The following is a 72,089-nucleotide window of genomic DNA, read 5'->3' on the forward strand; positions in this document are numbered from 1 at the left end:
CGCTCCAGCCACACGACCGCTGGATCCAATGCCGTTCTGTGCTGCAGGCGTCTATATTAAGGGTGTTATCGTTGATTTTTATTTCAACGGATTGTTTAGTTACACAGTTGCAGAAGCCATTAGTGCGAGCCATGGTAGATTTTTGGTAGATTTTTATCTGGTGACCGTTTTCTTAAGCTTGCTCAGCTAAAGCATATTTCTCACAGTAACGTAGACGATAAAATCTCTCAAGCTCCTTCCTGTGGTGTTCCACAGCGCGCTCTGTTTTCCGACGTCGACTGGCCACACTGCCAAGGCATCTTGTAGTCCCTAGGGCCTAGGTGTTCTGAGACCAGAAAGTCTCTACCTGGTCTCAGTATAAGATTGATTTTTGTCGGAGATATGAAGATTAATTTGATCTTGTTGTAACGAACCCTTTGTATTCAAACCACATTTTATGTCCCTATTTTTCAGTTTTACGACCCTGTATCGCATCTGCACATAGCATGTAGCATTCGGTGAGTAAAGAAGCAGTGCAGAACGCGCACAGTCGGGAGTAGATTTCAGCTCCCACGCTAGGCGAAGGAGCCGGCGGACCATAGGTGTTGCCAGTGGAAAGTGGTGTGAGACGCTGTGTCTAAAAATGAGAACGCCCCTTACGTCAGCAGCATGGTACGTTATGAAAGCACAGTTATTTTTGGGCCATGCAAGTAACTTTTCTTAATAAATATTTGCAAACCAACGTAATTTTTTCCAATACATATATTAGGAGAAGCCTACAGATCGTAAGCACTTTCTTATAACAATATTACAACGGCATAAATCGATAGTCTTAATAAATCAATGAATAACCTAGAAGCTAACGAAAATCTACGAACGGCTACGAGATATTATGAGCGTAAGTACTGCGCCACAGTCGTCAGTAGCCTATAGAACACCAAAAGTCTAGTTCTGTCATACAAGCATGCTCTCAGGAAACTGTTAGTTTTTAGTTAAATCATTATTAACTGTGTCGATGGTATCGGTGTATTATCTTGAAAGGCATCCGATTTGAACGTTATTCCGAATAATATAGCTTCCCGATTCATTACTTAGAATCATAGGAAGCAGAATTGCACTTTACACAGAACACAACGGCGCTGCTACTTCTTCTGCGAGGGACATAAGCGTCGGCGGCTTCTTGACAAAACGGGTAGAAAGGGTCCTACACGCCAACTCAGTAAGACGGTCAAAGGACTAATTGTATTAATCACCGCAAAATTCGGATGGAAAAGCACAGCCACTTATACTCCACACCTCTTATATCTTCCTGTAAGAATTCACTTCCTAATCTGCGACGTTTCTTGATGTTTTCTACAAGCGGGGGGCTCTTGCATTGTAATATTTTGAAGAATCAGCCTCAGTTCCGCAAATTTTCTGGTCTTTACCAGGTTTCGGCTAAATTAATGTAGCCTTCTTCAGAAGCATAAAATTACTATAACATGACAGAATAAGGCACAGTCAACATTAAAATTAAAACCTATAGTACCGTGGTACCGTGCCGGATTAAAACTACTTAACTGAACTACAGCCCCGCCATCTCATCACCAGGCGGTCGGTTGGCTGCGGCAACTACGTTCAGCTGAAATTATTTTAGGAGGCCTGTCATTGGCGTCAAACAATTGTTTTAATGCAATCTAAAGCTTAAGAATTCTCTCAACTGATGGCATTAGCGACAGCGATCTTTTTTTTTTTGAGTGAGATAGAAGAACCTGATGACTGTCATCAATGTATAAGCACAACTTCTCTGCGCTTTGCTTGTACAATCAAAAATAATTAAGTATTTTCATGACGATTATTTCAATTTCGACATTTAAGACTCCGGCAGCGCTTGATATGGCATTGTGGAGAACATAACTGGACTTCAAATTCCTTTTACTTTTTCCTTACGTTTTATTTAATTTGGTGAAACGCACTCCGCTGGCCGCGTCGATGAAGCCTTGTGAATATGGTATTGGTACAGTCTTCACAAAAAGCGAATAATTTATCTAATGGAATTTGCAGTTGTCTTAAGCTGTGTAGAAAAAAAACTTTTCATTGTCTCCCATGTTTCGTTACTCAGTGAGACAAACTTCAACAGCTTCGCTCGACTCTGTCAGTTTCAGTAAAATATTCAACAACTAAGGGAAACATCTTTTCGACATTGTGATTCGATGTGTCGGTCCCTATGCCGTAAAATGAAACTTCTTGCAACTTTTTTATGCATTCGGACACGGAGTGTGGTGCCAGAATATTTTTGACAATCGCTGCAGCTTTGGGCTTGGCTGTAGACTCCTTTGCGGCGAATATGGAGTTAGTATACACTGCTGCATTCAGTTTTACGGTACAGACAAGAGAACTGAAGGATACTTGATGCTTGACAACTTTATAAGTTTTAACCAATTCTACAGCAGCAACGAGCAACTCCTACTGGGTATCTTCTTTAATCATGAATGCAGAAAAAGGCTTTGATGTCGATGCTACCGCTAACATCTTTGTATGATTGTTCGTAGAAACATAATGCCTCACATCTGGCTTACCTCAGTGAGTTACTGAAACAGCTACAAATCTCATAAACGCTTCCTAAGCCGTACATACATTCTTGATAAAAGACCACTGTTTTGTGTAACCAACTGAAAAGTAATACTTTTTCTTTCCATCCTTAGGTATTTTCGTAGGCTCAACGATAAGTTTCTTATACGGTAGATAACGAACACTTTAGTCATTGAAGTACACGTCATTATACACTTCATACTCTTTATGAATGCAGTAAACACTTCATGAATCACTAACTTGAGTTCGTTGTTCGCATTACGTGTAGAAAGAATCGTCTTATCAGATCGCTATGCAAATGGTAACTGCCCCATTCTTCCGGGTATCACTGCTTAAATAGTTCCAGCCCCGGACTACTGGGGAATTTTGGTATTTTCTAGAATGGTGGTACTAGATCTAGAAGCTGCTTGTATCGTCGATACAGGAAACGCAACATGCAACACCTGACCATCATAAATAAAACTAACTGAGGCTGCGTCTACATGTTGCGTTAGTACAGGGCGTTAGTTCAGTACTTGAGCGAAGTTCCTAACAGTATTTTGCAAAATCGGAAAAAATTGGGTCTTGTCGGTCCATAACGGTGACGGTTCCGATTTATCGGGACGAGTGATAACAATATACACGATGAATGAGGAGGATACCGAGAGAAATTGATCGGAACCATGTACACCCGGAATCTAGATGGAAAGAAAAACAAACTACAGAACACTTTTGCCTCTCTTGATCTCTATTCCGTGACTGTAGAATATATTAAAATCCAAGGCAGGTCCAAACAAAAGAAGGAGGTGTTCCATTTCAGTTGTAGGGAATGTTTTCTTAACAAGGCTCTGTACTTAGGCATCGGATCAACTGCAACTGCCGGCCATGGTGGCCGTGCGGTTCTATGCACTGCAGTCCGGAACCGCGGGACTGCTACGGTCGTGTGATGTATTTAGGTTAGTTAGGTTTAAGTGGTTCTAAGTTCTAGGGGACTGATGACCTAAGATGTTAAGTCCCATAGTGCTCAGAGCCATTTGAAGCCATTTGAACTGCAACTGAAGCATATAACGTGTAAAACACTTGGGCAGAAAGGAAAATATTGCAGGAAGGACTAAATTATTTATCATCGCGCACCAGACAATACATGAGAAAGTGTCTCTGAAAGGAGACAGCGTCCTAACCAGAAGCAGGAAATAGGATTACCGCTCGTAGTAAATGTGTGGATCACATTATTTTGACAGGATTATCAGGGATCAGAAACGGAATGAGTTTAAGTTGTGAGCTGCATACGTCATAAATCAAGGTGCAGCTGTTACATCAATGATAACGGGCTTCCTCCATTCCCGTTGTAATTCCGCGAGTATAACGAAGCTCAGCACTGTGGCACTGCGGCCACTTCATACTCAACAACTCAATCTGTCCTCGTGACTTACTGTGAGTACACTACCTTGCCGCTGAAAAGTGGCACTGATAAGGCGAGAGGACCGATTATCCCGGGATCAGATGGCCATCAACGAGACTCTTTTTGTGAGACTGTGGAGAGTGTAAGACGAAATTTAATTGTTGAAAAGTACACAATTGCAAATATGTTCCATTATAGGAGGATTGACGTCTGGAATTAGGAGTTAGTTTTATATCACAGTCCACGCCTCAGACGAAAAACACAATTTCGTGCAATGCATATAAAGTGGCTGTGTTCCTGTTTATTCCACCTCCACTATCAGAAAACAGATGTGTTGCGTCAAACAAAAACTGAGCACGTGTTGACTTCTACCATAGGTGTGGGTGAGGGGGGAGGGGGGAAGTTGGGATGGGGTAACAATCGTAGAGCGAGACCAAGAGATGATTAAGGTAAATACATTCAGAAAGAATGAAGTTGCAGTAGTTATTCGGAGATGAAGTGGCTTGTACAAGATAGAGTAGCATGGAGAGCTGCATCAAATCAGTCTTCGCACTGAAGACCACAACAACAACAACAACAACACTGCATACGAGCTGCAACATCGTGTTTCGTTGGCAGAAAGGATCAACTGCAAATCTCCTCTTTGTGTGAGAATTACAAAGTTTTCATGCTTTTGTAAATCCCTATGAATTACTTTCTAATCAACAGTAAGAAGCAATGTTCCAAACAAAGAAAGAGAAGCAGCCCTTGGTCGAAAGAACACCATCACCAAGTGTCACTGCCAGCACAAACCGTTCAGAAATAGCTTGGGGTTTTATGTTAACACATAATCCCATTAGATTCCACATTATACACCATGACCTAATCATCCCATAAAAACATACTTGAGGATGGCAAGTCTAAGGAAGGTGTTGTCTATTGCACATTTGTAAACGGCCACTTACGTCCTATCCTATAATCAGTTAATTCCATGGGAATAACACAGGAAATTTATTTACATCATTTCTTTGCAATATTTAACATGCAAATACAACATTTCACAAAGCTGTAGTATATAATCAAAGAGCAGCAGCCGCGCGATGTCATAAAGCTCGCCCACATTAAGATCTTTGACAGTTCTAGCAGGTGGAAAATCCGTAGCGTTAGAAATTAAGTCTGTTCAAAGGGCTCTCAGATCTATGCGACTTAACTTCTGAGGTCATCAGTCGCCTAGAACTTAAAACTAATTAAACCTAACTAATCTAAGGACATCACACAAATTCAAGCCCGAGGCAGGATTCGAACCTGCGACCGTAGCGGTCGCTCGGTTCCAGACTGTAGCGCCTAGAACCTCACGGCCACACCGGCCGGCAATTAAGTCTGTCACCGTAATTTATTAATCTTAATATTAATTCTGCTCCTTGGGAAAAGCACAAAAGCATAAGTCCGACACCATGTCTTACATTTTGAGTAGTTTTCTAACTTGCAAAGCATTTTCAAACGACATGAGAAAGTCTGTCAGTGTCGGAATTTTGTTCAATAACATGTAGTGTACATAATGTCCATCTAACTGGGTGAAGCCATTATTTTTCGGGTATAGATATAGATTACAGTGTGTCGATAACATGGCTGTAATGTTTATTGATTTCTCTGAGGTTCTATTTATCATTCAAAGTTTTTACCTAATCCAATTCGAAAAACGTGTTCGATATTTATGAATTACGATGTGTGGTAATCTTTCCACTAAATTACACTCCTCACTACATGTGTCGTTCCGAGCTCTATTTTCTAAAGCCTGTCGCCGTATGTGATCACTTCCCTACATCGCACCAGGCTCCTCTAATATCTGAATCGAGGACTGGATTGTTAATATTCTTCCACACATTTTCCCGGCTCTCAGCTTCATACGTCATCTCGATGGGGTTTTCCAAGTGATTTTTCTTTAGTGTGTAGTATATCTTACTACTGATGCTTTGGCGCAGGTTATTCTCTGTGTAACTCAGATCGATGTAATGTCTGTAAACATAATATAACTCCGGATTAATGTTAATTGGGATTCGTCCGTTCCTAAAGACATGAAAAGTTCTTCCGTGATTCCACTATAATTGCCGCTCATAGTGGCCGCGCGGTTAGAGGCGCCATGTCACGGACTGCGCGGCCCCTCCTGCCGGAGGTTCGAGTCCTCCCTCGGGGATGGGTGTGTGTGTTTTTCTTAGCGTAAGGGAGTTTAAGTAAGTTTAAGTAGTGTGTAAGTCTAGGGACCGATGACCTCAGCTGTTTGGTCCCTTAGAAATTCACACACATTTGAACATTTTGAACACTATAATTATTCCGTAGAATCTACAGGTGCATGCCTTAGAGATTTCTAAGTAGGACAGACGTGTGTGATTCTAAAACCTACCCGTTTTTGCGTGGAAGCACTAAAAGAAACTGTAAAAATAAGCACGCATTACATTAATAAATTTATATGCGATACATCTTCAAGCATGCGTAAAACTGTTGCAACATGGTACAGTCCAATGAGCACATAATTGTTAGCAAATTTACTTCAATGGATCTTGCAAAAGATCTTTTCATTATGACCTTAAACTGTAGTTCATATGACGTTCAGTTTCACCTGCCAGTTTACCGCTATTAGTTCTGTTGGATGTGGCATCGGGACTACACCAAGAATGTTTATCTCGTTTGTCACACATAAACCGTGGGGGCCCATACAGTCATTGCAGGTACCTAGATACATAATTCTACTGTTCTTGATGTTAATACTTCCTCCATTGCGCGTGGCGTAACATCACATTATTTCGTCAGAAAGTGCGTCACCTCTCTTGAGTTTACGATGGACCTCGCTCGCATCGTCGGCTTATGCCCGGTGAACCGTTTACGTATTCATAACTTTCAGTTCCTGTAAGCTTCTATGAAATTTCAGGAGCAGGCATTCAGTTGGAAATGTGAACAAGATAGTAGTAGTGAAAGAGAAAACGGGGTGGGTGAACTATGATAAACTGGCCGAGCGGTTCTAGGCGCTACAGTCTGGAACCGCGCGACCGCTACGGTCACAGGTTCGTATCCTACCTCGGGCATGGACGTGTGTGATGTCCTTAGGTTAGTTCGGTTTAAGTAGTTCTATGTTCTAGGGGACTGATGACCTCAGAAGTTAAGTCCCATATTGCTCAGAGCCATTTGAACCATTTGAACTATGTTAAAGATAATCGTTAACTCTTTTTCATTTACTTTTTCATATACTTATATTAATTTCCTGTCTGAATTGTTAATAAATTTCCGCTTTCCTGAAATAGATTCCATCCTAATGCAGATCGTCATTTTATATTCTCTCTACTTCGGTCAGTTTATTGCATTCAGGAAGAATTATACAGGGCACTCCATTTAACTGATGTTTTACTGCTTTGCCGCCTCAGGCAGAATGAAAATGTTATTTGGAAACTGAAACTCTTATTATCTTTTCTGTGATCCTTAAACTACAAAGATCTTACAGGAGTAGGTAAACGGTTCTGGAAGCCAATGCCCACCACAGTATCACGTGTGTATGTGCGTACTAGCTCCGAAGATGTTTAATAGATGAAAAAAAATGTTGTTGTTGCGGTCTTCAGATGCATCTCTCGAAGCTAGATTACATTATGTAAGCCTCTTCATCCCTGCATAACAACTGAAATCTAAATTCATTTTAATCCGCTTGCAGTAGGAAACCATTGGTTTCTCTCGACTGCTTTTAAGCCCCTAACTTCATTCCAGGTTAACAATTCCTTGATGCAGCAGGATGCGTTCTATCAACCAATCCTACCCTTTAGTCATGTTGTCCCAGAAAATTGCAATTCCTGTCAGAATGTCGACGCTAATTGTTAGATTAGCCCATATGATCTACAGTAATCCCCTCTTGCAATACATTTCACATGCTTGTATACAATTCTTGTTTGAACTGTTAACAATCTTCCCCTTTCGAAACACAAATTCTGTCCTATTGTCGGTCAGCATTTTACATTCTCACCACTTCGGCCATCATCGGGAATTTTACTTCCCGAATAGTTAAACCTTTGTACAGCATTCTGTTCAACTGATGTTCTGTCTCTTTGCCGTTTCTGACATAATTAAAATGTCAGTGACAAACCTAAACCATTTTTCCTTCTCTCTGAACCTTAAAATGCAAAGTTCTTCTAGATGAGTTATATGGAACCGATTCCTTCACACGAGTGTGTGAGGTGAAGATAGACAAAGATAACACAAAGGTAGCCGAAGCAATCAAGGGATACTGAGGAAATTGTGTTATGAAATCAGATGCTTAGTCTGGCCGCAAATTATTGACGATGACCTAAGTCGACAAGGATACAAAACACACACAGGAAAGAGCAAGAAAGTAATTTCTGAAAAACAAGAATTTGGTACCGACGCACAAAATTTTAATTGTTAGGATGGTTTGGGGAACTTATTTGTCTGGAGTTCAGCCTTGTACGAAAGAGCAATATGATCGATAAATAGTTGATACTAGAAAGGTTGATATACTGCGGAAGATTATTGTGTGACTTGATCAAATAACTAATGAGGCTCTATTGAACGGAATGGAAGAAAAAAGTTTTGGAAGAATTTGACCATAAGAGGCGGTCAGTTGATAGGATACATCCTGAAGCACACTTGAACCATACCATTACGTCTAAAATATTTATTAATTTATTTACACGTCAATTTACGTAGGACCAAATTGAGGAGCAAATCTCCAAGGTCATGGAACGTGTCAGTACATGAAATTACAACATAAAATTAATAACAGAGAAACATAAAAAATTTATGAACCCGATAAAAGTCGAGCCATACGTTTAAGTAAGCACAATCAACAACACAACAAGAATCAGCTTAATTTTTCAAGGAGCTCCTCGACAGAATAGAAGGAGTGACCCATGAGGGAACTCTTCAGTTTCGATTTGAAAGAGCGTGGATTACTGCTAAGATTTTTGAATTCTAGTGGTAGCTCACTGAAAAGGGATGCAGCAGTGTACTGAACACCTTTCTGCACAAGAGTTAAAGAAGTCCAATCCAAATGCAGGTTTGATTTTTCTGCCCAATATTAACTGAATCAAAGCTGCTTATATTTGGGAAAAAGCTAATATTGTTAACAAGAAATGACAGTAAGAAATATACGAGAGTTGGACCTTAAATAGTGGCAACTACTTATTCGCAACATGTTTGCACCTGTTACTGTCTTTCAAAGTAGTCACCAGCGTTGAGTGGAACCCGTTGCCAACGATGTGGAAGGCGTAGTACACCGTTAGCAGAGCCTGTTCTGTTAATGGGGCGAATGGAGCGGTCTACTGCCTGTCGAATCTCTGGAACAGTTGTGAAGCGAATGCCACGAAGTGGTTCCTTCATCCTCGGAAGGAGTATGGTGGATGGTACAGTACTTCGACCGAACAGAGCAGCCACGGCTTGCAATGTATGCACCCACGCATTGTCGTGCAAAATGATGGGTTGGTTGGGCAGAAAGTGTCGCCGCTTATTTCGCAAAGCTGATCGCAGGTGATGCTCCAAAAACGGACAGTAATACTGTGCATTGACGGTCTGCCGTGGAGGAACTTAATGCGTTAGTTAAACACCATCATAGTCGTGCACGAGAATCACCGTAATTTTAGACCACTCCATTCATACCATCAACAGAAAAAGCTTTGCTAACGGTATACTACCCCTTCCACATCGCTGACAACGGGTTCTACACAATGCTGGTGACTACTTTGAAGGACAGGAACAGGTGCAAACTTGTAACTCTTTCTTGTCGGTTGTGAATAAATAGTTGCCACTATTTAAGTTCCAACCCTCGTATATATTTAGAGGCCAATGTCAAAATACACAGACTCGTGAACAGAGGTCGACAAGAGGTTCGTCACCTTGCACCACTTATTGCCCACACCGCCCGTTTCTGAGCCGAAAATATCCTTTTAGAATGGGAAGAGTTACCCCAAGATATAATGCCATACGACATATGCGAATGAAAATAAGCAAAGTACTGTAATTTTCGTGTGGAAGGATAACTTACTTTAGATACCGTTAGAATAGTGAAAATGGCAGCATGAATCTTTGAACAATATTCTGAACGGGGGCTTTCCACGAGAGCTTACTGTCTATATTAACACCCATAAATTGTAACTGTTCAGTTTCACTAATCATATGCCCATCCTGTGAAGTTAAAACGTCAGGTTTTGTTGAATTGTGAGCTAGAAAGTGTACAAACTGAGACTTACTGGGAATTAGCTTAACTTTATTTTCTACAAACCATGAACTTATGCCATGAACTGCACTATTTGAAACCGATCCGATGTTGCACACAACGTCCTTTACTACCAAGCTAGTGTCATCAGCATACAGAAATATTTTAGTCGCCCATAATACTAGAGGGCATATCATTAATATAAAGAAGGAACAGGAGTGGACCCAACACTTGTCCCTAGGGCACCCCCCACTTGACCGTACCCCACTCACACCCCACATCACTGCCATCCTTGAAAATGTGAATAATGAGCTTTTCCTGTCTATTGCTAAAGTAAGAGGTGAAAGTATTGTGTGCTACTCCCCGTATTGCATAATTGAGCAACTTCTGGAGCAATATTTTGTGATCAACACAATCAAACGTCTTGGTTAAATAAAAAAATAGGCCTGGAGTTCAAAAGCTTTTGTTTAACTCATCCAGTACCACACAAAGAGAATATAGCATTTTCAATTGTTAAACGATTTCTAAAGCCGAACTGTACATTTCACAGCAAATCGTGTGATATAAAATAACCAGTAATTTTTACATACACAGCCTTTTCAATAACTTTTGCAAACACTGATGGCATAGAAATTTGTCTAAAACTGTCTACATTAACCCTATCTCCCTTTTTATAAATCAGCTTTACTACCTATTACTTTAATCGTTCAGGAAACTGACCATTCCTAAAGGAAAAATCACAAGTATGGCTAAATACAGGGCTAACATGTGCAGCACGGTACTGTAATATTTTGCTAGGCACTCCATCATATTCATGAGAGTCGTTATTGTTTAGTGATTTAATTATTGACTCAATCTCCCCCTTGTCCGTATCACAGAGGAGTATTTCAGACTTCAATCTCGAAAACGCATTTGCCAAGAGAGTTATATGATCCCCTGTAGAAACAAAATTTTTATTTAATTCACCAGCAATGTTCAGAAAATGACTGTTAAATGCTGTACATATATCTGATTTATCAGTAACAGAAGTATTTTTACTACGGAATGATATTATATGGTCGACCTTGTGCTGCTGACCAGACAATTCCATCACAACTGACCGTATGAATTTAATTTTATCCTGTGAATCAGCTATTCTGTTTGCGTACCACGTACTCATTACCTTCCTAATAACATTTTAAGCATCTTATAGTACTGTTTGTAACGGGCTACAGTAGCTTGTTTGTGACTACTTCTAACATTTTTATATAATTCCCGGATTGTTCTACACGATGTCCTTATCACACTAGTCAGCCACCCAGGCTGCCTTTTCCTACTAGTAACCCATTTAGAACGTAATAATGGAAAGCAACTCTCAAACAGGATGAGAAATGTGTTAAGGAAAGCATTATATTTGTCAACTTTGTTACCGGCACTATAAAAATCCTGCAGCTCTTGATCCTTGACGAGGTTTAAAAAATTCTCTATTGGTTGGATTAACTTTGCTACCTACTTTGTAATTATATGTGACATTTGTTTGAGTACAAAAGCCTTGCAATAAAAATATGGCATTTCAGCCTATGATCGCTATTTTTTATTTCCCATGACCGGTTTCAGGCTAGCTGCCCATCTTCAGATCTGTTAGACAAATTTAAAAATATAACTAACAAGAGAGATACAGTTAGTGATAGAAATATCTTAGTTTACAATAACAAATTTTGCAACGTATTAGATGCCAACATACGATATATTGCTGTTACAGAGTAACTTGTCAGTACAGAACTATGGGTTCGCTGTCATAAATAAAGTAAATTTTCATCTGCTAAAACCTTATATCGCAGTTTAAGAGAAACCTGATTGGAAACGGTAAAAAGTGACTCTACCTATAGGAGTAATGCATATGTTATTATTTCGCTGTACATATTAATGGTGAATATACTTTTTAATAAACCAAATTTTAAAGTAATAACGTATGAATAATTAGTTTTGAGTGGACCAAGAACCGAAATAATTTACACTAATTTAAAATTTCTTAATAAGAAAACTTAAAAATATAATTAAAATGTAGATATTATTTCGAAAATGTGCGTTTTATCTTCATTGTTTTGATTGGTGGTGGAGAGTATTTCCCTACGGCAGAACGTATACAAAGCCATGCCGTGTCCTCTTCCGCCGCTCCCAATTCACCTCGCCGCCAGTACCCTGAGGGCCGTTCCGCTGCAGCTGGTTCTTACTGTGGCGTGCTGTTGCATTCAAGAGTAGGCCTAAAACAGGTCTTTAAAACTCTCATACTAACTCCTGTGCATAAAATCACTTTGCTCATTAAGTAGTAGGCCTGGGGTTTTTCATTGATGAGCGTGTATTTCAATCTCTTCACGCACGTTGAGATAGATGCTTTTTGGAGCTTTATGTAGCACCTCCATTTGTTCATTTATATTACTAACATCATGTTTACTGTCTTTTATATGTGCTCCAAATGCTATCCGATTGCTATGACTGCAATGTTCCCTGTATCGAATTTCAAAATTCCGCCCGGTTTGTCCTATATAATAACTGTCACATTCAGCACATTTAATCTTATATACTCCGGAATTATTGTATTTCATTTGTTTTGTCGTTGCTGGTTTATATCTTAGTCTATGTGCTATTTGCCCTTCATTCTGAAATGCCACCGCGATGTTTTTCGGAAAGCATTTAGTAATTCTTTCCGACACACGCCCTTTGTATGTCAGGGTGACAAACTTCTTCTTAACTTTAATTTTCCTATAATCGTTACTGATACCCGCGGATTTATTTTTGATCTTGTTCAACATACGTGTAACATCTTGTGTCCTGTATCCATTAGCTGCTGCTACTTGCTTAATAATACCTAGTTCTTTCTGCAACTCATCTTCCTTTAGTGGCAATCTGAGGGCTCTGTTGCACATTGCATAAAAGTACGCTCTTTTATGCTGTGCCGGGTGGTGCGACGTCGCTACTATGATGTTGTCGGAGCAAGTGTCTTTTCTATAGACGCCGAAAACGTGCCTGCCTCCCTCCTTTCTTACGGTCAAATCTAAATAGTTAATCGTCCCATTGTTTTCCAATTCTAGTGTGAATTGAATTTTTGGATTCATCTTTACTAATCCAGCTCTTTCATTTGGAGTGAATAAAAAGTTTTAAACGAACAGCATCCAATGAGGCTAGGACGGCCTACTCTGGAATTGCAATGTCCTTCACTTCGTTCGCGAAACACAAACTATTTTTTACGTTGTAAACTTGCTGGTATTTATACTCAGATTTTAACTTACGGTACAAGGCCTTATTCAAGAGCAGATTAACGGCTTCCTTCCCATTACAAATAACACGCTTGGTTTGTTCTCCTTGTGCAATTTTATTTGCGCTCTTGCTTCTGGTGTTCTTGGATTCATGTTTACTAATCTAGCTTTTGCACTTGGAGTGAATAAAAATTGATTTTCTTCTACCCCAGCCTTTAAATCTGTCTGAAACTTCTTTGTTAGATCTTTTCTGATTTCCTTAATTCCATTTTCTTGAAAAAACTACGTTGTCTTATCTACATAATCTTTTTCGTAAATCACAACTGAGGTACTGCACTAATCTGATTTAATCACGATTGCGTTGTTAGAATCAAGTTTTAAGTTAATTTCTTTCACTAACCTCAATTCACTATATTTACCGTTATGTAATGTTTTCTGGCATTCAATTGCCTCTTTGACTTTGATGGCGGTACATGTCTACAGCAATGTAGTTAACTTATCGTCCCTAAATGCAACCTTCACTTCTGCGATCATTCTCTTGATGTCTCGATCTTGCAAGTTCGTTCGCGGATTATGCTTAAGCCCCTTTTCCAAAAGCTTCTGCTCTTCATTAGAAAAGACAATATCTAATCTGATATTCAACTTGCGTAAACTGCAGTGGCGACAATAGGTTACCGAACTTCATATGTATATCACACGCGAGCTTATTGAGATTGTCTTTCTCGATGTACCCTGATTTGTACTCCCTTCTTATCAATGACTGTTCTACTCTCTTCATAAGTTTTGTGGCTGAGATACTACTGTTATTTATCTTTTCCCTTGCGTATTTTGGTACAACAGCTAATTGCAAACACTTGTCACTGAAATGTATTTTGAAATTAGATTTCATAATATTAAGCCTAGCTTTAAAAAATGTTTTCACATCTCCACAGCCTGACTAGCCACAAGTTTGTCGAAACTAGACATGATAATGCGATTTCCGCGATCGTTCATTAAATAAAAATATGGAATATCAGTCCGTAATCGCTATTTTTTATTTTCATCAACCAGAAACGACAAAACAAATGAAATACAACAATGCCGGAGTATATAAGGTCAAATGTGCTGAATGTGACAGTTATTATATAGGACAGACAGGGCGGAATTTTGAAATTCGATACAGGGAATATTGCAGTCATAGCAATCGGACAGCATTTGGAGCACATGTAAAAGATATAAACATGATGTGAGTAACATAAATGAACAAACGGAGGTGCTACATAAAGCTCCAAAAAGTCTCTATCTCAACGTGCTCGAAGAGATTGAAATATACGCTCATCAAAGAAAAACTCCAGGCCTACTAGTTAATGAGCAAAGTGATTTTATGCACAGGAGTTAGTATGAGAGTTTTAAAGACCTGTTTTAGGCTTACTCTTGAATGCAACAGCGCGCCACAGTAAGAACCAGCTGCAGCGGAACGGCCCTCAGGGTACTGGCGGCGAGGTGAATTGGGCGCGGCGGAAGAGGACTTGGCGTGGCGCTGTATACGCTCTGCCGTAGGGAAATCCCCTCCACCACCAATCTAAACAATGAAGAGGAGACGCACATTTTCGAAAGAATACCTACATTTTAACTATATTTTTAAGTTTCTTTATAAAGAAATTTTAAATTAGTGAACATTATTTCGGTTCATGGTCTACTCAAAAAATAAATATTCATATGTTATTACTTAAAAATTGGTTTATTAAAAAGTATATTCACCATTAATATGTACGGTGAAATAATAACATATTCACTATTCTTATAGTTATGGGGCACTTTTTAATGTTAACAATGAGGTTTCTTTAAAACTGCGATATAAGGTTTTAACAGATTAAAATTTGCTTTATTTATGATAGCAAACCAATAACTCTGTACTGACAAGTTACTCTGTATCGGCAATATATCGTATGTTGATATCTAATACGTTACAAAACTTGTTTTTGTAAACTAAGATATTTCTATCACTAACTGTATCTCTCTTGTTAATTACATTTTTAACTTTGTCTGACAGATCTGAAGATGGGCAGCTAGCCTGAAACCGGTCATGGAAAATCAAAAATAGCGATCATAGACTGAAATACCATATTTTTATTTAATGAACGATCGCGGACATCCCATTAAGACTATCATGTCTAGTTTTGATAAAACGCCTTCTAGTGTTAAAATTTGTGCATCATTGTCTGAAAAGCTATTCACCCTTTTACTAACAGAATGCCCATCTAGTAATGAAGAATGAATAAAAATATTGTCTATGGCTGTGCTGCTGTTCCCCTGCAGCCTAGTTGGAAAAAAACACAATCTGCATCAGGTCATATGAATTTCGGAGATCTACCAACATGCTTTTTCTAGCACCACCGTAAACAAAATTTATATTGAAGTCACCACATATAACTAATTACTGGTACTTTCTATAAAGTGAATCAAGAAACCTCACTAGCTTCAGCAAGTTCGTAAACCTATAGACAAAAGCAATTAGAAGTTTAGTTTCAATAAATTCAACTGCCCCTGCACAGCATTCAAATATCTGTTCAGTGCAGTGCCATGATGCATCTATAGACTCTATTGGAATACTGTTTTTTACGTACATGGCCACTTGACAGCACGCTGTTTAGTTGCCCTTCATGGAAAGTAATCCTGGGCTTATATTTAATAAAGACAATATCCGACCGGACTCGGAGAGAGTTTCCACTGCTTCCATCTTGTTCGAATAATACCTTCGTGGCACGCCGTTTCTTTTGTCTTAGATAGTATTCATGGATGGACAGGGAATTACGAGGGGCACTGCATGTAATGTTTATTAGAAAATATACTCTAAGTGTGTTCCAACTTTTTCCTACTTTGATGTACAGCTTCTGGATAGTGGTGTGGGATACTAACGAACTGTGATAATGGTTTGAAAAATAATTTCCACTGCAAGATTTTTAATTACTGAGGGAAATTATTTACCAGCAGAGAAAATTAATTATTCCTTAGAGTTTTTGTAGATTATCTGAAACTGAAACTTTCACAACTCGTTCAGAGAAGTGTTTACTTTTAGTTTTATCAAATTGCGGGGAGAATGATTACTAGCAGTACAAAATATTTGCTATTTGAAAAAGTTAAAATGTGGAGGGAACTGTACCTTTAGATTTCGTGTACAGGTAAGAACGTTAAGTTCAACGCTCTCTGATCATTTTAGTTAGAGCCATTAGCCCACACAGCTGCTGTGTGACTGGGATTTCAAAAGAAGATCCCATTTGTGGATGATCTCACCCGGACTGGGATGCTATTTCCTTTGAGCGTTCAGGATAGGGAGCGTGTGATTAATGAATTTTAATTGCCTTACGATAGGTAGAATGCCACACTGGTTGCTTTACTTACCTCCGAACAGGAAGAGCGCCAGAAACTTATACACCGAAATCGATCCAGCAGCAGTTAGTCTTAAACTAATTTTTATGGAGCTGCTAATGGTGGTTTTAGCACAGCCCACGGTAATGTGGCATGAGGGACAGCAGCGTATTGCGATGTGAATGAGTCATCTGGGTAGAATGGCTTGCACGTCATATTAGGTTCAGGTGCTCTGAATTGGGTGGAGCAAGTGTGACAGTGCAAAAAGTTAGTGATGCACAATATACACTTTATTGTGCTGTGATAAGATGTACAACAAATCATTGGATGCCCTTATAGACAAATACAACTAAGGAGTGGTCTGTCAAGGAGTGCATTAGTGAATACAGTGCCGAAAAGACTATGTACGACCTTGGCACCAGATTGTCCATCACTGTAGAAAACACTTGCCCCTATTCGAAGGCTATAGGCGGATCAACTTATAGACTAAGTCTTGCCAGCTGATCTCTATTACTAACTGCAGCAACCGTATATTCCTGTATGTGGCTGCTGCCTATCACAACACGGAACTCCATATCACTGGCGGTGGTGCAGAGGTTGATGACTGGGCCACGCTTCCTGTAGGCGGCGAACTTCAAAGCGCCGCCACTGGCACCAGTCGGAAACTGTCTCAGCGCTCCAGGTCCATTTGTAAATAGAAAACCTGACTGTTAACCTGACCGTGTTGTCTGATGCCTGGAGAGGGGAACAGATTTTGTACAGTGCTGTGTTACTAAGGAATGGAGAAGAGGAGGTCGTTTGGAATGCAGTGACAAGGGAGTTGTCACACCGTAGCAATGTACAGTTAAACCATAACACCACCTTTGGGCAGGTGCACTGTGGAGGGAATTCGTTTGACGATTAACTGCTGGTCATTCGCCGGCAGCCGACTGTTACCAAACCAGTACTATCATCTGCGAGAGGTTCTGTGGTCACATTGATGCAAATTTATGACCTTTCCTTCTTCAGCACCTACTGTGAAATGGCTCGGATACTACCAAGGAAACGTTTCTCTATGGCTTTCACTAAACAGTTACATCTTTTATGTCGTCTCGTTTGTCACTATAGGCTTGTACCATGGGAAGCAAGGAGAGGACATTGTTTGGTGGTCAGTATCCTCTTTCTGTAAGACAACTGCACACATAACAGATTTCTTTATTAACATAAACAAAGAGCTACTTAAGCTTCCATGTGCTGTCGTACAAGCTCTCTCTAATAGTCCACGTTAGCCTCACTGTGGTGAAATACAAAGTCCGCTATGTACTCTACTCTGGTCGCTATGTGCTGTTTGCGACTGCAAGTGACTGGGCTGCTACTGATGTCTCGGTGACTCACACTGCATGATGGACTGGAACTGACTGCGCCCTCCGGTCCGTGGTGGCGATATAAATAATAGCAGTCGAGAGGGCGTTGTCGGCGCGTTTCTTATGAGTCGGTCTTTCGCCACTGTCGATCTTCTCGCAACCTCTTTGCCACCTCGTGTGTTGGCGCTAGCTGACGACAGCACAAAACCCAACGATGTCAACAGATTTCTGAGATCTGGCATTCTTCCAGATTAGAGGTCCTTATTTAAGTCCAAATAAAGTAAGTGGATTCCAGATGTTATACATACGCATCTCTTCTTCAAAAAATTGCCCTTTCTGCTCTCCTTCAAAGTAGTTCTTGGGACCCCTCTTCCTTTCGAAAAGGGATGTATCGTTTCTCCTGGATGTTTGTTACACTCTCAGAGCGTTGCTAAAGGAAGTGATTTTCTGAATTTGGTAAAGTATTTGAAGTATTTTGCGCTGGCAGAAGTTTCGCCTGCCGCTTTCCTCAGATATCCCCTGCGCACTTCCAGAAGTAACAACTGTGCGTAACTGTTATGACGACAGCCAGAAATCACAAGCAGCAGCTGTGTATAACTGTTCTGAGGACAATGCGGAAACAAACATTGGCCAAAACCAAGTAGAAACGTCACATTTTCGCAGTTTTACCATTCAGCCTATTAACAACCATTTAAGTTTTGCAAAAGCAGACATAATGTCTGATGGGATAACCGCAATCAGTGGTTTTACAATGATACTTATAATCCGTATTGATTGCAAAATGTTTATACCCATGACCGGTTTCGGTTCCCTAGAACCATCTTCAGATCTTCAATTTCGGTTACAGAAGTAACATGTGACACAGCATGTGAAGGTTGCTGTGTGAGAAGGGGTTACTTCTGTAACCGAAATTGAAGATCTGAAGATGGTTCTAGGGAACCGAAACCGGTCATGGGTATAAACATTTTGCAATCAAGACGGATTATAGGTAACATTTTAAAACCATTTAAGTGAAACAGGTAAATACAGACGATTGGTACATAACTATAATTACCATGTGTAATTGTTTCTCTCCTGATTCATTGATAGGAATATTTACAGTCCCGTATCTCATGGTAGAATTCAAAATGCTTTAAAAATTGAGCAAGTTTATTCTTGCTGTTCTGGAAGAGTACATTCTGGCATGTATTTCATTGCTACGCTGCAAAAGGCTTTGTCGCCTATAGGGTTAGGACACGTGCTGATATAAGGTCCTACGAGTTTTACGTTATTGGAATTAACTATTCTAAATTTAACAAATTAACAGTCAGCAAGAACCAAAATAAACACTGTGTAATGCTTAAAATGAACAGTTAAATCTACCTTACGCCAGTTGTTCGGTATACGAAGAGATCAATACTTACCTCAAGAGACTCATCTTCGACGAAGATTTAGGATTTTCACGATTCTCATACTCTATTTAACATCAAACTGCGCTCTTAAGACAGCTCAACTGAGGTACTTGAAACATGACTCCTTCTACATACAAAGGAATGGTGTAGCTTCTCACACGACTTGCCGTTTACCTTTTCTAGATCGCTGAAAGTGGGAGATGTTGCTTCCTAGCTATCCTTTCGCTACATTTACAAACTCAGTACAGATTAACTAAGATATCATTTACGTTTTCTGCCTCATTGTATTCATAATTTCAAAAGTTAGTGTATTAACTGAGAAACCGAAATACAGACACAGTTCGAATGCAGGTTGTTTCTGTCCAAAAAATTTAACTGCATGGTGCCAAACACCTCCTATAGAAACATTATTTTCATTTTCGAAAGAAGTGGAACATTTCACGGCAAACCGGAATCAAAACGATGACACTAACGTGATCGTTCTTCATATAAAATAGGGCCCCAATTTCGTCAAAAGAGTTCCTCGGAACAGTGAACACATTGATAAATTAACTGCAAAATAAAAAAAAATTAATGGATTTATAATAGGGCAATGCTCTGCTATTAAAATGAATTTATGAATAAAATATTAACATTAGCAACACAATGGGACTTGAGGACATTATATTTTGTAAGTACGATTTTTCTTTGCGTGAAGGAAGTAAATGATGTTTCAACTTATAAATTTACTGTATGTTCAAGAGTTAAAGGTGAATATGATACCTTGAGTGCTCGATTTTTTCTGATGTTTCAAGTACAGGCATCTGCGAATTCTCTTTTGTGCAGACTGTTTATCTGTTACCACTGACTCTGGGGCACGAAAAATTCTGAGCTTTTCCTACGTATTGTCCTACTGTTATACGAACGGACTCTCGAACAATTACATGTAGTAGTATCGTTTTCTGTACAACAGTGGCATTCAGTGTTACATAAAAAAAGTTTAGAAAAAAGAATCCTTCTACTTCATCAAGGACCAAACAGAAAAGAGGAATAATGTATTGGTTTAAGTGTATTTTTGCAGTAACGGGACCACGCAAGAAACAAAATTGTTTAAAGAAGTATGGATATAGTGTATTTCTACATCTCAATTATTTGGTCAAATAACACAAATGAGAAGTTTTACCATATCGCAGTCCCGTCAGCAACTGTGATAGACCAAGATATAATAACATCTGCCTCAGTTGCGTAAATTATCTGGTCTTTACCCAGGTTTCGGTCAGAATAATCTAGCCTTCTTCAGAAGCATAAAATTACTATAACATTGCCAGAGTAAGACACAGTTAACATTAAAAATTAAAACCTATAGTACCGTGGAAGAATGTCGAATTAGAACTACTTAACTGAAGTTCAGCCCCGGCATCACTTCACCACATGGTGGGCTGGCAGCGACAACTACGTTTTCACTTACCTTTTTGCGCTCGGAATTGCACTGAGCACATAGCAACTCTTGCACGTGCGCATACCTAAGAGTCAAGGCTGCATATCATTGGCTGTCAGTATGTCACGTATTGGGAGCTGATAACCGTAATTGTAAGCAAACTAAGCATTATGTAGATGCAACCCCTATGTGGATTAACTATACGCAAATGGTATTAAATGGTAGGAAATTTACTTGGATTGGTATATGAAGCTTGAGGATTACCTTTACGACTTTATGCAGATGCTAGGAAACTTCAAAGCTTGCGTCACTTGATATTAGAAGTCTATATACCAACGTGCCTGTAGAACAAACATTGAGCATTTTAGAATGTAACCTGCGCCTCCACTAGAAATGGTCAGATACCGAGATTGACGAACTAATGACCGTTTTGAACATAGTCTTGAAACACAATATTTCTCCTTCAATGTAAAAATATATGCGCAACCTTTTGGATTAGCAATGGGAAGCCCCTTGCCCGGTGTTCTATCTGAAATATTCGTGAATGCGACGGAATCACAATTTTTTCCAAATAATACAGAGATAGCGAGTAAAATAACGTTTTCGCAAGATACGTTGATGATATACTTCTCATAGTGGATGGTTCCCAGGAAGATATAAACCATATTTTTTCAACATTCAGTGAATTCCACGGTAAGATAAATTTCACTCTCTGAATGGAATCTCCCAATGGAACGCTGAATTATCTGTATAGTGGACGATCTTTTAGAATTAAACCGTTTAGAAAATGTACCTTCTCTGTCAATATCATACCAGCTGACTCAGTGCACTTGCAGTCTCATAAAATGGCCTTCTTTCGTTCCAGTTTACATAGAGCGCTCGTTATTCCCCTTTCTGCTAAGGCATTGGAGAACGAATTATTAAAACTCGAAGTGATTGCCGAAGGTAATGCGTATAAACCAGAAATTGTAGGATAACTTTATAACAAGAGAGTAAATAACAAGAGAAGCACGACTTCATCTACACTCCTGGAAATTGAAATAAGAACACCGTGAATTCATTGTCCCAGGAAGGGGAAACTTTATTGACACATTCCTGGGCTCAGATACATCACATGATCACACCGACAGAACCACAGGCACATAGACACAGGCAACAGAGCATGCACAATGTCGGCACTAGTACAGTGTATATCCACCTTTCGCAGCAATGCAGGCTGCTATTCTCCAATGGAGACGATCGTAGAGATGCTGGATGTAGACCTGTGGAACGGCTTGCCATGCCATTTCCACCTGGCGCCTCAGTTGGACCAGCGTTCGTGCTGGACGTGCAGGCCGCGTGAGACGACGCTTCATCCAGTCCCAAACATGCACAACGGGGGACAGATCCGGAGATCTTGCTGGCCAGGATAGTTGACTTACACCTTCTAGAGCACGTTGGGTGGCACGGGATACATGCGGACGTACATTGTCCTGTTGGAACAGCAAGTTCCCTTGCCGGTCTAGGAATGGTAGAACGATGGGTTCGATGACGGTTTGGATGTACCGTGCACTATTCAGTGTCCCCTCGACGATCACCAGTGGTGTACGGCCAGTGTAGGAGATCGCTCCCCACACCATGATGCCGGGTGTAGGCCCTGTGTGCCTCGGTCGTATGCAGTCCTGATTGTGGCGCTCACCTGCACGGCACCAAACACGCATACGACCATCATTGGCACCAAGGCAGAAGCGACTCTCATCGCTGAAGACGACACGTCTCCATTCGTCCCTCCATTCACGCCTGTCGCGACACCACTGGAGGCGGGCTGCACGATGTTGGGGCGTGAGCGGAAGACGGCCTAACGGTGTGCGGGACCGTAGCCCAGCTTCATGGAGACGGTTGCGAATGGTCCTCGCCGATACCCCAGGAGCAACAGTGTCCCTAATTTGCTGGGAAGTGGCGGTGCGGTCCCCTACGGCACTGCGTAGGATCCTACGGTCTTGGCGTGCATCCGTGCGTCGCTGCGGTCCGGTCCCAGGTCGACGGGCACGTGCACCTTCCGCCGACCACTGGCGACAACATCGATGTACTGTGGAGACCTCACGCCCCACGTGTTGAACAATTCGGCGGTACGTCCACCCGGCCTGCCGCATGCCCACTATACGCCCTCGCTCAAAGTCCGTCAACTGCACATACGATTCACGTCCACGCTATCGCGGCATGCTACCAGTGTTAAAGACTGCGATGGAGCTCCGTATGCCACGGCAAACTGGCTGACACTGACGGCGGCGATGCACAAATGCTGCGCAGCTAGCGCCATTCGACGGCCAACACCGCGGTTCCTGGTGTGTCCGCTGTGCCGTGCGTGTGATCATTGCTTGTACAGCCCTCTCGCAGTGTCCGGAGCAAGTATGGTGGGTCTGACACACCGGTGTCAATGTGTTCTTTTTTCCATTTCCAGGAGTGTACATTAGGTACCACATCAGATGACAACCATGCGAACGTAATCTCGATTCATTTTATAGGTAAAGGTTCATACAGAATAGGGCGAATTTTGAGGAACCATGCTTATAAGGCAACATATTCTACCAATAACAGTCTTAAGAAAAATTTATTCCACTCTTTAAAAATAGGGTAAGGACAAACTTTCTCTCTCCGGGGTATATAAAATCACGTGCTGTGAGTGCCCTAGCTTTTACATCGGCCAAACAGGGACAGCGTTGTCAGCAAAATATAAAGAGCATATTCCAACAAGAAGTGGATACGGCAGGCGGGGTTCGACTTTCTCCGAACACCTCGTCCACATGGCCCTTGTTCCCAATCCTCCAACTAATAGTGAGCTGTTGCACTGTTAGGTAAAAGGAACAAGGCTAGAGATTCTAGAGGAGATGCAAATATCTTGCTATCCGATAAAGAATACCTTATGAACGATCAGCTGCTGCTGAGAAATCAAAACGGAAGGTCTCCATTCTTTGTTACGTTTGGTTTAATTTATCCCTGTGGCGTCGACCACCAAATTTCTCTCTTGGTCGCTGCATGCCATGTTCAGACGTCAAGCCTCGCGCTTCCCTTTAGATTTAAGTTTGGCCCACTACTGTTTCACGAGAGTTTGGACGCCATTATAGTTGAATTTAACAATTATGCAGCAAAGTAAGGTAGAACTTAGCTGCTCTAAATATTTCCCCTTTTAATGATAACGATGAAGTTACACGTGTATCGCGTTACTTGCAATGTTACCTATACAAAATATTTCCCGTGTAACGTACATCGTAGACTATATTTTAGTATACTTGACCTATGTCGGTCAGTAGCACATAAAGGTGATGACGGAGGCGTCGTACCCTTCGTCACACTTCAATTAATATGCCTGACCTAGGACGGTCAATAGTAGCTCAGTCTGATGATAGCGCCGTTGTACGCCCAGTTACACCCTAATTAAAATATAGATAATAAGTTTTTAAATAAGTGAGGCAAGTAAGGTGCTCGCTATTAGTCATGTTCCGTGGGGATACTTTACACGATGACCATATGTGCTTAAAGTCGTAAAGGTAATCCTTAAACTTTATATACCCAACCAAGTAAATTTCCTACCATTTAATACAATTTGCGTATAGTTAATACACATAGGGATTGCATCTACATAATGGTTAGTTTGCTTACAATTATGGTTATCAGCTCCCAATACGTGACATACAGACAGCCAATGATATACAGCCTTGACTCTCTGTAGGCGCACATGCACGAGTTGGTATGTGCTCAGTGCAATTCCGAGAGCAACGGTCAGTGAAAACGTAATTGTCGCTACCAACCGACCGCGTAGTGAAGTAATGCCGGAGCTGGATTCAGTTAAGTAGTTCCAATTCGACATTGTCTCACGGTACTATAGGTTTTAATTTTTAATGTTAACTGTGCGCTACTCTGGCATGTTAAAGTAATTTTATGCTTCTGAAGAAGGCTAGATTATTCTAGCCGAAACCTAGGTAAAGACCAGAAAACTTGCGCAAGTGAGGCGGATGTTGCAACATCTTAACGTAAATGAGTTTGTTTTGTAGTAGCGTGGGTACTTCTAAACCGCAGCATTCTAAAATTCGGTGCCCAGAGTATCTTCTCTGCCTAATGTAATTGTTCTGCCAATTACTTCCAATAAGATTCTTCACCACAGTTTAGGTTAGATGCATCACTTACTTTTGGCTTAACGTTTATTGCACTAATATTTTAAAGAGATGAGTATTCCTACCATAGTTGTTATAGGAACTAATAATATTGGAACTACTTTCCACTAGATAAGTAGCTGAATGTTTTTGTTTATGTTTTGCGCTTAAGTACCGCGTACGATATTTTCCGCAGGTCATAAGCGCCTGTACAAATTCCCAACATCTGCTCAGCCCAATCTTGTCACTTTCATGAATAATGAGGACAACACAAACACAAATACCTAGACATTTCGAGGCAGGTGTAAATCCCCACCCCCGCCGGGAATCGAACCTGGACCCCGTGCTCGGGAAGCGGAAACGCCACCGTGAGACCACGAGCTGTGGACTTATTCGTATTCGTATCGTTCTCTAATTGACTGTCATGGTGTGGCGGATAAACAAGCTTTATGAGAAAAACGTGTCACCATGAGATATTGGCAAACATAGAGCGGAGTTAATGAACTTAAATTGTGACAGTATTGCACATTAATTATGAACAATGGTAGCTCACGTCGACAGACATATTATGCCACAATTATTTAATCCTCAAATGTACATTTTGTTTTCAACAAATGTGACACATTGAATTTTATGTGCAGGAATAAACTAGAGCCACAGAATATTGCTTTTGCACAGAATATGAAGGAAACGAAGGTAAGGAAAATGAGGAGATATTGCGACGTTGTATCTATTAGCGACTCTTTTTAGGACGAACAGTTCCTTCAATACAGATGAGCTGTATAGGGAATATACTGCGTTTCCAGCATTGGTCAAGGCAGTTTAGCAGTGCATGAATTCAGACCTGTGCGTAGTTCATTAACAACGACAAAGGAGATCTTATTAGGGCCACTCGGAGCTACTGTAATTATTAGACTGTCCGGTGGCGATCCGACTGCCCTGAATAGCAGCTAATTATCTGGACCCGCCATGGTGGATGCTGCCCATAGCTTCTCTGATGAGGAGTCTGTGAGGGGTATCCGCAGTTAGGCTCGCCTCAGGGCCCTAAGGTTGAATGGCTGCAGTGAGAGCCGTAATCCGTGTTCTGTAACCTGAGCGTGAGCGAGACAACAAGAGGCAGGAGGCACTCGATCACCGTGGAGAGACAACTATTCATTCTGTACCATTACTACTACTACTACTACTACTACTACTACTACTACGCAAGTGAGAACCGTATGGCGGCATCTTGACGCAAACATGCGTAGACAAGTGAATCATCTTCAGTTTGAGTAATATACAGAATTTTAAGAAATTCACGCAACAGAGTTCTACCGTAGGGATTGAGTAGATAATACTTTGAATTGGAACCCATGCCCAGAAACATGAGGTTTCCATGCTACAGTCATATGAAAACATATCTGCAATGAGACAAATTTTTCAAGTATTTTATTAGGCATGATCCAGTACATCACTTGTTGTACAGTTCCACTCAATAATAGTCAAAGAAAGAAAAAGGAAACTTAATCAGTTTTCTCAAACAGTGTTGTTAACAATACGGCATCTTCCAGTTAGGATACGCCGCGTCTTCTCGAAGCACCACAGTCACGACTGCTGACGGTGAAGTTACTCTTTCTCGAAGCAGTTGCATGACCGTGGCGAAAAGGTTATACGTTGGAGTCGGACGTTGTGGATAATGATTTTGGTAATGGTGATGAGTAGCTTTTCCATTACAGCGAGCTGCACCATACAGAAGGATCAGGTATTCTGCTCCAACACTCACGGACATGTGAATGAAGCTGGAACCAAGTCAGAGATGTAGGGCAGACATCAAATGACATCAGCCGAGCCGACGTATGAACCCCTCACCGTAACTACCCTGTTTCACATATACCTAGCAAACACGTTTTCAAACTGCCTGAAAACCGTATCTTTCCGGACATGGACTCCCATACAAAATATCGTCTGGATAGTCCCCTCTACAGGTCCCCGTAGTTTGTAACGGGAATGCCCGAACACCCTGTACAAATGTCGTACAGCAACATGTGTTGTGTAGTGTCTTGAAAAGAGAGTAATATCAACACAAACAAGAGTACTGAAGTGTTGTTGAAGTTACACCAGACATTTCTGGGAATTACTTTGGGAATTCAGAAACTACAACCAGTAAATTCGTTTTGGTATTTGGGAAGTAAAATTCATTCCATTCCACACAGCAGGAAAGCATTGCATGTCAATATAACATCCTAGAAGTACACACCATCGGCGTATATGTACATAATCGGAGTTACAATTCTCTATAGCAAGTGGAATGGCCAGAAGAACGAATTAGTTTTCATTGTGTTGCGACGATGCGTTGTAGAGGCCTGACCAGCGTCAAACGTTGAGTGGTCATTGAGAGTGAAGAGAGATGCCACACGCTTATGTGACACAGCGTTGCAGCACCAGTCAGAGTTTGTGTCTCCATTTGGCTGGCGGGTGCAGTCGTGGAATATCCCGTTTTCCGGGCCATGGCAGTAGCCCGATATTGGATCGAAAGGGTAGTCAGCTCGTCAAGGTCACGGTCAAGCGTGTCTGACGACCACAAGGGTGCATCGGCTGAATGGGCAGTAGTGGCGGCATCGTAACCTGTTAACACCTGCTGCTGCCACCGAGAACAGATAAGGGATTCCCTGCAGCACTTTGTGTCGTCAAATGGAGAGTGGCGGCAGCTGGGATAGTGATTTACCGTGTGGTGCTTTCACTTGGAAGTACGGACTGCTGGTGGATGACGTCGCATACTCTTCAGCAAAGCATCGTGCTTCTACATTGCCTTGGATGACCATTATCGGCGAGAGTGGTGGCGACCTGGGGAGAGGCCCTATTCTTCAAATTCTTTGGAGTGGCACAGCGGTATTAGTTGTGGCATCACGGTATGGAGCCATGAAGCATGACCTCTAGTCACAGTCGGTGGAGTTGTTATACGACAGTTGTCATTTTCAACAGGACAATGCTAGTCTACATAGAGACGTGACTCTCTGAACATTTCTCGTGGTGTCGAAGTACTCATGTGGCTAGTAAGAGCCCCAAGTCTGTCCATGAGTATCAAGTGTGGAATTACGTAGGACGTCAACTCATATTTGATTCATGCTTCATGTTCCGTGTTAATAAAACTCTCCAATTCTATTCTCAGCGTGTCATTGAGCTGTTAATAAGTACAGGTAGTGATATACACTAATGGCCATTAAAATTGCTACACGACGAAGATGACGTACTACAGACGCGAAATTTAACCGACAGGAAGAAGATGCTGTGTATGCACATGATTAGCTTTTCAGAGCATTCACACAAGATTGGCGCCGGTGGCAACACCTACAACATGCTGACATGAGGAAAGTTTCCAACCGATTTCTCGTACACAAACAGCAGTTGACCGGCGTTGCCTGGTGAAACGTTGTTGTGATGCCTCGTGTAAGGAGGAGAAATGCGTACCATCACGTTTCCGGCTTTGATAAAGGTCGGATTGTAGACTATCGCGATTGCAGTTTACCGTATCGCGACATTGCCGTTCGCGTAGTTCGACATCCAATGACTGTTAGCAGAATATTGAATCGCTGGCTTAAGGAGGGTAATACGGAACGCCCTGCAGGATCCCAACGGCCTTGTATCATTAGCCGTCGATGTGACAGGCATCTTATGCGCATGGCTGTAACGGATCGTGCAGCCACGTCTCGATCCCTGAGTCAACAGAAGGGAACGTTCGCAAGACAACAACCCATTATATACCTGCGAAACCCTATATTTCAGCAGGATAATGCACGACCGCATGTTGCAGGTTCCGTACGGGCCTTTCTGGATACAGGAAATGTTCGACTGCTGCCCTGGCCAGCACATTCTCCAGATCTCTCACCAATTGAAGACGTCTGGTCAATGGTGGCCGAGCAACTGGCTCGTCACAATACGCCAGTCACTACTCTTGATGAACTGTGGTATCGTGTTACTGCATGCGCAGCTGTACCTGTACACGCCATCCAAGCTCTGTTTGACTCAACACCCAGGCGTATCAAGGCCGTCATTACGGCCAGAGGTGGTTGCTCTGGGTACTGATTTCTCAGGATCCATGCACTCAAATTTCGTGAAAATGTAATCACATGTCTGCTCAAGTGTAATATATTTGTCCAATGAATACCCGTTATCATCTCCATTTCTTCTTGGTGTAGCAATTTTAATGGCCGGTAGTGTATGATCTAACATACCTGTAGGTGTTCAGTATTTGAGTAGAGCGTGGTTTAACCATTCTAGACCGTTCGTGTTACTCTCCCAGTTGTTTGTCAATTTGGCATCTGCTGAATTGAAAAGGACTTTTGAAAGAGTCTTCCATGCAGAAACGATATTCCTGTGTAGTTGTATGGACCTGTTTTGAAGCCTTTTTACTCAACAGGGTAGCCGTTTCCCACTCTGTGGGGCCTCTACTTCTTCTTTCTAAGTTTTGTTGAAGACACAATAAAGAGATTAAATGTCTTATCTGTTTTCCATAGTTTGGCACCTATTTTATTTTCGATCAATCCTTTATTATTTGGAATTCTCACTTGATTGTTAGCAGTTATTTAGTTATTTGCAGTTTTGAATCTGGTTATTCAGAATTATTTAGGTGAATCAAAATTTTTAAGTTATATGTTCGCAGTTCAACAACTTCTCAAGATGTTCTGCTAACATCTTACGATTTACTGTACAGTTGTGTGCTCTTTTCCCATTAGCATTTCGAAATTGAAGGGTTGGTGCTACGGATGAACCAGTACAGAAAATTGAAATAGAGATCAACATAAACATCATTTCCGCCCATTTTATTGCTCATGAAAACTACACATTACATGTCGTGCCACCATACAGCGAGATCTTCAGAGCTGGTGGTCTAGATTGCTGTACATACCGGTACCTATAATACTCAGTACCACGTCCTCTTGCTTTGATGCATGCCTGTATTCGTCGTGGCATACTATCCACAAGTTCATCAAGGCACTGTTTGTCCGTATTGTGCCGGCCGGAGTGGCCGAGCGGTTCAGGGCGCTACAGTCTGGAACCGCGTTACCGCTACGGTCGCAGGTTCGAATCCTGCCTCGGTCATGGATGTGTGTGATGCCCTTAGGTTAAGTCCCATAGTGCTCAGAGCCATTTGAACCATTTTTGTCCGTATTGTACCACTCCTCAACGGCGATTCGGTGTAGATTCCTCAGAGTTGTTGGTGGATCACATCGTCCATAAACAGCCCTTTTCAATCTACGCCAGGCATGTTCGATAGGGTCCATGTCTGGAGAACGTGCTGACCCCTCTAGTCGAGCAAAGTCGTTATCCTGAAGGAAGTCATTCACAAGATGTGTACTATGGGTGCGCTAATTGTCCATGAAGACAAATGACTCGCCAATGTGCTGCCGATATGGTTGTATTATCGTTTAGAGGATGGCATTCACGTATCGTACATCCGCTACGGAGCGTTCCATGACAATCAGCGTCGAGTGTTTGCCGCAAATAACGACACCCCAACTCAACAGGGAACCTCCACCATGCTGCACGCGCTGGACAGTGTGTCTAAGGTGTTCAGCCTGACCGGGTTGCTCCAAATACATTTCTGACGATTGTAAGGTTGAAGGCATATGCGAGTCTCATCGGTGAAAATGTAAGTAGGCCGTTTAGGTTTTAATGTTGGTAACGCCACGTAGTGCTCGATATGAAAATCACTGACTGTGTTGTGTGAAGTCTGTGGCTGGTTGGCATTGTTGGAATAGTCGCTCTTGTAGTGTTGGGCAGTTTGATGTCAACAGCGCGTAGCGTTGCGAAGTTGGAGGTGAGCCGCCATCAGTGATGGATGTGGGGAGAGAGATAGGGAAGTTTTGAGAGCGGATGATCTGGACGTGTGTCCATCAGAGACAGTAAATTTGTAAGACTGGATATCATGAACTGATATATATATATATATATATATATATATATATATATATATATATATATATATATATATATATGAGATGACTTTGGAACATTATTAAGGTACATACATTGTTTGTTCTCTATCAAAATCTTTCATTTGCTAACTATGCCTGTCAGTAGATAGTGCCTTCAGTAGTTAGAAGTTGTTATTTAGCTGACAGTATTGGCGCTCGCTGTTTTGCAGTTGTTCGAGTAACGAAGATTTTTGTGAGGTAAGTGATTCATGAAAGGTATAAATTATTGTTAGTCAGGGCCATTCTTTTGTAGGGATTTTTGAAAGTCAGATTGCGTTGCGCTAAAAATATTGTGTGTCAGTTAAGTGATGATCAGAATAAGTAAAGAGAGAAATGTCTGAGTACGTTCAGTTTTGCTCAGCTGTTTGAAAATCAAATAACGTTAGGGGTTTACCAGCACAGTAATTCATTAATTTTTCTTAGGGGACGTTTCAAAAAGAACGTGATGCCAATCCTGAGCGGTCCATTCGGCATGTTGTTGGGCCCACCTGCATCGCGCTGCATGGTGTCGTGGTTGCAAAGATGAACCTCGCCATGGACGTCGGGGTGAATTTTCGCATCATGCAGCCTATTGCGCACAATTTGAGTCTTAACACGGCGTCCTGTGGCTGCCGGAGAAGCATTATTCAACATGGTGGCGTTGCTGTCGGGGTTCCTCCGAGATATAATCCGTAGGTGTCGGTCATCTCCGCAGTAGTATTCCTTTGGCGTCCTCAGCGAGATATATCATCGACAGATCCTGTCTCTCTGTATCTCCCTCATGTCCGAACAACATCGCTTTGGTTGACTCCAAGACACGTCCATTCTTGAGAGCACTTCCTGGCACAAAGTAACGATGGGGACGCGATCGAACCGCGGTATGGATCGTCTAGGCATGTTTGAACTACAGACAACACGAGCTGTGTACCTTCTTCCTGGTCGAATGATTGGAACTGATCGGTTGTCGGCCCTCTCCGTCTAATAGGCGCTGCTCATGAATGGTTGTTTACATCTTTGGGCGGGTTTAGTGACACCTCTAAACAGTGTCTGAGTGTGACGTTGATACAGTATCCACAGTAAACGTCTATCTTCAGAAGTTCTTGGAACCTGGGTGATGCAAAACTGTTTTTGATGTGTGTATTATGTTTTCGAATATAATACATTTTATAGAGACGGGAAAGCTTTTTTCCGTGAATCAGCACTGTTTTAGAAAGCATCGCACGTGTGAAACTTAATTGGCCCTTTTGTCACATGATGTACTGCGAAATTTAGTGAGGGGCAACAGGAAGATTACATTTTTCTAGATTTCCGAAAAGCATTTGACATAGTGCTCCAATGCAGATTATTAATGAAGGCACGAGCATATTAAGTAGGTTTCCAGATATGTGAGTGGCTCTTCATGATTAATAGAAGCCCGTATGTTGTCTTCGATGATGAATATTCATAAGAGACAAGAGTACCGTCGAAGTGCCCCAGGGAAGTGTGGCAGGACTGCTGTTATTTTCAATATACCTAAATGATTCGGCGCCAAAGGTGGGCAGCAATCTGCGGATGTTTGCGGTTGATGAACGGAAGTTAATGCCGGCAAGTAGACGAATCAAACTTGTAATGTTCGGACACAGCATTAGCAGCGTCCTGCTTGACACAGTCACGTCCTTTTAAATGACTGGGCGTAACGTTGCAGAGCTATATGAAACGGAATCAGCATGTGGGGACTGCGTTAAGGAAAGCAAATGATCGACTTTGGTTTATGGGGAGAATTTTGGAAACGCTTGCTTCATCTGTGAAGGAGGGTGCACATAGAATACTGGTGCTACATGTTCTGGAGTACTCCTAGAGTGCTTGGAATCAGCATCATGTCGGATTAAAGGAAGAGATCCAAACAGTTTGGAGTCGGGCTACTAGATTTGTTACCCGTACGTTCTAAGAAGATGAAGGAATTACAGGGAGTTTTCGGGACCTGTAATGGGACTTTTTTCGATGAACACTACTGAGAAAATCTATAGAACTGCAATTTGATGCATAATTATTCTACTACCGCCATGATACATTTCGTGTAAGGACCACGAAGGTAATTTATGAGAAACTGGGAGTCATAGTACATACAGACACTCGTTTTCCCTCCCTGTATTTACAAAGGGAACTGGAAAGTAAATGACTGTAGTGGTACAAGGTAGTCTCCACACTGTACGTTGGCTCTGGAAGTATTCTGTTGATGGAGAGGTACATTTACATTTTTTAAAAGTTTTATTCTGTATATAATATGTATGAGAAACGAGAACTAGCAGGAGAAGAAAAACCACACACAGAAAAATATATGTAAGGAGTATCCAAATGAAAAGGTTGAAAGTTCGTAGCGGACCGGCTGAAATTTGCATGTGTCGCTTTGGGACAACGTTGTGGGGTACCTAGGGACGCGAAGGTAGTGAAACGCATGGTTTTGAACCTGTGTAGGCACGTGATACAGGAAAGAAGCGAGCGGTTCGTTCTGTGTCGCATCTACACTCCTGGAAATTGAAATAAGGACACCGTGAATTCATTGTTCCAGGAAGGGGAAACTTTATTGACACATTCCTGGGGTCAGATGCATCACATGATCACACTGACAGAACCACAGGCACATAGACACAGGCAACAGAGCATGCACAATGTCGGCACTAGTACAGTGTATATCCACCTTTCGCAGCAATGCAGGCTGCTATTCTCCCATGGAGACGATCGTAGAGATGCTGGATGTAGTCCTGTGGAACGGCTTGCCATGCCATTTCCACCTGGCGCCTCAGTTGGACCAGCGTTCGTGCTGGACGTGCAGACCGCGTGAGACGACGCTTCATCCAGTCCCAAACATGCTCAATGGGGGACAGATCCGGAGATCTTGCTGGCCAGGGTAGTTGACTTACACCTTCTAGAGCACGTTGGGTGGCACGGGATACATGCGGACTTGCATTGTCCTGTTGGAACAGCAAGTTCCCTTGCCGGTCTAGGAATGGTAGAACGATGGGTTCGATGACGGTTTGGATGTACCGTGCACTATTCAGTGTCCCCTCGACGATCACCAGTGGTGTACGGCCAGTGTAGGAGATCGCTCCCCACACCATGATGCCGGGTGTTGGCCCTGTGTGCCTCGGTCGTATGCAGTCCTGATTGTGGCGCTCACCTGCACGGCGCCAAACACGCATACGACCATCATTGGCACCAAGGCAGAAGCGACTCTCATCGCTGAAGACGACACGTCTCCATTCGTCCCTCCATTCACGCCTGTCGCGACACCACTGGAGGCGGGCTGCACGATGTTGGGGCGCGAGCGGAAGACGGCCTAACGGTGTGCGGGACCGTAGCCCAGCTTCATGGAGACGGTTGCGAATGGTCCTCGCCGATACCCCAGGAGCAACAGTGTCCCTAATTTGCTGGGAAGTGGCGGTGCGGTCCCCTACGGCACTGCGTAGGATCCTACGGTCTTGGCGTGCATCCGTGCGTCGCTGCGGTCCGGTCCCAGGTCGACGGGCACGTGCACCTTCCGCCGACCACTGGCGACAACATCGATGTACTGTGGACACCTCACGCCCCACGTGTTGAGCAATTCGGCGGTACGTCCACCCGGCCTCCCGCATGCCCACTATACGCCCTCGCTCGAAGTCCGTCAACTGCACATACGGTTCACGTCCACGCTGTCGCGGCATGCTACCAGTGTTAAAGACTGCGATGGAGCTCCGTATGCCACGGCAAACTGGCTGACACTGACGGCGGCGGTGCACAAATGCTGCGCAGCTAGCGCCATTCGACGGCCAACACCGCGGTTCCTGGTGTGTCCGCTGTGCCGTGCGTGTGATCATTGCTTGTACAGCCCTCTCGCAGTGTCCGGAGCAAGTATGGTGGGTTTGACACACCGGTGTCAATGTGTTCTTTTTTCCATTTCCAGGAGTGTATTTGAGAGCGCACTCCGCCTGAGGACAGCATGGCGTTCACATTGCACAATTCGAAAATCGAAGAGCAGTGAGGTGTTGTCAGATTTCCGACTACATGAGAAGTCAAAGCGTCCGATATTCATCGCTGTATGGTGGCCATAAATGGCTCAAACTTTGTGACAGCAAGTCAGCAGAAAGTGGAGTGCCCGTTTTCGTGAAGGAAAGTCGTGTTTCCGGCCAGGCGAGGCAAGCACGGTAATCACGGCTGAACTGACTGACAAGGTGAACTCGCTGGTGAGAAGTGCTCGGCGTGTTGCACTGCGAATGGTGCAGTGGTGGCGGGGCCAGTGCTGGAACAGTGAGGCAGTTGCGCACGGCAGGTGCGCGCGCAGTGGGTTCCGAAGAAACTCCGCTAACTGCGAAAGGGTCGGGCTCTGCGCTATCGTGAATACCACTCTTTCTGGGAGCGGATCGTCGGCAGTGACGAGAGCTGGTGCCATCACTTCAAGCCAGAGACGAAGTGGGAAGCATGCAGTGAGGTGCCTCCCCTAGAAAATTCAGTGTTGTGCCCATAGAAGGCAAGGTGAGGCTCACCGTCTTTTTCGACGTCCGAGATAGGATATTCATCGTTTCCTCGAGCACATATAAAGCATTAACAGTGACGTGTATCGTGAGGCATTTTATAGCCTACGCAAGTCTATCAAAGGCTGGGGCTGCACACAGAGAGAGCGATTTTGATCCACGGTAACGAACATTCAAAGGTCTTCGAGGTCACACAAAGTGTAGCGGCCAAGTTTTACATGGAGCAACTTAAGGTTGACGAACGAAAGGCCACAGTGGCGGACTGGCTACTACGACAGCCACATGAATTCTGGGAACAGGCAATCCTCCAGCTTGTGAAACAGTCCGATAGCTGTACTTAGGCCCTGGTGATTACGTCTGACCGAAGACTTAAAGTATACTTGCAGTGTTGCCTCTTATTTCTTTTTACACCACTCATTCAATATTTGCATGCACGCAATGTATACAGACACAGTTTGCTATCAGGCAGTCATACCAGCATACAACAAAACTATTACAATATGTTTACCCAAAAAAAGTAAATTAACCACTCAGTCAGTGAATAAATAGTCTGAGAACAAGAGGATCGAGATCCCATCCCTACAGATTAACCATTTGTCGTTATGACGTGATAGACCTACTTTCAGCTGCGGTGCACTATGTACCTCGTGGCCTCTCCCCAGAAAGACTACCTGGTCGGCATATGAGGAGCGGTGTCAACGCCCTCGAACAGGCAGTTCTTCTAATCCTTTGTCGAGATAAGACTTCGAGGCAATTTGATGCAGCCTCATAGCCCGCTTCTGTATGGCAACTGCGTGTATGCAACATGCGTATATTTTCGACCTGCGCCATAAAACCTCCGCAATTCGCTAAACACTCGCCTAGTCTTCGTCGGGCCGATAACATTCTTATTTAACGGTGTCATTCCAAAAGTATTATTGTTGTTGTGGTCTTCAGTCCTGAGACTGGTTTGATGCAGCTCTCCATGCTACTCTATCCTGTGAAGCTGCTTCATCTCCCAGTGCGTACCGCAACCTACATCTCGTGGTCTCCCTACACGATTTTTACCCTCCGCGTTGCCCTCCAGTACTAAATTGGTGATCCCTTGATTCCCTTCATGCCTCGGAATATGTCCCACCAACTGATCCCTTCTTCTAGTCAACCTGTGCCACAAATTTCTCTTCTCCCCAATTCAATTGAATCCCTCCTCGTTAGTTATGTGATCTACCCATCGGATATTTAGCATTCTTCTGTAGCACTACATTTCGAAAACTCCTATTTTCTTTTTATCGTATCTTTTTATCGTCAACGTTTCACTTCCATACATGGCTACACTCCATAAAAATACTTGCAGAGGAGGCTTCCTGACACTTAAATCTATACTCGATGTTAACATATTTCTCTTCTTCAGAAACGCTTTCCTTGCCATTGCTAGTCTACATTTTATACCTTCTCTACTTCGACCATTATCAGTTATCTTGCTCACCAAATAGCAAAACTCATTTACTACTTTGTCTCATTACCTTATCTAATTCCTTCAGCATCACCCGACTTTATTCAACTAAATTCCATTATCCTCGTTTAGCTTTTACTGATGTTCATCTTATATCCTTCTTTTAAGACACTGTCAATTCAATTCAACTACTCTTTCAAGTCCTTTGCTGTCTCTTACATAATTACAGTGTCATCGCCGGACCTCAAAGTTTTTATTTCTTCTCCATGGGTTTTAATACCTACTCCGAATTTTTCTTTTGTTTACTTTACTGCTTGCTCAGTATACAGATTTAATAACATCGTGGGTAGGCTACAACCCTGTCTCACTCCCTTCCCGACCACTGCTTCCCTTTCATGTCCCTCGACTCTTATAACTGCCATCTGGTTTCTGTACAAATTGTAAATAGCCGTTCACTCCCTCTCTTTTACCCTGCCACCTTCAGAATTTGAAAGAAAGTTTTCCAGTCAACATTGTCAAAAGCTTTCTCTAAGTCTACAAATGCTAGAAACGTAGGTTTGCCTTTTCTAAATCTAGCTTCTAAGATAAGCCGTAGGGTCAATATTACCTCACGTGTTCCAACATATCTACGGAATCCAAACTGATCTTCCTCGAGATCGGCTTCTACCAGTTTTTCCATTCGTCTGTAAAGAATTCGTTTTAGTATTTTGCAGCCGTGGCTTATTAAAATGATAGTTCGGTAATTTTCAGATCTGTCAACGCCTGCTTTCTTTGGGATTTGAATTATTCCATTCTTCTTGAAGTCTGAGGGTATTTCGCCTGTCTCATACATCATGCTCACCAGACGGTAGAGTTTTGTTGGGCCTGGCCAGAGTGGTCAGTGTCCACATCTGCCCCTGGAAATGTCTTACAATTTAAAAGCAGGTTCCTAAATCTCTGTCTTACCATTGTATAATTCTGATACCTTCTAGTATCTCCAGACTTCTTCCATGTATTCAACCTTCTTTCATGATTCTCGAACCAAGTGTTAGCTATGATTAAGTTATGCTCTGTGCAAAATTCTACAAGGTGGCTTCCTCTTTCATTTCTTACTCCCAATCCATATTCAGATACTACGTTTCCTTCTCTTCCTTTTCCATCTATCGAATTCCAGTCACCCATGACTCTTGAATTATCGTCTCCCTTCACTATCTGAATAATTTCTTTTATCTCATCATATATTTCTTCAATTTCCTCATCTGCAGAACTGGTTGGCATATAAACTTGTACTGCTGTAGTACGAGTGGGCTTCGTGTCTATCTTGGCCACAATAAAGCGTTCACTATGCTGTTTGTAGTAGCTTACCCGCACTCCTGTTTTCTTATTCAGTATTAAACCTACTCCTGCATTACCCCTATTTGATTTTGTAGTTATAACCCTGTCTTGTTCCTCCTGCCACCGAACGTCTCTAGTTCCCACTATATCTAACTTTAACGTATCTATTTCCATTTTTAAATTTTCTAATCTACCAGCCCGATTAAGGGTATTATCGACCGAATATCAATACGTATAGAATTCCTCGTTATTCTACCTAATTATTCCACACAGATCGCAGTCTTCTATGCAGGAGATGAAACTCTCTGTACCAATATAAAGTTACTTAAAATCAGTGAATTCTAGCTCTTCAAACTCTTAGTGGCATAGGTAAATGTCAAATTTGGAGAGGTCGGAACACACATACCGATATAGACAGGCTACGAGAACTGCACTGAACGATTGGCCATAAACACATCGACTAGTCTTCCATTCAGGATAGTGACCCACTTCAAATTTGGCCTGGTGGTATAATCTGTTGCACAGTAGTGTCAATACCACTGGCAAACTAAGTAAATTTCGCGATATTCTCTAGTATATCCCATTGTTCTCCTGAGAACTGAATTATTCATTAAGATGTGAAAATCTTTTTCAGGGTCACATGCCATGTTCCATCACCAGCCAGAGCTATTGCTGTATGATTCTGTAGTGTAGAATACAGTGGTGTGACGAACGCCATCAATGCCTTCCAACATCGTGTCGGACATCCTTTCACCAGGCGTACTTCTGCGATTCAACTTTGCGTGGGCCCAGCCAGGGGTTGGAAGTCCCCAGCTGAAATTCTGACCCACGTTGCCTCTATAATCATATGTAATAGCGAACCTCTTGATTACGGCCTTAAATTATCGGTGAGATTCATGGCAGACGAACTGTGTGGCCAAATCACTCGCTCAAACTGTCCAGAATATTCTTTAATCCAACAGCGAACAATGTAGTCTGGTGACACAATACTTTGTCATCCATAAAAATTCCGTCGTTGTTTGGGAACATGAGGTCCATGAATGGCTGTAAATGGTCTCCAACTAGCCGAACATAACCATTTACAGTCAATGATCCGTTCAGTCTGACCAGAGGTTCAAGACAGTTCCATATAAACACAGCCCACACCATTATGAAGTCACCACCATCTTCCACAATGCCTTGCTAAAAACTCGGGTCAGTGGCTCCGTGGAGTTTGAACCACACTCAAAACCTACCAGCAGCTCTTACCAACTGAGACCGGAACTCATCTGACCAGGCCACTGTTTCCCAGTCTTTTAGTGCGCACGGGACCGAGAGACGCGTTGCACGCTACGTCGTGCTGCTAGCAAAGGCAGTCGCGTCGGTCGTCTGCTGCCATATACACTTAACGCCAAATTTCGACGGACCATCCTATGGGATACGTATAACATTGATTTCAGCGGTTATTTCAAGCAGTGTTGCATGTCTCATAGCACTAACAACTTCAAGGAAACGCCGCTGCTCTCTGTCGTTAAGTGAAGGCCGTCGGCAACTACGTCGTCTGTGGTGAGAGATAACGCCTAAAAGTTGATATTCTCGGCACACTCGTGACGCTGTCGATCTCGGAATATCAAATTCCTTATCAATTTTCGAAATGGAATGTGCGATGTCTACAGCTCCAAATACCATTCCGCGTTGAGTTGGTTGATTCCCGTTGTGCTGCCACAGTCACATCGGAAACCTTTCCGCATGGCTGATCAGAGTAATCGAATGAGTCCCACCGACTGACTGCGTTTTTATAGCCTGTGTACATGATTCTACCGTCATCTGTATGTGTGCATATCGCTGTCCCATAGCTTGTGCCATGTCAGTGTATACCACTGCTTATTCCCCAGTATTGTCAACAGTTGTGGGATGGAACCATTTCGTTGGAATAGTAACTACGAACACAACAGCAAATCGTTGTGCGCATTATTTAAACGGTAGAATAGGCCGCTTCCACGTGGAGAACATATCCCACTTCGGCATCCACAGCCACATCATAGGCCTTTTCCTACTATCTGGCAATTTCCTCTTGGGATATCCATCAGAACCCTCCTAATATTAGACTTTGACGCATCGTATACCCATAGAGGTTGCTTGCATCCAGGTAAGCGATGCTGTTTAAATCATTAGAGGGGCTGCACCACTAATTCACGAGTTACTCACCTTGGCGTACTTGCACACGCCCTGAGCCAGCTCCCCACTAAACCCGCGTTCTAAAGTGGGCAACATGTCAACATTCGTCAATAGTTTAATGATGATACGTGTGCCTCCTTACTTTGAGTCCCATGAAAGGCCTGACACGATGAAATTGAATGCAGAATCCAGAGAGTTTATGGTCAGAAACAACACTCCATAATATCTCTAAAACTCCCGCTAGCAGGTTTACATCGGTGTTTATTTATAATGTAACATATTCTCCTAAAACACGGATGCCTATTCTGGAAAATATTCACAGATGTTCTTATTCCTCTTTTGTTATGGTTGAGACCGTTCATTTACAAGAGCATGTGGTTGCGTTGGGCAAAGCGGTTTTGAGTACTCTTTCCATCAAATCCATCTATTCGTTTGGAAAAACCCCTTTTTCGTCAAAAGCTGAAACCTTACACCATCAGACCATGAGGCTCCAATCATATGCATGTCCCCCTGGCGCATCGTTTCATCAAGTTTCTAAAGAGACCTCTACATGAATCCAGAGTGAATCCAAGAAGTAATGCGAAATTAATGATGTCATTTACTTGGAAAAATAAATGTAACTTTAACGGTATCAGGGATGTCACTGACATTATCACCCTTCAAATGGAAAATACCGATATACTAGACGAGGAAGTAGACATCATATACACTGAAACTATGAAGGAAGATGGTTATGTAACATGGAAATTGGTGCTTCAAGTTAAATGCATTGTTATCTGTGTCGCAGAAATTCCTCATTAGATGATAATGGTCCCTTAACATAATAATTGAAGACAGCTTGACATGTATGTTTCTCGTGATGTTTTAGTATTTTATTTTACCTACTGTTTTCAAAGTTCTAACAGTTTCTGAGAACCTGGTTAAATGATACGTTATATTATTTCTCTTCCACTTGATTTTTCAATGACCTAATAAATTCACAGTGCTTCCCAGTGAAGGTATATTTCACTGGGAAGCACATACGCACTGGGAAGTACTGTAAATTTCTTAAGTCAGTGGAAGCTGGTTAAGTGGAAGAGAAATTATATAGGCTAAAGTAACATTTAATTATGATCTCAGAAGTAAGTAGAATGATGAAACGTCTAGGTAAAGTAAAATAGTAAAACATAAGAAACACACACGTCTAGCTGTAAGCGAAGTCCTCACTCACACACACACACACACACACACACACACACACACACACACACACACACACACCGCAAACTTTACAGGTAAACGCCAACGTGGGCATAAAAATAACATTGTAATTGGTTAAAGCAATGACATCATTTGCAGTGTTTCTTCGACCAGTCCCATATTGTAAGATTACAGTAGAATTGAAAGGAACAGTGGAGGTAATTGAGTAGGTGCGCTAGTGGAGATCAGTATTTTACGTTAAAAATGGATAAGGTACTGCTAATTTACGCTTTAAACATTCCCACAACTTCTACTGTTATTGCTAACACTGGCATTGGATAGGAATCATTGAGGAATGCAGGTTGTTGGAAACAAACAAATATTATCTTGCATTATATGCTTCATAAGAGCAAGTCGCCTCTCCTCTGTTCGTCCATACTGTACTGCCAGGATCATGGCCCTACTGCTACAATGCTACCAATGCTGCTGGTGTGTGAATGAGGTGCAGAATGGTCCCATCTCTCCGTTGCACGGTCAGAGGTGTCCCATACACCTAACAGGTAGTGCTACTGGAGAGTGAGGGCGGTGGTGAATGGCCTCTATGCCGCACTAGAAACGGTTCTGATGGGCAACACCAAAGATATCAGTCCACCTTGGCCGCACTCGGCAGCAATGGTTGTAAGTGTCCCACACACTTGATAGACAACAATGAGCAGTCTTGAACCCTCAGAGCTGCAGCGATCGTACACTGCCCTCCAAACTGGGAAATATAGGGATAGCCACAATAAGAATTGAAACTTCAGGACACACAATGTGGCCAGTCAAATGGTGTAATAAATTTTTTTATAAACTTATCTAATTCGCAGAGATACATTAATGATAGTTATTAATGTTCCACATACTAGCTAAGATGTCTTGCAGAGCATTTTTTAATTATTTTTTACATCAACTGTACTGTAGCGTAATGACCATTTTCGCTCAAAAAATAGACTAGAGCGGAAGTGACTTGCAACGGAGCGTACCGCAAAGCAAAACACGGCTGACTGGCGTTGCGAAGCGGAGCCAGATGGGCACAGTGCAGCAACAGCTGAAGCTCCTGTATGTTAGCGGAAGCACGAAAGCCTTTCCTCACTTGCCGTGAGGGAAGCGTTTAGAGCATGGACCTTAAACCCTAGACGAACATAAAGTGGATCATAGAAGTACTCAGTCATTCGTGTACTAAATCATTCTTGACCCAGTATCGCAGATTACTCCACAGGTCTGTGACACTTGGAAAGATATTCCAGAATGCAGTACAGGCTCCGCCGTTAATTCACGAGACAGGACAGCCTGCCCTGGGTCATGAGGGAGCCGCTTGCTCGATGGACGGAAGTTCGTGGCCATCGTCAGCTGCGCCACCACGCTGTCATCACAATCTCAGCCGGAGACGTCGGTGACGGTGACGCCTCTTTAGGCCCCGGTCTTTGCGCTGTGGCCACGCCGGAGTCTATTGTTTCACTGAGAGACAATCTGACATCTCCACCAAACTGTTCCTGATGTACTACGGCTGAGAGCGAGAATAAAGAAGTGAATTGAACGGATCTACTGTTGTCCTGATGTCTCATTTCTCTCTCCACTGGTGACAATCCAAGGGTCATTCAACAGTAGTGATAAACGTCTTGGCTCATTAACAGTGATAATAAACAATGAATTTTATGATGCTGACAACCTGAAGATGGGATGACTAATTTCCACATTCTTACACATGCAGTGGTAAAGCATGGTCACTGTGTCTAATTAGCTATCCGATGACAATGCCACTGAATTCCGTGTCACATAACACTGTGCGAGACGCATCCTCACCTTGGTTCCTTGTGTACCTACTGTATTTCCCATCTCTCGTTCCCTAAACAAGTAGAATAGATGGATCATAGTGAAACTGTTTCGCTACATACAATATTGTCAGCGGATTTGGTGGAGAGAAATGTAGTTCCCAATTTGAATCTAAAAAAAAACACACACACACACACGAATATATCTTTGTAAGAAGAGGAAAGTTTACAGCTCCGACAGCGTGGTATTATTCACCAATAATGTTGAGTGCACTTACTTTCCCATAGTTTCTCATAACCTGCTGCAATCTTGCGTAACGAGATAAATTAATTAGCAAAGTCACTTCACTTTGATCGGCATCTGAATTTGAGTTGCCTACCTAATGGGAGCTAACTGGCACGGTAACATGGTTTTTGAACAGTTTTTGTGCCCTTGCATTACTCTCATGGTTTCCATCTTCCTGTCACTAACATCATTCTGCGACCAACTAAGTCACGAACCATACTGCTATTCTATGAATCACATATGGAGGTTTTCTGGATATTAATGGAATTAACTACAGGAGACAAAAAACTAAAATGTTGCCCAAAGCTGGAAGTGGATGACACAGAATTCTTATTGTGTGTTGCTAATGTCACGTGCGAAAAACAGTGGACAATATAATATTATATGATAGTGCCTGAACTCAGTCTTAGATGTCAAAAGACCATCAGAACCGACAGTCCATTTTATAAAATGTAATATTACGACTGACGATGCGTTTATTCGATAGTGGGAACACAAAATCAATCACTCATTGTCGGCGACTTACAACGGGCATCGTTGTGGGGGAGGAGTAAAAGAGTACCGTCTACTACAGTGACAATGCTGATGTAGCTATAATCATGTAATATCCAACTCTGTCACCAGATGTATAGGTACATCATTAATACCTTTGGAAGAATCACTTCTGGGAACCGTAGCAGCTGCTTTTACTTAAGCCCCTTGGAGTAACGACGATCACCAGCTCAGCACATGCTGACGTGTGGATGTAGACGGGTGCAAAAGTGGACACTGGTAGTAAAGGTTTGTATGCTTGACAGTTACACAAAACAATTACATTATCGCATTCCTAATCCCCATGTATACGGGACTGTACTTTGGATCCTTAGGGTAAGCCTTCATATTAATTATACTTTCTCGAGACATGTTTGAGAGGTTGCAATCAGTCTAGAAGTTACTTGGCAAGCCACTTATTCCAATGACGATAAATCGAATTTCTTTAAGCCTGTGCCAACAAACCACTGCATGTGATATGATTGTCCTACATGTTGCATTAAGCAAATCTTTAACTATATGGTATTATATGCTTGTTACTGTTTCCAGTGGCTTACTACCAGCAGTAGTTGGGACCACTTTGCCTCTTCACACAAACAGGATGTTACATTTAGTTTGACACAGTACCAACAAAAATCGTCGGTCCCACGCAATTGTTAACCTGCATTTTCCTGACGCGTACTGTCGTTGCAAAACCTCCCGTAGCATTGTCTACATCTACATCCAAACACTTCCCTACAACCTGCTCAGGGCTGCGTGGAGGAGGGTACAAGGTATTTTCTGTTCTATTCAACTAGCACATACCCACAAAGAAAAAAATGGTTGTCGAAATGTTTCTGTACCTACCCCAATCACTCTTACGATCGGTACGACTGTTGTGCAGTACCAAAATGCACTCACAGTCCCAGCAGTGAATTCCTTCGCTATGTTGAAGTTGAATGGAACTATTACACATAAGACATTAGTTCACCTTAATACAATAAAAGTACGAAGACTAAGTTTGTACAGTTCATTTCCATATGAATTTTCTGAGCATTTACAGTTGTCTGAATGTTAATTTATCTCTTGATGCAAACAAATTTAGAGTCTTCACTTGAAGAGCAGCTGACGTAATATCCACATTAAGCTTCGCCTAAGGCGTTTAATACACCGGTGGCCTATCCAAGGCGACGCCGTCATCCGGATCGTTGACTGCGAACTGGACCGAGTGCTCCTCTGTTCGACAGCGACTACACCATTGATTCCGGTTGTGTAGGAAAGCTGTATGAAGTGTGAACACGCCGACGTTTCCCAGTCGTCGGAGCAGTATACAGCTACTATACACTTCTGGGGTTTCGTTGTGAGTTGCTAGCCTTGGTCTGGCCACGCGCTCTTCGTACGACGCCACAGCGACGGATATATTACGACAATGGAATTGCAGTCAACGTTGTACGTATTTTTTCTCAGAACTGTTTCGTAAAATTAATTCTTCTTCCATCCAAGCTTTTTACGTTACACAGACGTAGCTCAAAGCGACACGTTATATCTTTACGCAGCAAAAAGCGAATCCTACTGTTGTGACCGGGCGAAACCTGTTGTGACCAGGTGAAACTACTTTCGTCGTGCCGCTACAGTGGGTTCTTCAACTGCTTTGGGAGAAGGCTCACTTTTAAATTGTACAGGTGAAATATTAATTCACTTAATTAAATAATTAATAAGATGTTTGTTTAACTTTGACATGTGGAAGTACAGAGACACCTGTTAGCTAGTTAGTTGGTTGCGTGTTCCATTGATCAATCACACGGTACGATAGCCATTATGATATGGAACGTGTCAAGTGCACAAGCAATGCACATGAAACAAGATCTTTTAATATATATTACAATACAGAGTTAAAGATTGATATTTCTATTATATGAGGTGTGGCTAGAAGAAAACCGGACTAGTACTGGTGAAACAATAAAACGAATGCAATAAGGCTGAAAGTCGCGTGGCCTGTCACGTGACTCTCGCTCCGCCTACTGCTCGAGTTTCATCTGCCTCCTGCACTCAGTCTGCCCGTGGCGTCTGTTTTAAGTAGTTGACGTTTTGTCTGTGCGTCGGAAAATGTTGAGTGTACAGAAAGAACAGCGTGCTAACATCAAATTTTGTTTCAAACTAGGAAAATCTGCAAGTGAAACGTTTCTAATGTTACAACAAGTGTACGGCGATGATTGTTTATCGCGAACACAAGTGTTTGAGTGGTTTAAACGATTTAAAGATGGCCGCGAAGACACCAGTGATGACACTCGCACTGGCAGACCATTGTCAGCAAAAACTGATGCAAACATTGAAAAAATCGGTAAACTTGTTCGACAAGATCACCGTTTAACAATCAGAGCAGTGTCTGAGTTAACAGGAGTTGACAAGGAAAGTGTTAGGCAGATTCTTCATGAAAGTTACAACATGAACAAAGTGTGTTCAAAAATGGTTCCAAAGTGTCTCACAATTGAACAGAAGGAACGCCGAAGAATTATTTGTTCTGACATCCCGGAAAACATTGAAAGTGATCCCACCTTCTTACAAAATGTTATTACTTGCGATGAATCGTGGTTTTTTACTTACGATCCCGAAACTAAACGCCAATCGATGCATTGGAAAACTCCTGGTTCTCCACGACAAAAAAAAGCACGAATGTCAAAATCGAAATTCAAGGCAATGATGATTGTTTTTTTTTTGACATCAAAGGGACTGTGCACATTGATTGGGTACCAGAGGGACAAACAGTGAATCAGCATTACTACATTAGCGTCCTGGCTACCCTACGTGAGCGAGTACGGAGAAAACGGAACGATTTGTGGAGAAAAAAGTCATCGATCCGTCACCAAGACAATGCCCCAGCTCACAGTGCGTTGTCAGTGAAGACGTTTTTGGCAAAACACAACATTCCCATCTTAGATCATCCACCCTACTCACCTGATTTGGCCCCCTGTGACTTTTTTCTTTTCCCTAAAGTCAAGTCAGCTTTGAAAGGAACTAGATTTGAGACTGTTGAAGCAGTAAAAGAAAAAGCGACGGAAGTAATGTATGGACTTACCGAAAATGATCTGCAGCATTGCTATGAACAGTGGAAAATTCGTATGGAGCGGTGTAGAGACCGAGGAGGAGAGTACATTGAAGGAGATAACATGAAATTGTAAATAATTGTAAATAAATTTTTTTTCCAGCATCAGTCCTGTTTTTTTCTAGCCGCACCTCGTATACACCATTCCCTTAAATGGCACTAAATGCATATACTATATTTATAGATTTATTAATTCCTATTCAAGAATATATCTATGGTGTAGAAGGAGTTGTCAAGGAGATATAATTTCAATTTATTTTTTAAGCAATTAGTGCTGTCGGTCAGACATTTTATTTCATCTGGTAATATGTCGCAAATTTTTATAGCAGCACATTTTACCCCTTTCTGTACCAAAGATAGGTTGAGTAAAGGACAGTGTAAGTCTTTCTTTTTTCTGGTATTATAGTCATGAATGTCACTGTCATTTTTAAACTGGTCCATGTTGTTGAGAACAAATTTCATTACTGAGTAAATGTACTGTGAGGCTCTTGTAAGAATTCCCAATCTTTTAAAAAGGTGCCTACAAGATGTGCGACTATGAACCCAACACAGCATTCTAACCACTTTCTTTTGAGCAGTGAATACTTTTTGTCTAAATGTTGGGTTACCCCAAAACATTATTCTGTATGACATCAGAGAGTGAAAGTATGCAAAGTATGTTAGCTTTCTATATCCTCAAAATTGGCAATTATTCTGATTGCAAAAGTTGCTGATCCTAGTCGCTTTAGAAGATCCAAAATATGAATTTTCCAATTAAGATACTCATTTATATGTACTCCCAAAACGTAGTATCCTCTACCCTGTCTACTGCAGCAGATGATAGGATGTACTGTGTCTTTTCCAAGTTTAGAGCAAGCCCATTTGCAGAAAACCAATTAATGACTTTTCCAAAGTCCTTATTTGTATCATTTTCAATTGGAGTTTCTTTTACTCTATTAATAATTATGCTTGTATCATCAGCAAACTGTGTCAGTTCAGCTTCCTCTTTGAGATAGGAAGGGAGATCTTTCACATATATCAAGGAGAGAAGGGGACCCATGATTGAACCCTCTGGAACACCTAATGTAATGTCATCCCTGTTAGACGAAGTGACACACTTATTTAAATCACTTGACCCATATAAGGAAATTTTTTACTTCCTGTTCTGTAGGTATGACTTAAACCACTCATCTGCTATTCCATTTATGCCATAGAATTGTAATTTCTGCAATATAATGTTATGGTTCACACAGTCAAATGCCTTGGACAAGTCACAGAAAATTCCTATTGGTGACATTTTACTATTTAAAGACTCTGTTATGTGTAGAGTGAAATTGTACATTGCTGTGTCAGTGGAACTGCACTTTTGCAATCCGCGCTGTGATTTACTAAGTATACCATTACTGTTGAGATGGCTGACCACTCTTGAGTACATTACATTGTCGAAGATTTTTGAAAATGCTGTAATCAAGGATGCTGGCCGATAATTATTGACATCTCTGGTGTCCCCTTTCTAGATAGAGGCCTGACAATGGCATATTTTAACGAGTCTGGGAAAATACCTTGAGTTAGTGATGCTTTACACAAGTGACTCAGAACATCAGCTGAAATTGCTCCACATTGTATTAATATCTTACTAGAGATTTTATCTACTTCAACAGAACATTTATTTTTCAAATATTTAATAACTTTTCTTATTTCACAAGAGGATGCTACGTGAAAGTTAATCTGACTAGAGTTTTTCATAACAGACTCTTCCGTGTACTGACTGGCTTTTTCTTTTGAACTGTTCTGACCAATATTTTCTCCTACACTTAAGAAATGGTTGTTAAATACATTAGCTACTTCTGTACTGTTGGTTAGGATGGTCTCGTTCTCTTTAATAGTAATACTACCTATTCCAGTGGTTACTTGTCCTGTCTCCTTCCTAACAACATCCCATATTGATTTTATTTTATTATTGGATCATCCTTTTCTTTCGGCATCAGTTTGTTCGAGTGAAATAGGGAGAGAAATCCCTAATACAGCTAATCAAGCGCATCCTTCTTCATGCAATGTTGAGGGGCTTGGAAAGCACCGTTATATGATTACATATAGATTAGACTATGCTACTGAAGTTTAGTAATGTTTTAGCCAGCTGTAGCGAAATGCATGAATAGGAACTGCATAGGATTCACCGTTGATGTAGTGACTGGCTCAAAATAGATGTAACGTATTGTGCGTATAAAGAGGCGAAAAGTCCGTTAGCGTACAATAACACTATTGGTAGAAAGCCACTGGAAACAATCACGAGCATATAATTCCTTAAAGTGAATGATTACATACCACAACATGCAGCAGAAGCAGACGCCATGCTGAAACTCGTTGTCGGAATCTTAAGGAAAGGCAATGTATCATCCTTGGAATGACCTGCCTATAAAATATCTTTTTGTTACATCCCCCAAACACGCCTCGTGAAATTACAGTTACAAATTTTTGGTAACATTTTTTGGGAACAGCGACCTTGTAATCCGTTTCAAATAAGTGAAAAAGCAGTCTAGATTACGCTGAGTATTTTATTATAATGACCTAGGCCTAGGTAAGTGGCTGAAACTGTTCTACGGATCAGTGGTGCTCTTTGAAGATAACCTAAGCCTAGGCCAAAACCGGCAATTTTAATAAAATACCCATCGCAATCTACACTGTTTTCTGCTGATTTTAATTACAGTTAATATATTGATGTTTTTATATATGTTACCGGTTTTAAGACACTAATAATGCAGTGATAGCTTCGTTAAAGTCAAACTGCAGATGTGTACATAACAAGGGCTTACTTGTTGCAGTGTGATAATTCCTAAATGTCGTATATCGTTGTATTTGTTCAAATATCACAATGTGCCAAATGTTTGACGTGGGATATCTGTGTATTTGGTTGAAAGATCATAAATCGTGAATTGTTTAACATTTAGAGTCCGATATTTAGATGTGTCTTAGAAGGATGTTCTCGAAAAAGGACAGAAAGTTGTTTATATTTTATCACGTCACCCCAAAATTGGAAACAGGCAATTGGAAGTAGCCATACATGTGAGCGCTTACGAAATGTCATTGTTTTAACACACTAGGTAATGACACGTTAACGACGCAGGGACAGATTCTTTACATTAAGTGGAATATATAGTCTGTACCTATAGTTTGTTTAAAGAATACATAGTGGTAATTATTAACTATTAAAACATTTATATACATCAATGGATTACTATCTTGAAAACTGGATATCTGGAACGCAAGTGCTGGTTGGGGGGGGGGGGGGTAAATCAGCCAAGAATTGTTTCAAATTATCCAAAATTTGAAAATAGCAAACTGTTTGAGTGCTTACAGAATTACTGTAATGTCATATGATAATAATTCACAGGATAGGACAACGTCCCCTCGATTTTCCTGCAATTCAGTCTTGGTTGCAATTTTAGTTTTTTATTTCTCCTTATTTAGGCACCTTCAGATTATATACATAGAAAACTGAGAACAAATACATCTGTTTAAGAATCACGATCGCGTTGTGCAGACTTGGATAACCTAAAAGCATGTATAAACTGATCAAATAATGAAAGATCAATTTGAGATCATAGTTTGACCAAATATGTACCGCAGTCTTATAAGCGAAATAAGTCTACAGCTGACCCTTCATGATCATACTCTCACACAATTGGCAGACACAGATAGAAGCGGGTGATGGTGGTAATATTTCCCTGCCAGTTTTTAGTAATTCTGTTGGCCTAGACTAGTGGAGGGAGGGTTACCTTTATTGCGGATCCCATACTGGGACATTTTTACGCCATTTTTAGTCATGCAATTGGTCTATAGGCGTAGGCGTCAGAAGAGGGGCGTTGCATGACAGGCGAGTTGTATCGAATTACATGCCAACGGCGTTGCCGCAGTGGAAACCCTGGTTCCTGTCAGATCACCGAAGTTAAGCACTGTTGGGCTTCACTAACACTTGGATGGGTCACTGTATGGGCCTGCCAAGTACTGTTGGCAGTCGGGGTGTACCCAGTCGTTGTGAGGCCGATTGAGTGGACACTTCACTGAGAGGTAGCGGCACTGTTCACGAAAACTGACAACGGCCGAGAGAGCAGTGTGCTAACCACATGCCCTTTAGTATCCTCATCCAGTGACGCTTAAGGGCTGAGTTCTCATTGTCTATGTTTTCATTCTCTAACTCCTCAACTTCTTACATTAACTTTATTTATGAGAAACGTTTCTATGGATTTCAACTTTTCTTAAATTTTTGAGTGGTCAGTTCTTAAGCAGGTATTGATTGCAGTTAAAACCTAACTACTTTCGTATGTTGTAGGTCGGGCTATAGGTAAAATGAAAGAAAATATACTCACGTACCTTATCATAACATTAGGACTCAGTAACCAATTAACTTTTACACTTTAGGGTGATCTTCGAAATAGATATTTCGCTTGCATATGCCGGATGAGAGAGGTACATTTTGAGCAGTATCCTCTGCACACGGTTTCATTAGTTTACTTCATACCGTCCCCTACTGAACCGCTGTCTCATTATTCTTGTGTACATTAAATGAATGAATATGGTGGGGTAGTGTACACATGTTTTTGGCGGTAGCTTTGTATTTTAAAGTGTGTATCCTGCAATATAAATCGTGGCAAATGTTGACACTATATAGCATGGGGAAACTTACTTGCAACATGCGGTCCACAAGAAAAATTAATGTATCATTGATATTTTTCCTCCATGTAAGTTTCCTACCGAGGTTAATTTTTTCGTACTGCCGTAACTGATGTTATTGTATTTGTGCTTTCGTTTCATTGAACCGAAGTGTTTTTAGGGTGATAAGTTAAAGATTAAAGCACAGTTTGAATTTCTGACGATTCCCACAGAACTCCTACAGACGTTTTGCCCCAGACTGGCTTTAAAGGAGTGCGTAGCTAGATCGTCTCTATCCGAGTGACCTAATTGATGTTTTGGGGGAACTGATGCGGCGGGCCAGCACGCTATACTTTATTATTGAACAAAATGCAGCTTTACGGGTGATCTGGCATACGGGCACCTACATTACTGAGAACCGAGGTGTACGTTCTCGGGACACCTGTTATATAGAGGAGTATATTTCGAATTACGCTGGATTCCAAACACAGGAAAACATTTGGCAAGAAGCTGCACTTCATGATCAACGAATACCCCGCAAGTGCGCTACATTACGCCTTTCAGCAGAATTGGTTAAAATGGCTCTAAGCACTATGGGACTTAACTGCTGTGGTCATCATTCCCGTAGAACTTAGACCTACTTAAACCTAACTAACCTAAGGACATCACAAACACCCATGCCCGAGGCAGGATTCGAACCTGCGACCGCAGCGGTGGCGCGGTTCCAGACTGTAGCGCCTACAACCGCTCGTCCCACTCCAGCCGGCTGCCTGTCAGCAGATAATTGACGTATGCGAAAGCAAATACCACAAAAGAGTTTTCTTAAATTATAATAGCTATTTCATGTTCGTTACAGTTTTGAGTACAGATACAGAAAAAGGCAAGCAAGTGAAAACCGTTGAAAAGAAAAAGACAACACCTCAGCAATCGTGATACTCTCTGCTCTGTTGTTTCTGTGTCCTGATACGGTAAACTACAGGTGTCTGCAGCTGTGTTATCTTTCCTTTGTATTAAGCAGATGAATGCTTGTAATTGCTCCTGGAACTAATGAATTACTGACAGGCTACTAACTTAAAAACGTAGTAGGTCGATTGTGATACTAACGTACTTTGGCGGCTGTTCACAGCAATCTAAGAGAATTGGATTTTAATAGGCGTTAAGACAGTACTAGCACTCCTGTATTAGGATTTCAGTGCCTATAATGGTACAGTTTTCGCGTACAAAAAATGAAATATCATTATTTGTAAAACGAAGTATATGTTGGCAAGGGATATTCAGGAATTTTGTAAAAATTATGTTACTTCTTAAACTTGATTACCCGTAGAACTTCTTAAATTTTTCGATGTTCTCCTCACTTTAAGGGAACTGTAGTACCTAAAATGGATTTTCCCTGTTAACGACAGCGAGTTACGATGTTTTAGACGTCATATACGGCAGTTTTCACTAGTGGTAGCGGCGCGGTTGGAGGCGGCATGCCACTGACTGCGCGGCACCAACCGCCGCAGGTTCGGGTCCTCCCTCGGGCGTGTGTGTGTGTGTGTGTGTTGTTCTTAGCTTAAGTTAGTTTAAGTAGTGTGTAAGTCTAGCGACGGATGACCTGAGCAGTTTGGTCCCTTAGAAATTCACACAGATTTGAACATTGAACATTCACTATTGATGTGCACGGGAAAGACAAAGCTGATCCCTTTTATCAAATGGTGGCGGTGAGCTAATGGGCTTCCACTCGTAATAAGGACGACTCTGAAAGAGCGTTAGCAGTGTGTCCGACGCATCGTTGTATCTCTTCGCAGAATGAACCAAGCCGATTTCGTGTAAATGGAACCCACTATCAGGCCACATGTTTTATCAAAAGTGAGAGTGAACTCTGAAATTCGAAACGTGAATAGTGTTCAAAACTGGCATACGCGTAAGTCAGTTACTCGGCAGCACTACCACGTGTTGTAATAGTATGCGGCACGTCGGTACATCTAGAAGCTCTCTGTCACATTGAAGTCAATTTCATTTCGTTGCTGACAGATTAGTATACTGATCTTGGTGGCCACCTGCTTCGTTCACTGCGTGCATTTATTTTAAATGCCCAGGACGTTCGCGTTTCAACAGTTTTCGACATCAGCAGTGGAGGTATCAGCATCAACTCAAATACATACACTCCTGGAAATGGAAAAAAGAACACATTGACACCGGTGTATCAGACCCACCATACTTGCTTCGGACACTGCGAGAGGGCTGTACAAGCAATGATCACACGCACGGAACAGCAGACACACCAGGAACCGCGGTGTTGGCCGTCGAATGGCGCTAGCTGCGCAGCATTTGTGCACCGCCGCCGTCAGTGTCAGCCAGTTTGCCGTGGCATACGGAGCTCCATCGCAGTCTTTAACACTGGTAGCATGCCGCGACAGCGTGGACGTGAACCGTATGTGCAGTTGACGGACTTTGAGCGAGGGCGTATAGTGGGCATGCGGGAGGCCGGGTGGACGTACCGCCGAATTGCTCAACACGTGGGGCGTGGGGTCTCCACAGTACATCGATGTTGTCGCCAGTGGTCGGCGGAAGGTGCACGTGCCCGTCGACCTGGGACCGGACCGCAGCGACGCACGGATGCACGCCAAGACCGTAGGATCCTACGCAGTGCCGTAGGGGACCGCACCGCCACTTCCCAGCAAATTAGGGACACTGTTGCTCCTGGGGTATCGGCGAGGACCATTCGCAACCGTCTCCATGAAGCTGGGCTACGGTCCCGCACACCGTTAGGCCGTCTTCAGCTCACGCCCCAACATAGTGCAGCCCGCCTCCAGTGGTGTCGCGACAGGCGTGAATGGAGGGACGAATGGAGACGTGTCGTCTTCAGCGATGAGAGTCGTTTCTGCCTTGGTGCCAATGATGGTCGTATGCGTGTTTGGCGCCGTGCAGGTGAGCGCCACAATCAGGACTGCATACGACCGAGGCACACAGGGCCAACACCCGGCATCATGGTGTGGGGAGCGATCTCCTACACTGGCCGTACACCACTGGTGATCGTCGAGGGGACACTGAATAGTGCACGGTACATCCAAACCGTCATCGAACCCATCGTTCTACCATTCCTAGACCGGCAAGGGAACTTGCTTTTCCAACAGGGCAATGCACGTCCGCATGTATCCCGTGCCACCCAACGTGCTCTAGAAGGTGTAAGTCAACTACCCTGGCCAGCAAGATCTCCGGATCTGTCCCCCATTGAGCATGTTTGGGACTGGATGAAGCGTCGTCTCACGCGGTCTGCACGTCCAGCACGAACGCTGGTCCAACTGAGGCGCCAGGTGGAAATGGCATGGCAAGCCGTTCCACACGACTACATCCAGCATCTCTACGATCGTCTCCATGGGAGAATAGCAGCCTGCATTGCTGCGAAAGGTGGATATACACTGTACTAGTGCCAACATTGTGCATGCTCTGTTGCCTGTGTCTATGTGCCTGTGGTTCTGTCAGTGTGATCATGTGATGTATCTGACCCCAGGAATGTGTCAATAAAGTTTCCCCTTCCTGCGACAATGAATTCACGGTGTTCTTATTTCAATTTTTAGGAGTGTAATTACCAGTACCGTTAAGTAGCACTCTCCCAGGATCTCAGAATGCAGGCTTTCACAGCCGATATCTGAGCTATTATTGATTTTTTTTTTCTATTAGGCCATGGTCCAAGCCATAGTTATCTCCTAAACGATTCGTATTCCAGTGGGGAAGAGCTGGCGCTGTTTATTTTATGTAGGTCGAAAACTCACTGCTGGTCTAATTTCAGTCGTTCTTTTCTGTTAAATATGTTTTCTGCTTTTGAATTTCTATGTCCTCTCTGCACGATCTAGCGTAGAGATGGATACCGTACTTCTAAGACCACAGTGTCAGACAAACGAATTCTGTCGTTATCTGGTTTGGGTGCATGATATACTGCTGCCAGTTTAACTGTTTTCTTCCGGCTCCAATTTCTCTTGTGATTCTTAAGGCGGATGTTAGTTCTTGTTTCGGTAGTTTTCTAGCGGCCTCTGGTGTCAGGTGGGGCGGCTATGAGCCGGGTTGGTGTTCTGTGTTCCTTTATTGACGCATCAACGCTGTTCATACACCGTGTCTGTGGCCGACTGGCCTCCTAATTTTGATAGGATGGCCACCTGCACACAGTGCGATGCTGACGCGGCTACTGCACCGAGCCCCGGCAGCCACACTACTGACTACATAAGCCGGCCACAGTTTCCACGCCAGCGACGTGCACACCACGTGTCTGTACGGCCCCGGGCGATGCCCGTCTGCGACACCGCAGTGTGTCCTCGACACCATGTGACATCTGTCATGCAGTGATGGACGATGGCTGGCGTGCACGCTGCACAACTCGCTACCACCTACGTAGGAGTTATGCGTGATGCTGGAGATGAACCAGTGCGGCCAGCTATGACAAGCAATAAGTTCGGGAAGGGACTTAGTACACAGAGCTATTGGACTCGAACCGGAAGTTCGGGAAGGGACTTAGTACATAGAGCTGCTAGACTCGAACCAGTGACTTCTGCTGGCACGTCAATGTGGCGTACTCCTCTGGCTGAGCTGCGTCGTCCTGGTTGGACTGAGAGGTGGCCAATACCTATAGTCGTCACGTATCCTAAAACTGTACTGCAAGGTGGAAATACGCCTTACTCCTTGCTGAAAGAGGCTGCGTAGTATCGTTAAGTTGGCTGTTTCAGCTAGCTAACCTGCCTCGCAACACTGTGCTCACCTTGTTTACCTATTGCAGTGGCAACATTCACTCCTGCTATCAGCTCTGCTGCAGTACACCGCACAAGCTCAAAGAAATGGTTCAAGTGGCTCTTAGTACTGTAGGACTTAACATCTGAGGTCATCAGTCCCCTAGAACTTAGAACTACTTAAACCTAACTAACCTAAGGACATCACACACATCCATGCCCGAGGCAGGATTCGAACCTGCGACCGTAGCAGTTGCGAGGTTCCGGGCTGAAGCGCACAAGCTCACACTGATATGCCCATACATGATCGTTACTCTACAGTTACTATGAGCACTTGAACACAAACACATCATTTTATATACTCTTACTGCGGCAAGCAGCGGAAGTAGATGCTTTGCTGTGTTTCAGTATCTCCGCAGCTTTCTTGTTGGCTTGAACACTGTGTCAGTACTGTACCATGTTTTCTTAGTACTCTGCTGATGTGATCAACTGGAATGTATAGAGAGGCCACCGAAATTAAAAACCCAGAAAAACAACTTTAATAGGAAAGAAGAACGATTGAAACTGGACAAATTATGGTCGTCATTGCTAAAGAAAATAAGCAGTACCAACTCTTTCCAACTGAAAACTCCAGGACATGTGGCAGCTGTCTGATAGCATCTCGAACCGTCCTTTTCTTGGATACAAAAGTCATGGGGCAGCGACATTCACATAAACAAATAGCGGTAATATAGCGAATACAAGATATAAAAGGGCAGTTAATTGGCGAAGCTATCATTTGTACTCAAATGATTCATGTGGAAAGGTTTCCAGTGTGATTATAACCGCAAGAGTGGAATTAACAGACTATGATTGCGGAATGGTTGTTGGAGCTACAGGCATGGGACATCTCATTTCAGATACCGTTACGGAATTCGGTCCCACGAGATCTACAGTGTCAAGAGTGTGCCGACAATACTAAATTTTAGGCATTACCTCTCACCAAGGACAACACAGTGGCCGACGACCGAGAGCAACGGCTTTTGCATGGACTTGTAAGTGCTAACAGACGAGAAACATTGGATGAAATAACCACAGCAATCAAAGTAAGACGTACGACGGACGTATCTGTTACGACAGTGCATCGTAATTTGACGTTATTGACGACCGAGGAGAGTGCTTTTGCTAAGACCACAACACCGCCTGGAGCGGCTTACCTCAGGTCGTGACCATATCTATTACACCCTAACGACTGGGAAACTGATAACGTCACTGGGTTCAGATTTCAATTTGTAAGAGCTGATGGTAAGTTTCGAGTGTGGTGCAAACCCCACGAAGTCATGGGCCCAGGTTGTCAACAAGTCACTGTGCTAGCTGGTGGTGGCTCCATTATGGTGTGAGCTGTGTTTATATGGAATGGATTGAGTCCTCTGGTCCAACTGAAACCATCATTTTCAGGAAACGGTTATGTTTCGGCTACTTGGAGACTATCTGCAGCCATTCATGGACTTCATGTCCCAAAAAACAGTGATATTTTAGGGATGACAATGCGTCGTGTTACCGTGCTACAATTGTTTGCACTTAGTCTGAAGTATATCCAGAGCATTCTGGACCGTTCGAGCGAATGATTTTGTCACAGATCGTCTGACATGAATCTCATCATGTGGTGTCACCGCCAGACACCGCACTTGCTAGGTGGTAGCCTTTAAATCGGCCGCGGTCCGTTAGTATACGTCGGACCTGCGTGTCGCCACTACCAGTGATTGCAGACCGAGCGCCACCACACGGCAGGTCTAGAGACACTCCCTAGCACTAGTCAAGTTGTACAGCCGACTTTGCTAGCGATGGTTCACTGTCTACATACGCTCTCATTTGCAGAGACGACAGTTTAGCTTAGGCTTCAGCTACGTCATTTGCTACGACCTAGCAAGGCGCCATATTCAGTTACTATGTCTTCTGAACCTATAATATTGTGAATCATGTACCGTGAAAAGCGACGTTCATTATTAATGGATTAAAGTTAAGTATCAAACTAATTACGTCCGCAATCTAATTCCTTGCCATGTTCCAGACCTCACGTCAGTATAGTTCTTCTCTCCTCACGCAGCCTGCGTGAGCTAAAACGCGTGCATCTCGGCCTCCACTAGTAACACGGTGATGGCTCTTCAGGCAACACAACACATCACATATATGGGACGCAGTGGAGAAGTCAGTTTGTGCACAAAATCCTGCTCTGCCAACGCTTTTGCAATTATGGACGGCTGCAGAGGCAGCATAGTTCAAAATTTCCGCCAGGAACTTCGAACGACTCGTTGAATCCATGCCTAGCCGATTTGTAGCACTACGCTGGGAAAAATGAGGTCCGATATTAGGAGATATACCGCGACCTTTGTTATCTCAGTGAAATCAGTGCAACCTGCTGAACTTGTCTCAGACGAGCTACTCTAAATTATTAAAACCTGTGATGATGTCTCCAGCACTGGAAGACGAAACGTTAGACAGAGAATAAGGATACAGGCCCCGGCCTACGGCTCATAAAAGAAATGTCAGCAGTAAGGAAAAACTTGCCGATAAAGCCTGCATTCCATGATTAAACGCCTTTACAGGGACGACGTGTCAAGAAAGTTAAAGTTTGGGAAAGCACACGGAAGAGCATGTTTACTTAGTTGTCTCGCCTTCTTCCTGCGATGCAGAGGCACATCGACTACACCGAAATTATTAAGTGTTAAGAGAAACATTTCGGCAGCTCCGCATCGGATATACAATCGCACGCAGTCGGCGCTGCTCCGAGAGCGTATCCATCAGACGCAAGGCGACCTGTGAACTGTAAGTTAATGGCGATCTTCGAGATTTTAATTCTGATATAGATATTCTACTCTTCGACCAAACGTAAGAAAGACAGACGAATACCACAAAAATTCCTTACTTATTAGAGGCAGACTAATACAGAGAACGTCTGTTCACAATACAACGAAAATACACTACTGGCCATTAAAATTGCTTACCACGAAGATGAGGTGCTACAGACGTGAAATTTAAGCGACAGAAAGAAGATGCTGTGATATGCAAATGATTAGCTTTTCAGAGCATCCACACAAGATGGGCGCCGGTGGCGACACCTACAACGTGCTGACATGAGGAAAGTTTCCAACCGATTTTTCATAAACAGCAGTTGACCGGCGTTGCCTGTTGAAACGTTGTTGTGATGCCTCGTGTAAGGAGGTGAAATGCGTACCATCAAATTCCCGACTTTGAGAAAGATCGGATTGTAGACTATCGCGATTGCGGTTTATCGTGTCGCGGCATTGCTGCTGGCATTGGTCGAGATCCAATGACTGATGGGAGAATATGGAATCGGTGGGTTCAGGAGGGTAATACGGAACGCCGTGCTGGCTCCCAACGGCCTCGTAGCACTAGCAGTCGAGATGACAGGCATCTTATCCCCATGGCTGTAACGGATCGTGTAGTCACGTCTCGATCCCAGAGTCAACAGATGGGGACGTTTGCAAAACAACAACCATCTGCACGAACAGTTCGACGACGTTTGCAGCAGCATGGAGTATCAGCTCGGAGACCATGGCTGCGGTTACCCCTGACACTGCATCAGAGACAGGAGCGCCTGCGATGGTGTACTCAACGACGAACCCGGGTGCACGAATGGCAAAACGTAATTTTTTCGGATGAATCCATGTTCTGTTTACAGCATCATGATGGTCGCACCCGTGTTTGGCGACATCGCGGTGAACGCACAGTCGAAGCGTGTATTTGTCATCGCCATACTAGCGTATCACCCGGCGTGATGGTATGGGGTGCCATTGGTTACATGTCTCGGTAACCTCTTGTTCGCAGTGACGGCACTTTGAACAGTGGACGTTACATTTCAGATGTGTTACGACCCATGGCTCTACCATTCATTCGATCCCTACGAAACCCTACATTTCACCAGGATAATGTACGACCGCATGTCGCATGTCCTGTACGGGCCTTTCTGGGTACAGAAAATGTTGTGTTGCTGCCATGGCCAGCTCATCCTCCAGACCTCTCACCAATCGAAAATGTCTGGTCAATGGTGGCCGAGCAACTAGCTCGTCAAAATACGTCAGTCACTACTCATCATGAACTGTGGTACCGTGTTGAAGCTGCATGGGGAACTGTACCTGTACACGCCATTCAAGCTCTGTCTGACTCAATGCCCAGGCTTATCAAGGCCGTCATTACTGTCAGAGATGGTTGTACTGGGTACTGACTTCTCAGGATCTGTGCACCCAAATTGCGAGAAAATGTAATCACATGTCAGTTCTAGTATAATATATTTGTCCAATGAATACTCGTTTATCATCTGCATTTCTTCCTGGTGTAGCAATTTTAGTGGCCAGTTGTGTACTTTCCAAATGCGGCAACACTTCATGAAGAGGAACCATAATAAACAGCGACGCAGCTTCAGAACCGACCATAATACCGTTTGAACTCAATTTGCTGATAGTGATCAGTGTTATTAGTTTTTCCTTTAAATGACTGTATGGCTATGGTTAAGTGTTAAGGAAACCCACAGATCGGACAACCAATGGTGCTGACTATTGGTTATTACGGAATGCCATGTTTGTAAAATTTTGGTAAACCTTAAAACCTTAGTCGCTATGGTTCTGCTTTGATGAGAGTCTTCTAGTCGATTGTAAGAGACCAATTATTCCGACAGTGACAATAAGCCAAACACCGACCTTCTCATTTTGTGGAGAGACAGCTGATGATGGAAACATGGTTAAAAAAGGAACGACATTCTATGTTCAACTGTTGTGGAAAATATGTAACAGAGAGGACGATATGTATCACTGGGCACCTCCGTCTGTCTTTCAAGCGGCAAGTGGCCACAAACCGCGGAGAGTTGATGGCCGGGCGATAATGCCTCTGGTCTCAAAGATTCCCCTTCGAGGCCTGCTGCAGGTTAAAAAAATAATAATTTCAATTGTCACTTTCCGTTTGGTTCGGTAAGATCTACCGCATTGCGAATTGCTCAGTTCGTAGAGATATGTAATTGAGATAGCCTCTGATTAATTTACTTGGCTGTATGATACAGACACGATTGAATCCAAGTATGTAGTGAGTTGAATTTATGTCGTTTATTGTAGTTACAGTTGCAGGTTGTGGACTTTTAATTGGTTGGTTGCATTTACTGAAATCGCTTTATTAACTTGTGAACTTCGTAGAAGTTCAAACTGATCAGTTCTGGTTTATTCATCATTTAAAGCCAATATGAGGAAGTGTACTTTATTTAGTCAGTGACAGTGAGGTTATCCTTTGACTTTTTTGACTTAATTTTTCTCGACCTGTCTTAGGTAGAATCTTTTTTTCCTCGACTTCTTCTGACTGGCCAGGTCACAGTGAGACAATTCAGGGCCTTCGAAAAATTATTAGATTCGGAATAACTACGGGGATTTAAGATCATGCTCGGTTTTTGTGTAATTCCTCCCTGAGTCAGCGACTGCATCTCGAAACAATCAGGATTCATCAGGACAGTGGGTTACTTGAAGACCAGCTCCCCAAGAACATAAAAGCCATTAGGAGTGGAGAAACGCCAAAAAACGGGAGAAATCTAAGAGACGTCTTTAGTACACTACTGGCCATTAAAATTGCTACACTAAGAAGAAATGCAGATGATAAACGAGCAGGCATAGGATAAATATATTATACTAGAACTGACATGTGTTTACATTTTCTCGCAATTAGGGTGCACAGATCCTGAGAAATCAGTATCCAGTACAACCACCTCTGACAGTAATAACGGCCTTGTTAAGCCTGGGCATTGAGTCAGACAGAGCTTGAATGGCGTGTACAGGTACAGCTGCCCATGCAGCTTCAGCACGATACCACAGTTCCTGAAGAGTAGTGACTGGCGCATTGTGACGAGTCAGTTGCTCGGCCACCATTGACCAGACGTTTTAAATTGGTAAGAGATCTGGAGAATGTGCTGGCCAGGGCAGCAGTCGAACATTTTCTGTATCCAGAAAAGCCCGTACAGGACATGCAACATACGGTAGTGCATTATCCTGCTGAAATGTAGGGTCACAGGGATCGAATGAAGGATAGAGGCACGGGTCGCAAACCGTGAAAGCAGAACCGGGATTCATCTGTAAAAATAACGTTTTGCCATTCGTGCCCCAGGTTCGTCGTTGAGTATACCATCGCAGGCGCTTCTGTCTGTGACGCAGCGTCCATGGTAACCGCAGCCATGGTCTCCGAGCTGATACTCCATGCTGCTGCAATCGTCGTCGAACAGTTCGTGCAGATGGTTGTTGTCTTGTATGCGTCCCCATCTACTGACTCAGGGATCGAGACGTGGCTGCACTATCCGTTACAACCATGCGGATAAGAAGCCTGTCATCTCGACTGCTAGTGATACGAGGCCGTTGGGAGCCAGCACGGCGTTCCGTATTACCCTCCTGAACCCACCGATTCCATATTCTGCTAACAGTCATTGGATCTCGACCAACGCGAGCAGCAATGTCGCGATACGATAAACCGCAATCGCGATAGGCTACAATCCGATCTTTCTCAAAGTCGGAACGTGATGGTATGCATTTCTCCTCCTTACACGAGGCACCACAACAACGTTTCATCAACCAATGACGGTCAACTGCTGTTTGTGTATGAGAAATCGGTTGGAAACTTTCCTCATGTCAACACGTTGTAGGTGTTGTAACCGGCGCCAATCTTGTGTGAATGCTCTGAAAAGTTAATCATTTGCGTATCACAGAATCTTCTTCGAGTCACTTAAATTTCACATCTGTATCACGTCATCTTCGTGGTGTAGCAATTTTAATGGCCAGTGTGTATTTTCGCAGGGGATATGGTAAATCTCTTTAAACACTGTCTCACATTAACTTATGTCTATGAGAAAACGGATGGCGTGGCTATAGGAAACTCACTTAACGCAGTTGAGTCGAACGTCTATACGAAAAATCTGAAGGAGTAGCCCTAGAGACGACGAAGAACTGTGTTGTCAGTTCCGGTACTTGGATGATACTGGACTCATAGAGAAAAAGAAACCTCTGAATTCCTAAACTTTAGTATAAAGTTCAGTATAAAAAAATTGAAATAAGGTTATGTAGTGGACTGACAAGGCAGCCAGTCCACAGAGACGGGTAGCCGAAAGGGCACACGTACACACACGCCGACTGGCGCGAAGTCTGGAACAGGATACGTGATGAATGTGATAAAGAAAAGAACGTAGCTACTAGAACACTTAACTTTTATCTCGTCCTTTGGTATACAGCATTCTTGATGATACAAGTGAGACTCTTTAGATTCATGAAGTAGCTAATGGCGCCTTGCTAGGTCGTAGCCATGGACTTAGCTGAAGGCTATTCTAACTGTCTCTCGGCAAATGAGAGAAAGGCTTCGTACGTGTAGTCGCTAGCAATGTCGTCCGTACAACTGGGGCGAGTGCTAGTACGTCTCTCGAGATCTGCCTTGTGGTGGCGCTCGGTCTGCGATCCTGACAGTGGCGACACGCGGGTCCGACATGTACTAATGGACCGCGGCCGATTTAAGCTACCACCTAGTAAGTGTGGTGTCTGGCGATGACACCACAGGTTAAATTTCATTTTGTATGTACGGGTACTTAGAAATCCCTAAAGAACTTTACGGCATAACGTCTACAGAAAGCCCACTGACACCGATAGGACCTCCACAGAAATTCCTATCACCTTCCCAAGCCGATAAAGGACATTATTAAAACGTTGGTGAACCAGCCAAAAGAAACGGTGAACCAGAGTACGTGGAGAAAGAATCATTTAAGAGCTGTTTTCAGAAGAAGTAGCTTCTCTGATGAAGAGATAGACTTCTACACTTTGAAAGGCCTAGAGCTGCTAATAAAAAAGGAGCAGCTAAGTGAAAGTTTCCCCTCCATTTGAAAACACGATATTGAAAAAGTGTTCAAACCAACAAGAAACATCAGCCAATATACACAGCAATAGATATCCGCCCTCTGCTTTTCACAGCAACAATCATATGTTCCCTTACACTTGTATGATCAAATGAACATAGGAAGCACGAAAGGACGCATTAACACCCGTAGACGGAAGACAACAGCAATTGTCCCCTCTTCTCGTGTGAGGTAAATCTACATCTCCACGGCTACTCTGCAGTCCACACTTCATAAACTGGCTGAGGCCTGTTTCTCTACCAGTATACCCTCTAACAGAGAGTCGGAATGATGAACATATAAATATTCCTGTACGAGCTGTGATTCCTCTTATTTTGTTACGACCATAGTTTATTTCTACGAGAATTTGCAGCAATGAAATATTTTCACATTCAGTGGAGAAAGTAGCTGAATGAAATTTCGATGCAACGAAGAACGTCGTTTTTTCAATGGCTACTATCACAGCTTCCTATTATATCAGTCACATTCAAAAAATGGCTCTGAGCACTATGGGACTCAACTGCTGTGGTTATCAGTCCCCTAGAACTTAGAACTACTTAATCCTAACTAACCTAAGGACATCACACACATCCATGCCCGAGGCAGGATTCGAATCTGCGACCGTAGCGATCGCGCAGTTCCACACTGAAGCGCCTAGAACCGCTCAGCCATACCGGCCGGCTTTCCTTCTGTGCTCACGTGGATAACCTCACATTTTTCCTTACTGAGAGAAAATTGCCACTTTTCGCAATGTTCAGATGTCGTGTCTAAGTAATTTTGTAATTAGTTTTGATCCGCTGATGACTATATTAGGTAGTAAACGACAGCTTCATATGCAATTTTTAGATGACTGCTTAGATTATCTCCTATATCTTACATAGATCACGGGAAGCGGAGGGTCTACAACACATCCTTGCGGAACGCCTGATATCAATTCTGTTTTACTCGATCATTGTGTGTCGATTTATACGTATTGAGACCTTCCTGACAGGAAATGCCAGATCCAGTCGCACAGCTGAACTGATATTCTGTAGGCATGCTATTTGATTGGAAGTCTCTTGTGAAGAACGGCGTCAAAAGCCTTCTGTAAATCTAAAAATACTGAATCCGTCTCAGATCCCCCTGTCGATAGCACTCATCACTTCGCGCGAAGGATGAGTTAGTTGTGATTCACAAGAACGATATTATCTGGCTGTTAGCTATTTGTCAATAACTTATTTTCTTCGAGGTACTTCATAGCGTTCGAAATCAGCATATGTTCCAGAACTCTACTGCAGCAAGGGTTAGTTACACGGATGTGTAATTAACCGGATTCACTGCAGCCTGTGTGAGTAAATAGAAGATTTGTTGCGTTACCTCAGCGAAAAAACAAGCACTGAAGACAGTTTAATGTTCTAGGATGTTGTTCGTGATTAGAGACTATTCCTTGAGCAAGTGAACGGTACAAGTAAACCACAAGTGTTTCCGTGGGCTATTGTACTAATGCAGCCTCATTCCTGACGTAACCTCTACCGTCTTTGCATCCTTTTCCCTTTCTGGACCCTCCTTTTTCTATCTCTTCCATACCTCTCTCTCTCTCCCTTACACACACACACACACACGCACACACACACACATACACACATACACACACACACCACATCCCTTCTGGATATCTACGGCGAAGGCCACATTTATCTGACGCCGTAAACTGGCAGGATTAGCTGGCACTCTGCTGCAGGAAGCCGCTTAGTGCCGAAATTCAGCAGATTAGTTGTTAGGACTGTGGGGGGGTAGAGCTGGCGCGTGGTGGGGGCCCAGGAATATGGCTGCGGTCTGCGGTTCCGCGTAGCTCCCTGCGCTAACCTCCTCGCAGCTCTCCATTACATTACAGTATGTGCTGCCCAACGAGGGCTGTGTAGTGGTCTCTAGTGTTTTATTGCACCGTAGAAGTGTGGTTTGCACACTACCAAACGAATACGAACGCTGTTTTTGGTAACCACACTGTTTACCTATTATTGTGCACTAAGGCGCACGTAACAAATTTTAGTAAATGTAACTGCAGAGGTTGACTTAATTATCGAGAAATCGGAAGCACAATAATTTCGCATTTCATTTGAAATTGTACGAGGGGAATTTGAAAAGTCCGTGCAAAGTCCGAGAGATGGCACCACTGGCGCATATCGAGGTCATGTTTAGTTAGTAGCATCTTTGGAAAGAACTCACACCAAGTTTCAGCCATATTGGTCTATTTCTTTGTGTTTGGCATTCGTGTAAATCAAGGGAGTCGAGTGATAGTCAAAAAAATGGATGAAAACGAATTTCGTGTGGAGATTAAACATTACTTTATGAAAGGCAAAACGCCTCAGGAGACTAAATAGAAGCTAGATAAACATTACTGTGACTCTGCACCTTCAATTAGAACAATTTATAAGTGGTTCCAAAATTTTCGGATGCTGAACGTTCTTGGCGCCCTGTGGAGCTTATCACTCCAGAAATCATTGATAAAATGCATGATATGGTGATGGATGACAGAAGAGTTAAGGTGTGTGAGATTGCTAGTGCTGTGGGCATCTCGGATGAATGGGTACATAACATTTTGCATAAACATTTGGACATGAGAAAGCTACCCGCAAGATGGGTTCCGCGATTGCTCAGGCTTGACCAAAAACGGAATTGTGTGAAGTGTTGCAAGGATGGTTTGCAGCTGTTCAGTGGGAATTCGCAGGACTTTAAGCGTCGTCGCTGTGGATGAAACATGGATACATTACTATACTCCTGAGACCAGACAACAATGTAAACAATGGGTTACCATGGGAGAATCTGCACCAAAGAAGGCGAAGACCATTCCCTCGGGCGGAAAGGTTAAGGAGACTGTCTTTTGGAATTCACATAGGCATAATCCTCATCGACTATCTGGAAAAGGGAAAAACTATTACAGGTGAATGTCATTCATCGTTATTGGAACGTCTGAAAACCGAGCTGCTAGAAAAACGCCGGCAATTGGACCGCAAAAAAAGTCCATTTCCATGCACCAGCACACACCTCAGCACTTGTGGTCGCAAAAGTAATGGAAATAGGATTCCTATTCTTTTCACTCCCACCCTATTCTCCAGACTTGGATCCCTCGGACTACCATTTGTTCCCAAATATGAAGAAGTGGCCGGCGGGACAATGATTTTATTCAAACGAGGAGGTGATAGCCGCGACTAATAGCTATATTGCAGACCTGAACAATTCCTATTATTCGGAATGGATCAACAAATTAGAACAGCGTTGAACGTAGTGCGAAAGTCTAAAAGGAGACTATGTCGAAAAATAAAAAAGATTTACCTCCAACATGTAAGTAGTTTTTATTTTTGCACGGACTTTTCAAACGCCCCTCGTAAATATGGGATCAAAAGCCGAATATCGTGTTCCCAATAATTTTTTTATAGATGCAGTTTTATACTCGTTGGGGATTCACAATAGATTTCGTCTCCCTTGGTTTCGGTAATTATTCACTGGAGCTACTATTGGCACGGCGAATCGTCGCTGATTACCTCTGGCAGAGCGAGTCCTAAAGTAGGCCCTGAGCAGCGTTGGTGGGGCAGTGAGAGCCAGGCAGCGAGTGTCAGCAGACTAGGGGCTTCACGGGTCGAGTGCCGGCCACAGTTGGTCAGTCGGCCGTTAGCTCTGTTTATGTGAAGACTTGGTGTAAGTGATGATGCCGGAGTTACGACACGGAGCTGAGTACGGCGTCCTTCTGTCCGCGCCCACTGATTTGTCCGGCTTCGGTATTCCACGCTCTGCAGGACTATGTGCTGGGAGCCGCAATGGATATTTTCAGGATTATCAAATATCTGCCACATCGTGCGTTTATGGTTTGTATTTCTCACGCAACGATAAGTCCAGCTTTATTGCCTGCGCTTGGTGGCTTACTGAAATATTTGCTTCGGCATAACTACCTGGACTAAGGATCTGATCCATCAGATTATATATATCTCTGATCGGTTGAATATTTGACTGTATACGTAATAACCTGTATTGGGAATTTCTATGTACCACTGGGAACTTCTTTATGGTGTACACGTGTTGGCTATATGCAGCATGAAAAACTAAACTGAGTGGTTATCATTAATTACAATTGATATGGCCAACGACTATCGTGTGTCATACCGCTCTGGGAAAGTGTTTCCGGAATAAGCTGTGGAAATAAATTGGCTTATACAGTTGTGGTGTTAAATGTTTTTAAGGGTTTTGCATTTAAACTTTCATTTCATAATTTGTTTGCTTTAACATAAATTTACTGTATTTAATATATGTGTTAATACTGTGTTACAGATTTACATGCCTAAATACCACAGAAGAGAGCATTGTTCGTAATATCTAATTATTAAGCACTGTCTCTTCTAGGAAAGCTTGTCATTTTGCTTACATTATTGTTTCACTTACGCAAGGTTCCTCGCGACGTGGTTTGGCTAAATTACTGTCCGATCTTATTCTATGGATCTTTATTAAGTTTTCCTGTATGAAATTTTATTCACCTTAATGGTTTAAGAGACATTATCTTCCCCACTACTAAGCATTCTTGACAGTAAATTTGCTGACTATTTCTCGACAGGGTGGCCATTAATATTGTCTTGAATTGCTTGTCTGGCCAATGTTTCACCTAAGTGGTGTTTGTTAACAGCCCTGCTTAGTCTTCTGAGGTTTGCGTCCGGTCTTTCAATGGGTGGTAACCACGGTGGCTTGTTGCTGTTAAACACTGCATTGGTGTTTATCGACTGCCTTTGAGGCACGTTCACGGTTGCCTTAGCACGCTGGTTCACGATGCCTGCTAAAAATTGTAAGTAGTGGCTACATTACTTAATCTACAACTGCACCTACCTGATTAATCTGCTATTCACATTAAAGTGCTTGGTAGAGGGTTCAATGAGCTGTCTCTCTACCGTTCCACTCTCGAACGGCTCGCGAAAAAATCGAGCACTTAAATTTTTCTGTGCGGGTTCTGATTTCTCTTATTTTATCCTAACCATCAATTCTCCCTATGTAGGTGGGTGCAAATAGAATGTTTTCGCAATCGGAGGAGAAAACTGGTGACTGAAATTTCATGAGAAGATCACGTCGCAACGACAAACCCCTTGGTTTTAATGATTGCCACTCCAATTTATGTAACATGTCTGCAACACTCTCTCCCCTATTTCGCGATAATACAGAACGAGCTGCCCTTCTTCGTACTTTTTCGATGTCATCCGTTAGTCCCACCTGATGCGGATCCCGCACCGCACAGCAATAATCCAGAATAGGGCGGACAAGCGTGGTGTAAGCAATCTCTTTAGTAGACCTGTGGCACCTTGTAAGTGTTCTGCCAGTGAATCGCGGTCTTTGGATTGCTCTACCCACAATATTATTTATGTGATGGTTCCAATTTGGGTTATTTGTAATTGCAATCCCTAAGTATTTAGCTGAATTTACAGCCTTCAGATTTGTGTGACTTCTTACGTTATCGAAATTTAGCTGATTTCTTTTAGTACTCGTGCGAATAACTTCACACTTTTCTTTATTTAGGGTCAATTGCCACTTTTCACACCAAACAGCTATATAAATCATTTTGAAAGTCGTTTTGATCATCTGATGACTTTACAAGATGGTAAATGACAGCATCATCTGCAAACAATCTAAGACGGCTACTCATATTGTCTCCTATGACGTTGATATAGATCAGGAACAATAGAGGGCCTATAACACTTCCTTAGAGAACGCCGGATGTTACTTCCATTTTATTCCATGACTTTCCGTCTATTACTACGAACTGTGGCCTTTCCGACAGGAAACCACGAATCCAGTCGCACAACTGAGGCACGGGTTTGGTTACAAGAACGGTGCCGAAAGCCTTCAGGAAATCAAAAATAATATGGAATCAGTTTGACATCCCCTGTCGATAGCACTTATTACTTCATGAGTATAAAGAGCTAGTTGTGTTTCACAAGAACGATATTTTCTGAATCCGTGCTGAGTATGGGTCAATAAATCTTTTTCTTCGCCGTACTTCATAATAATGAAGCAACAACGTTTCATAACGATCTGCAAAAGAGATTGTGCTATGTGCAAACATCAGTACAGTTAAATCTGAAATAAACACATGAAATGCAGCGACTGACTTTAACCAGAAAGATTCTGTGACACAGCTACTCGGTTTCACAACAAGACAGCTTTTGAAGAAGGACCCAAATAAATTTTGCAGTACCGACCAGTCATTGGATATACTTCCTGTCAGCACAATTGTGTCGGTGTAACAATGCAACAAACTCGTGTCTCAACAATAGATTGATTCATACAAATTACGGACTCTTCCCATCAGATGAAACAATGTATAAGATCGATGAGACCCCGACCAATACTATTTTCCTTCCAATAACACTTCAGACACGGGACGATCTGGAGCTGCATATTGTGCACCATGATAGCCAATTCACCAAGTTTCATGAAGAGGAAATCACTGTATGACTACAAAAAAGCTGAATTAGCAGAACATGCAGAGTCCCAGAAGCGGTGACGACCTCCAAGCGGCGTGGACCTGTAATGTACATACTCCAACCTCCGCCCAGATCAAAGATGAGAGACCGAGGCGGCAGCGGCGACCATCAGCTGGCACATCAGAGACCTAATGTTTTCATATCGTCAACGAAGATAGGTTGGGCATAAGGTATAAAACCAACTTGTAAAGTTGAAATTAACAACAGAACAGCGAACTGATAAGACATATGAACTACGAGTTTCTTAAATCAGTATGTCTTTTAACATGCAATGATGTAGTTGGATATAACTATCCCAGTGGATAATTTTTTTCTTAACGTTGGGCCTAAGTCATAATATATATTTTTTAAAGTCAGTACCACCATTATGCTGTGTTCTATTTGCAGTGTTACATTTACGCGATCATGATTTCGGCTTTACAATGCCATTATCAAGTGTTTTAATGTTATATAGTGCCTAAGATGGCATACTGTCGTATTTAAAATACACTATTAGACACATTGTCTCAGTGTCAATATTTCTGGTAAAACAAAGCAGTAGGCTTTTACCAGAAATGTATAGTGTCAATCTTGATTTGTAAGTGACCTGACAAGTCTTAACTGCAGTTGCCTACCCATCTGAATGAATAATAGGTTTTCATGTTGCTGAAAGAAGGTCAGCTAGAATGTTCGAACTGGTTACTAGCTGTAGGATGAAAAACATGTTCATGAATACTGGAAATAGCGAAATGGCTCAGAATGCCTAGAGGAGAACGTATATTGTCTAACATGAAAGTTTGGGCCTGCTGGGGAAACAAATACCTTTCGTCATGGCTGTGAATAGCATCCTATGCAGTCTCAGACTAGTACAAGGACTGGGTCAAGCCTGGGAAATCTATAACAATGCAGACTGCATCAGTATTCCCCAACAGCCATCTTGGATCTCCATTTTGGTTTACGATATCATAGAGCTGAGTCAGTACCGTTGTAAGCCATCTTGGATCGCCATCTTGAATTTTTTTTTAATTTCACAAAAACAGCACAAAACAGGCTTCTGAATATATGAATTTTCCATCCGTTTATACTTACGACAACATCCTTCTTTCCACAGTGAAACTATAGCATAACTAGGCTATTTTGAATTTCCTGCCTGTCATATATTTTTGAATTTACCTCCTTTTTATAA

The sequence above is a fragment of the Schistocerca nitens genome, chromosome 5 (assembly GCF_023898315.1).
Source record: "Schistocerca nitens isolate TAMUIC-IGC-003100 chromosome 5, iqSchNite1.1, whole genome shotgun sequence".
NCBI lineage: Eukaryota > Metazoa > Arthropoda > Insecta > Orthoptera > Acrididae > Schistocerca > Schistocerca nitens.